This window comes from Lepidochelys kempii, chromosome 13 (genome assembly GCF_965140265.1).
Source record: "Lepidochelys kempii isolate rLepKem1 chromosome 13, rLepKem1.hap2, whole genome shotgun sequence".
Taxonomy (NCBI): Eukaryota; Metazoa; Chordata; order Testudines; family Cheloniidae; genus Lepidochelys; species Lepidochelys kempii.
The window spans coordinates 6435931-6508019 of NC_133268.1; the positions used below are offsets into that span (position 1 = coordinate 6435931).

General features: G+C 44.1%; 1 long non-coding RNA gene across 5 annotated transcripts; it reads right to left on the reverse strand.

The window, feature by feature from the left end:
* Nucleotides 1–8631: 8631 nt before the first annotated feature.
* Nucleotides 8632–26942, reverse strand: LOC140896851 (uncharacterized). 5 transcript variants are annotated; one of them, XR_012154622.1, is made up of 4 exons: nt 26863–26940; nt 13359–13404; nt 12308–12382; nt 8632–9255 (listed from the first exon to the last, which is right to left on the reverse strand). It is a non-coding gene; the product is annotated as an uncharacterized lncRNA (long non-coding RNA). The 5 variants fall into 5 exon arrangements; XR_012154623.1 differs by lacking the exon at nt 26863–26940 and adding an exon at nt 22341–23087; XR_012154625.1 differs by lacking the exon at nt 26863–26940 and adding an exon at nt 19191–19317.
* Between the last annotated feature and the right edge of the window lie 45147 nt (nt 26943–72089).

The window sequence follows — 72089 nt, forward strand, 5'->3', positions numbered from 1 at the left end:
CTCTGTACTGAAAGACTTTGCTACTCCATGGAACAGGAAATGGATTAAAACTAACCCAGTATTGTGACATTTCCCTGGGTCTTCAGATCCATGCATTTTTTGGACAGTTAATCATAGTTTGGCTCACAGATTTATGACATTTGAACGCAATCCAAAAGATGGGGAGGGATAGCTCAGTGGTTTGAGCATTGGCCCGCTAAACGTAGGGTTGTGAGCTCAATCCTTGAGGGTGTCATTTAGGGATCTGGGGCAAAAATTGGGGATTGGCCCTGGTTTGAGCAGGGGGTTGGACTAGATGACCTCCTGAGGTCCTTTCCAACCCTGAGATTCTATGACCCTTAACTGGGGGACAACCAGGCATGCTGCAAATTATTGGTGTGAAATATCCGTGGTTGAGGTGTGAGGAATTCTCTTCCTTTGTGCACTGTTCTTGCATGACTTGTCAAAGACAAACATACCAGCAGTGTAAACCCCGGCACTCCATGCTGACCGCCTAGTGGTTATGAAAGAAGAAGGATGGCTGCGGCTGCAGCTCATGTGCGGATAAGGAAATCAGCAGAGTTATTCCAAGGTGACCAACTGCTCCATTAGTCACTTTAGTACAGTTTGTCCAGAGGCAGAGGCCGCCTGCAGTATAGTAACTACAACAGACCTTGAATCCGTTTAAAAATGACTTACAAGGACCAGCAAGTCACAAAGAAGGTGGGATTTATAGGCTGTATCTCTGCCTATGCTGTTCTGTGGCTCATGGAGGTCGGCAAGCAAAATGTATTATACAAAGAAAGAGGGGAAGACACAGCCCTGTCAATTAAAATGTCCTTGATGACCTAATTGCCTCACTTCTAATGCAGTTAAACCTGCAGCCTGCTCAGACTGAATGAAGCTACATAGACTCTATCCTTGGTAGAACAGAGGACATGCTCCCTCTTGTAAATTATCCCTTTCTTCAAAGAGATCTTATCAAACCCTGGACATAAAAACCAGCCATTCTCAGTGTGCATAATATTTTTAATTTTTTGGTTTGGTTTGCATTTTGAAGAGCCAAATATGGCAACAAATAGCACCAGCTTTTGCTCTCTATAGATAGAGAGGTGAGTGATTTTATCGCCATGTTCACTAGGGGTCAGTTCTTGATCTGATGTAAATTGACATCACTCAGTGGACTATCCTGATTTATACCAGCTGAGGATCTGGCCTTACTATCCTGGAGGGACCTTGAGATGGGCTTGAAGAACTAAAACAATGTGACGATAATAGATGAAAAGGGGGAATGTAGAAAAAAGACAAAATGTGGAGGAGGAAGAGGTCTGAAAGGTTCATCATAAATAAAATAAAACAGAACCCAGCAAGAAAATCTTTTCACATTTTTGAAAGCTTTAATCAGAGGAGCATAAGAAGATGAGCAGCTGGTTATGCTGTAAAAATAAATCGAACAATGACTGTCTGGAAGCCATCCATAAAGGGTAGTTCTGCAAGAATGGGTTTTGTCATATGCAGGAACTTGCAGAAGGCCAAAAAGAAGCTGAGATGGCAGGCATCTGTGGTTCTTCTATGGCTTAAGACCATTGATAAAAGTGGTGGCACACCATCAAATCTGCACCCACAACCACAGTCCCCAGATGTTTCTGCTGAATTGATCATCATTGAAACAGTTAACATGGACATTTGAGTGGCTATGGGCAGACTTCAGATTCAACCTCCTGTTGAGTTGAATGGGAGCAGTCCACACCTCTCCGAACCATTGTTTCAGTGTGTCTAGTTAGAGACTCAGTACAATGATATTGCATCGAGTGCAATGCTGAAGTTTATCTCCACAACACTAGAAGCATAAACTTAATGTCCATTAACCTCTGTGGGAGCTGTGTGTTCTCACAACAGTTTTGAAAATCAAGTCATACACACACACACTCACATACATCTCTCTCTCTCTCTCTCTCTTTTTTTATATATATATATATATGAAAGCTTAGTCTGCAGCAGTTGATAAGGACATTGCTGAAGGGCTAGTATGATGCACCATTGTGTGTACCAGCTCAATTCAACCCTTCCTAAAACCCTGCCATATTACTATCATTTTGCATAAAGTCATCAGTTGATCTGCATGTTATTTCTACAATCAAAGGCTTTGCTAAAAAAAACCAAACATGTAAAAAGCCAACAAAAATCATCATTAAGATGCTCTGGTTTTGTATTTAAGGGAGGATTTTTGCCTTCTCCCAGAGAAAAGGTGAGGTACTTTACAGCATGCTTTGTATTAAGATGGAAGTGAGAGATTCAGTCAAATGTCAAGTGGGCAGGAAGAGAAATCCCTGGACATCTTTTACAGGTAGCCACAGCATTTCATGTTTGTAACTTTCCAGCAGTTTCTAATGATATCAGCTTAGCAATAGACATCACAATGGGATGTTGGATTTGATAAAAGGATAGCAAGTTTGGACAGGCAGTGCTGACTATTTAATAGAAATCCTAAACTACGTCAAGCACTAGCAATTCTGTTTACCACAAAACCCAAGAGTACATGCACACACCCTTTTATTTTCTTCTTCGAATAAAAGTTGCCCTGGCATTAAAGCTCGGGTTCAGGTGGCTATCCCGACAATTGCATTCTGACCTGCTGATGCCTTTTGTATGTAGATAATAATGTGATCTGATAAAGACCATGCTGCATCTTGGAGAATTCCCTAAGAAAGCAATTATCTTGCATTTCTTTCCAGTTAGACAGTTTTTGATTCGGGTTTTTGGAGTTTACATTCAGATACCAAGTTCTAACCCCTTATTCGTGACTCATTCCATGTGCTTGAAAATGTTTTAAGTTCAATTGCTGGGGTGGGGGAGGATTCTTCAGTTGTGCAACTTAACTTGCAAATATTTGCAATCCTGCCAGTGGATGCTAAACTCTGACCAATCTCACTTTCTCAGCTAGCTCCCTTCGTTGCCAGTCACAGGCATAAATGTGGAGGGGGTCTGTCTCCCTCGCCTTTTTACTAGCCTGTTGATGTCCATCATATTGTTTGTTATTGCATGAGCTTTCTGGCCAAAATTTTCTTTATTAACTAGTGATTTTAGTGGTATCAATTTTGAGTTTATTAACTGAGATGCCTTAAAATATGCCTGATTTTCAGAAAGTGCTGAGCACCCATCCTCTGAGAATCAGGCCTCTCGTATTGATTTATAGATTCCAAGGCAGAAGGAACCATTGTGATCATCTAGTCTGACCTCCTATATAACACAGCTCATGGAACTGCCCCAAAATAATTCCTCCAGCAGAGCTTTTAGCAAAACATCCAAACTTGATTTAAAAAATGTCAGTGATGGAGAATCCACCACGACCCTTAGTAAATTGTTCCAGTGGTTAATTACCCTCACTGTCAAATATCTGTGCCTTATTTCCAGTCTGAATTCATCTAGGTTCAACTTCCAGCCACTGGATTGTGTTATGCCTTTCTCTGCTAAGTTGAAAAGCCCATTATTAAATATTTTTCCCCATGTAGATACTTACAGACTGTAATCAAGTGACACCTTACCATTCTCTTTGTTAAGCTAAATAGATTGAACACTTTGAGTCTGTCACTATAAGGCAAGTTTTCTAATCCTTTAATCATTCTTGTGACTCTTCTCTGAACCCTCTCCAATTTACAACATTCTCTTCACAAAAAGAAAAGGAGGACTTGTGGCACCTTAGAGACTAACCAATTTATTTGAGCATAAGCTTTCGTGAGCTACAGCTCACTTCATTGGATGCATACTGTGGAAAGTGTAGAAGATCTTTTTATATACACACAAAGCATGAAAAAATACTTCCTCCCACCCCACTCTCCTGCTGGTAATAGCTTATCTAAAGTGGTCACTCTCCTTACAATGTGTATGATAATCAAGTTGGGCCATTTCCAGCACAAATCCAGGTTTTCTCACACACACACCCCCACAAACCCACTGTCCTGCTGGGTTTGTGAGGGTTTGTGTGGGGGGGGGTGCGGGGGGTGAAAAAACCTGGATTTGTGCTGGAAATGGCCCAACTTGATTATCATACACATTGTAAGGAGAGTGACCACTTTAGATAAGCTATTAGCAGCAGGAGAGTGGGGTGGGAGGAGGTATTTTTTCATGCTTTGTGTGTATATAAAAAGATCTTCTACACTTTCCACAGTATGCATCCGATGAAGTGAGCTGTAGCTCACGAAAGCTTATGCTCAAATAAATTGGTTAGTCTCTAAGGTGCCACAAGTCCTCCTTTTCTTTTTGCGAATACAGACTAACATGGCTGTTACTCTGAAACCATTCTCTTCACAGTGACTTATGTTGGGCATCTCATTGCTTTTGAAAATGTTAGCCTATAGGTATGTATAGAGCTCAGAAGGTCCACTATTTGTATCATAATGTCTCATGAATATGGCTCTGCAGCTAGATCATGGGCTCAAAGAGCAACACAGAGTAGTTCTTTGTCCTAGTAAGTGAAATATCCTGGAATACATGCATTTATGTGCCTAATTTATGCATGCAATTGCAGTATGTGCACAAAGCGAACAGTTGCAAGTGGCCCAATTTAGTCAATGGCCACCTGCTTTATGCTAAGCCCTAGTAACTGCGTGTGCAAATTAGACATGCATTGGAACCTACATTTGTGTATCAATTTGATTAGCTTGAGTTTATGAAAATCAGGTTCCATGATAATAAAATGAACATCATTTCAAATGTCTCCTGCCCGTACCCCGTTGACGTAGCCTTAACATGAAACTATCCAGGCATTAAAAATAACAGCCAGCACCATCAACACTGAGTAGGGGACTGGGGCTCTGTATCACTTAGGCAGCTCTGGGAAAAATCTCAGCCTCAAGTCCCAGTGAGATGCACACACTCTGCACCCCTGACAATCTAGGCGTGTTTAGCCAGTCTTACCACCTGACAGCCTTCAATCTGTCCCATTTGAAGTCAGTGGCAAAATGATAGGGGAAGTGACTGGGAACAGGATCGAGCCCCCTATCACTTGTGTGCAGTTGCCTTTGTTTGTACTGCTATTGGTTCTGAAAAGCGCTTTAAAAAAATGTATTAGAACAGAACAATGGGGGAGATACAGTACAAAACAAATGCAAAAATCCAACAGCTGTGCATGAAACTGTTGAGAGCCATGTTTATACAAGGCCAGGGACGGGGAGTCATGGTGCTTCAGATCTAAAATGACTGCTCCCTGTCCTAGGGAGCTCAGTCACTCACAATCTAACCCTGCAGGGTTTTGTTCTGTGCCAGGTGAGCTGGCTGTGTTGGTCCATTACAGGAACCCCGGTAACAATCTCCTTCTGACATATAAAGGTTCCATTAATACCTTCCCACTTGTTCCTTTGCTTTTGGCCAATTTCCCGTGCATTAAGCCATTAAGCCATTCATTTTTTCTGGGACTCCCCACCTTGATCATTAACCTTCTCCGTGGAGCCTTGTCCAGTGTTCTCTCCACGTCTAAATAGGCGATGCCCGTTTTGCTCACTCGGACTGCTCTTGCTCCATAAAATTAGCCACACAGCCTTCCTTCCCCCAAACGGCATCAACCCTCCTTACTGTGCTTTCACATTTGATCCCTTAAACGCTATCTAACACTTCCCCCACAGATGACATTGAAACTAATTGGCCTGTAATTTCCTATGGCATCTCTAGAACCTTTTCAGTCATTTCTATGTCAGTGACTTTCCCATCTTCAAGGGCTTCACCTGAATTTAGCGGCAAGGTGATTCAATTTAATGAAGTTTTGCATTTGGGCTCTGACAGTATAAGCCCACTGCCTTAGTTGTTTGTTTCTAGCTGTGGGGGAGGGGAGGGCGCAGGGGGGATCCACAAAGGGACTTTGGCGTTGCAACACTGAGCATCATAGTGCCTAACAGCACGGCAATCCACAAAGCCGAGTTAGGCATCCAGGCTCCCTATACGATGAATGTGGAGAGTCGGGCATCTTTGAATGCCTCCTGGAGTCAGGTGGGTTATAACTTTTATACCAGTGGTTAGAGCACTCAACTGGGATGCGAGAGACCCAGGGTCAATTCCCCCTTCTCTGCCCAAGAGGGAGAAATTATTTGAACCCTTCTCAGGAGAGTGAGCTTTGGGATATTCTGATGGGGGATGCCCTCAATCTCTCCTGCTGAAGCTGTTCCACTAGGGATAAATAATGAAACCACTGGACTACAGGTTCAGAGTAGCAGCTGTGTTAGTCTGTATCTGCAAAAAGAAAAGGAGGACTTGTGGCACCTTAGAGACTAACAAATTTATCTGAGCATAAGCTTTCTCGTGAGCTACAGCTCACTTCATCGGAGCATCCGATGAAGTGAGCTGTAGTTGACGAAAGCTTATGCTCAAATAAATTTGTTAGTCTCTAAAGTGCCACAAGTCCTCCTTTTCCTTTTACTGGACTACAGTGTCTCTCTCACCCAATGACTTCCTCTGTGTCACTGGGCCTGAGACAGAGGGAGAGAGAATGTGAATGATTCTATAGTTCAGTGCTTAGGGCACACACCCGAGAGGTGGAAGACCCTGAGTCCGCTCCCCCTACTCTTTTATGCGTTATTCACAGTGGAACATCTTCAACAAGAGAGATTGAGGACTGCCACATCAGACTATCCCATAGCTCAGTGGTAAGAGGATTCTTCTGGGAGGTGGGGAGCCCCCTGGTCAAATCCTTTCTCCCCCTCTGGCAGAGAGGGGGGGAATTGAATCTTGGTCTTTGGCATCCCAGGCAAGTGCACTAACCACAGAATTATGGGATATTCTATAGGTAGCTATCTAAATCAGTAACTTAAATCAAGCTTGACTCAGTGGTTATACACTAGACCTTGGCCTCGTCTTTGCACAGGAGTTGTACTTCTCTAACTACGTCAGTATTCCTGTATGGGGCCGGGGAAATGCTACATAGAAGGCACATTTATACCAGTATAACTGCATCCGCTCTAGGGGTTGTACTATAACTGTGGCTACGTCAACGCTAGGAGCTAGAGGTGTGATTCCCAGCTGCCATAGGCATATTTGTGCTAGCTCTCGGTTGAGCTAGCTGCGGTAACATGGGCAATGATGGTACTGTGGTCGCCTCCCTGAGTACAAACCCACCTGAACTCCAGGGCTGTTAGCACATGTTACAGCTGCCCCTGCTACCACACCTATGCTACTGTGTTTAGCGTGAGTTTGTCTATGGGGATCGCTGCCTGAGCTCATCATGTAGACATAGCCAATATGGGTTAAAAAAAAAAATCATCACATCTCTATCCAAAATAGTTATACTGGTACAAAACCTAGGTGCAGACTAGAACAAAGCGCTATCATCTGTCCATTCCCTGGTCTGCATAAAATGAGCTTGGCAAGCTCTGGTCACTTTCTCTTAGGCAGGTCTCCATGTCACAGCTAGCGTTAGGCCCTGTCTTCACTGCTAACAAAGGTGTGTTTTTATGTTGGGGTAACTGACGCATGTGAACAATCCTGAGGTAAAAACACAGTGATTACATGTTTACTGTGAGGTAAACTAAGTGAGGTCAGCACTATCCCCTCACTCATTGTTCACCTTGCCTAATTTCCCCTATGGTAAACTTGTCATCACTGTGTTTTTACCTCAGGATTGTTCACATGCATTAGTTACCCCAACATAAAAACACACCTTTGTTAGCTGGGAAGACAAAGCCTTACTTAGCTTCCAAGAACTAACAAGGCACAGAGAAAACTATCCACTGACTAGTGCTGGTCAAAACATTTTTAAATGAAAAAAAATTTTGACCAAAAATGGCATTTCATCAAAAATGAAACATTTTGTGGAAAATTTTCATTTTAAATGAAATTCTGAATTTTTGGCCAAAAAACTTGAAAGTTTTCATCAATTTTGTTTAACCAAAACCAGTTTTTGGAGACCAAAAATTGAATGGGAAAAATGTCTTTAGTTGGGGTGGGACGTCATTAAACTATATATATATATATATATATATATATTCATTTGAAATTTGGACAAAATTTTTAAAAAATGGAAATTTCTTGTGGAAAAATAATTGCCATTTTCCAACCAGCTCTGACTCTAAAGCCTTGAAATGGCCCCTCCAATTCAGGGTTGAGCCTATTGGCAGGCTGCAGTGGGAAGCGAGGGCTGCACTGTTCTCATAAAGTACCTTCTCCGAAGACAGAAGGCTTCAGGCTCTCAGGTCAGAACATTTAATTAATTTTTTAAAAAATAAAATAGGATTCAAATAGCTGCCACTACGTGGACACACACCTATGCAACAACCAGTTTTCTAGAAGCAGAGTCTGTTCATGCCACCTAGCTAAGGAGAAGCAACGGTGTGTTACATGCAGTATTTTTTCTTTAATTGCACCAAAGAGCTACGTTTTTCTTTCTCTTTTTGCTTTGGTCACTGTTTATTCCTGTGTTTCTTTAAGCATGGAGACTCTCCCCTTTTATGACTGGAACATTTATTATAGACCAGTGAAATCCCATCTGGAAAAGCTCTCCAACTTGCCTGTGGGTAACGTGCCCTTTCTTCTTGTCCCATGATACTTGGTTTGTCACTTGCTGTTCTATTGTCACCCCGTCTCAGAACCTGCACGTGTCAATGATAAGAGCAGCAGAAGGTGCTGAGTTGACGTTTAGTGAGAGACTGTGACAGCAGCTCTGCCAAAAAGGATTGAAAGAACACGGAAATCAATGTCAAAGCAGAGTTAGGACAAATGCTTTTATGTAAGAAGGCATGGTACCTGGTACTTGTTTGCATACATACAAAATGCAGCTAATGGCTGATGTAAGCTGATAGAAAGAACACTGTTCAGATGTTGCTGCCAGAAATGAATGCCAAAGTCTTTAACACGGTGATGAAAAAAAAAAAAATTTATCTGCAAAATCTTGGCAATTTTAGGTGCATATTCAGTTTTCTGGGAACATCAGAGATATTTCGAAGGAGCTTTCCCTTCTGGAGTTTTCTGTTCCAGTTGGTCTTTATGTGTTACTTATCTGAGTCTTGTGTGTATTAAAATAGAGATGGCCAGATAGATAATGAGTGCATGGTCTGATAAATGTAGCCCTGTTTTTCAGCTCTTGGCATCATTTGTGATCTCTGTAAATGTGTCTCTTATTTGTAGGAGTTTGGCAAACAGATTTGAGAACAACTTTCATTCTGAGTGGTGTTCGTGAACTATTCAACTTCCACTTTTTGCAATTTGTGGGATAGGATGGCCAATGGGAGTTTGCAATCCGAGTCCCAAGATGTTGTTTCTTCTCCTTGATTGGAGGATCTAACCTTTTTAAACCTCAAGACAAAAAGTAAAAAAAATAAGTAGTGAATAATGCACCAAACCATCATCTGGAATCTGAATAATTTATTAACACTGTCTCTCTTCTTCATGCCCCATTAATCAGCCAAAGCTAATATTCATTAAATATTAGAGGTCACGGTTTTTTCAAAATTGCTCACCACCCAACAGCTCCCACTAAGAAAAATGGGTACTCCCCCTGTAGAGAGCAATGGGAACTTCTGGGTGCTGTAATCTTTTGAAAATCCATCCCTAGATAAGCAATTTCTAGTGGGAATGTCTTACTAGATGTCATTAGGAGCAGTCCCTTTTGGAGCCATTCAGCAACTCATTCAGTTCTGCCCCCTCTCTTGTCATTTGTCACTGAGTGATCTCACAATAGACTTAGCTCACATGGCTCTTGTGAAGTTCAGTTAATGTTTGTCCACAACTCTGAGCATGAAAAATTCTCCATAAATGCTAAACATTATCATAATAAAATCTATGACAGCCAATCAGGTTTCTAGGTGGAGGGTTATTACTCACTGAAAACAGTTAAAACCTGAAACTTTAGCCAGTCAAAAACCAATTTTCTGATTAGCTGAAGGGGCGGTTAGGGCGCTAGCCTGCGACTTGGAAACTTTAGTTCATTTTCTTGTTCATCTCATGTGTGACCTTGGGCAACTCACTCAGGCCCAGATCCTCCAAGGTATTTTGAAGCCTAGCTCCCACTGGAATAACCCAAGTGCTGTGTTCAAACCTTGTGTGGTAAACAAGAGAAGAGTAACACTGGACTTTTTTGGGGGATAGGGGAGGGGAACTGCCTGCAGGCTGACAAGGACAGCCAGGTCTCCGAGTGGCTAGTATGAAATCAATAGGAGCCTGAATACCTTGGAGGATCTGGGCCTGAATCTCACTGTATTTCAGCTCCCACACTGTACAATGGGGATAGTACTACTTATTTACCTCACAGGCGCGTGGTGAAGATAAACATATTAAAGTTTGTGGCGTTCTCAGATACTGTGGTACTGAGGGTCATCAAAGGGCCCTACATAGGACTTTATTAATAAACACTTCTTTCCAAAAATTTTATTTGAATAGCTGCACTGCTCTTCTTCCAACTGGCTACAGTCGGGGTCATTTCCTAAAGTGGACCAGGGTCAGACCTGCAGCATGTGTAAGTCGACACGGCTCCACTGAAATCAGTTGGTGCAAATCAAGGTAGTTCCTTTGAAATCGAGGGAACTCGATTTACACCAGCTAAGAATCTGGATCCTAGTCTCTACAGCCAGTCCATAACGCTACAGTGAGCCACCATACACTGTAGCTGCAGCAGCGTGAATCAGAGCAGAGGATTACATCTACATCAGTCATCTGGCCTAATAAAAATGAAATCATTGTGAGGGAACATTATCGCTGGATCAATGTCTGGTTTTTTGCCTCAGCAGGGGACCTGTGGCAACAGCCTATTCCATGCAATTCAAATTAAGAGATAAAATGTCATTCTGCTCTTTGTGTGTTAGAATAATTTTTTTTAAGTATTGGTGCATTTAAAAAAAAGGTTCAATTATCCTATCATTGCAGACATTACTGCCTGGTGGTTTCCCTTGACATCCATTACATCCATTATGTTTTTGACTATCAATTATCCAGTGGTAGATCCTAATGAAGGGGTCTGTTCCTTAAGTAACTGACAGACTTTATTGCTGAGAGTATTTCAGTAAATTAGAAATCAGCAACACAAGCTGCCATTGCAAAGCTTTTGTTTTAACAGTGTGAGCTGTTTTACATATCTCACTTTCCTCCTTTTCATTAGGCATTCGTAGAGCCAAGCTTGTTCTAGGGAAGTGGGCATTAAAGAGGGTGATTATAATGGACATGAGCAGAGTGCAGGGAGCCCAAGGGAAAGTCAATATGCAGCTGCAAAGAGGGAGTCCTTTACCTCTGTGCAAAGAGCTTCTTGTCTCAGAGTTGTTCAGACACTGATTTGCTTCCTTCTATTACACAGTTAAGCTTCTGATCAAATATGTCCACACCTGGATGCTTAAAAGTTAGTCAACTAGTTCTATATTTAGGCCCCTAAATAAAGGGTTTACAGAGCTGCTGAGCACCTGTCAGAAGGAGACATGGGATCTTAGGGCATTTGAAAATCAAGCAGCATGTGTAGGGGCTTAAATATGGATTCAGGTGCCTAAGTTTAGTCACTGGGGTGTGAAAGTGCCTCTCTGTCTCTGTTTTTCCATTATACCAGACTGTAAACAGATGGGAAGGGCATGTGGCTTGGGTTAAAATTCACATTGTGCTACTGTGATTTCAAGACATGTTTTCTTGACTATTATTTAGTGGCTCCATGGAGCTTGGCACAGAACATTACCATCTGTAAGACATACCACATGGGCATGGCAACCTACAGAAGACACAGATCCTTAAAAAGAAAAGGAGTACTTGTGGCACCTTAGAGACTAACCAATTTATTTGAGCATGCTCAAATAAATTGGTTAGTCTCTAAGGTGCCACAAGTACTCCTTTTCTTTTTGCGAATACAGACTAACACGGCTGTTACTCTGAAACAGATCCTTAAAGTTATTTAGACACTTAACTTCCATTAAAATGGATAGGAATTAAGGGCCTACATATCTTTGAGGATCTGGGCCTTGGTCTCTTGTCCTGAGCTGCTCTCTGGGTACACATGTGTTTTTATTTTTATTTTTACATATCTGGTTCATAAACACATAAAAACAAAGAATCACATCGCCAGACTCAAGCAAAGTATCTTTGCATCTTGTTCAGGTAGCTCCTTTCTTTGCAGAAAGCTCACGCTGCTCCCCAATCAAATGGAGAATGAGCGCCACCTTATGGAAAGCACAAGGAGTTTCTCTCCATTTAAAGATTTGTGCTGGTTCCTTCCTGGGGCCTGATTCTCCACTCCCTTGCTGCTTGTGCAGTCGTTTACACCTGTGTAAAGCACTGCGAGGCAATGGAGAATCAGGGTGATAAGGTGTTTGTTCTGTGATGAAGGAAGAATGGAGTCAAATGAAATCTGTAGCTTTCTTGCTGTATCAATAAATACCTTGTTAGTAGATCACAGGGAGGCAGTGGCTACTTGTCCTGCCAAACTCCAAAGGGTTTCGAAAGTAAAGTCAGACTGGAATAGAGGACAGGAAAATCAGGGAAGCAAGTGCTGAGGAGGAATGAATCCTGCATTATGTGCCACTCACGGGCTTCATTCTGTAGATTTACTCCACAGAGAGAGTGAAACTGGACTAGGGAAAGGAAGCAGCATTAGGTCACTTCTGATCGCATCCCCAACTCACAGTGAAGCCCAATTCAAGCCACCGTCTCAAAACCAAATCCATGGCTCAGCGTCTGAATAGGTCAAGGGTACTGAATCATTTACTGGCGGCTAACTGACAGACACCACCTGGGAGCTTTAAACAATGTCTCCTCTGCTTTTTCTTTGAAACCCCAGCAATAATGTATCAGCATCCAAAGCACTGTCTGCAGCAGAGCCCTCTTGATGTCTGTTTCCAGTTTCTGGCATAGCCTATAAAATAAAACTCCAGGAGACGTAACAGAGGCAGAGTAGTGCCCTCGTGTGGTCATCTGTGGCTCTTTCCAGGGACTGATTTCCCGCTCTGTTTTCCTTGTTAGTGATTTGGTGTTTGAGTCCCCTCCATGTATGAATCAGTTTTGTAATTGTCCCTTCTTTCCATTTTATTTTAAAACTGTATTGACTCTCTTTACACAGCATGCTCCCACTAAGCAATTGGCACTGTAGGGACTAACTACAGGGTTCTGAGCAGTCCTGTGAAAATTATTCTTGCATTAAACATATCATCCTAGTACTCACACAATAGCTATCAAAACAACACGAGATCTACTTTCAAATACAGCGCAGTTCTGTAGTTACTGATGGTATATTCCCAAAAGTTACATAATGTCACAATAATCGACTCCCCTCCCACCGGAAAACATCTGAAAGCCCAGTTTAAACAAACTACAGACTCTACAGGGTGAATTCTCTTGAACACCAGTGATTTCCTGTAAAAGACTTTTTCCCTCTCTGTGGGGCAGGTGGAATGCTAATGTCCAGGCCTTTTGACTGGAACAGAGCTACTTACTGAACTTCTTCCATCCCTGGCTTCTCCGAGACCACTTGACCTCCTCCTTGAGAGAAGAGGAAGAAGAGAGGGGACAGTTACACCGTCCTTCTCTGCATACTTTTGACCATATGCACAATGGGTCGACTAAGCCAACATGCTTTCCTTCATATCTTATGTTCTTTAATAATACAGAACAGGCCTGTGAGAATATCTGTTGGGAGGTTAAGACAAATGGCAGTTTGGTGGGGCAGAAGGTGCAGGGACACGGCTGTGGTAGAGACTTGATGTCCTCCTGGTAATGCACTTGCGTCTTCATTCTGGGGCTGGTTTAAGAGAAATGTGTTCTCTTTCTTGGTTTGGGCCTATTAGCATGACTATATAGACTGAGAAGTTCAAAGGGACAGTGAGTGAGGCAAGCAGAGTTTGGCCTTCACTTTGTATGAATACCAGGGTGCTCAGGCTTTTCAAAATATGTTGACTGAACTTCCATTAAGAGATGGTCTTGTGGACCCCTCTGCCCCCTGCCCATTCCCCATGCAAGCTGCCACCTCCCATTAACAAACTGTTTTGGTCAATAAAGGAATAATTGGCCTATAGGGGAAGTTTATTCATCACCCTCATCAGTTAGTAGCATGTGTGTACATATGTAGGGCTTCTGTCTCTAGACAGATGGACCATTTCCTAAGGGAGGAGAGAAGTTATTAAAATGGATCCTCTGCTATTTCAGAAAATGGCTGGGAAAGGCCTTGGGGACAAATATCACTGATGATGTCTTCATGGTTAAACATCCTAAACTACCTCTTGTCCTGTTTCTTGCTTGTTTTACACTGTGTGGGCCTTATTCCCCTCCAGCGTGCATCAGGTTCACATGGATGTAACTCCATTGGTATCAGGGGAGTAACTCCTGATTTACATCAGCACAGGTTAGAAGACATTCAAGCCCTATGTATAGACCTCTTCTCTCCCTGCTCAGCTACAATTTTGGACTAGGGCATGGGCATGAAACATTTACTGGTGGTTGTGAAGAGTCCAGCAAATCATAGTAAAGAGATGGCCCAGTGCTTAGGGTGCTAGCCGGCAACGGGGTTCAGTTTGCTGCTCTGCTACAGACTTCCTGCGAGACAGTGGGCGAGATGCTTAGTCTGGCCAGGCCCCAGTTCCCCGTCAGATAAACAGAAATAACAGCACTTTCCTACCTCACAGGGGATTTTGTGTGTAAATGTATTGAAGATTTAGAAGGTGCTTAGATCCTATGGTATTGAGGGCCAATATGTACCCTGGGTAAGTAAGGACCCTTGCTCTCTTCTAGGCACCAAGTAACTCGAAAGGTTTGCTTGGGCTGAACAAGGCTTAGATGAGATTTATTTGCTGCCAATGCATTAGGATATCTCTGTGTCCTCCAATCAGGAGTCAGGAGTCACGGGCCATATGGGGAAAAATTGATACATGAATTGCAAAGTCAGCTCACATTCCAGCTAGGGTAACAAGAGTGTGTCTGAAGAAGTGGGTTTTTTACCCACAAAAGCTTATGCCCAAATAAATCTGTTAGTCTTTAAGGTGCCACCGGACTCTTCGTTGTTTTTGTGGACACAGACTAACATGGCTACCCCTCTGATAAGAGTGTGTTTATTCCCACCCCTCCCCACCCCCAGTGCTGGTCCTCTGTTGTTGGCCTACACAAACTTTCCCAGGCCCCCTGGGGAGTTACCTGCTTCTCTGGAGGGGGCTGTCTTGGACATTCAATCAAAACACTGTGCAGCAGTTTGAGAAGAGGACATCTCCATTAATACTGCTTTCACACTTCTCTCCTCAGTCGGGTTAGTGGGTGAGGTCTTTTTCTTCCTTCATTACAGACTGAGTCAAGGAATTGTTCCCACTGGTGAGAAGGCTGGACATGGAGTTAAGGCACTGGAGTTGAATGGGGGTTCAATTCCCTGGTTTGCTAGACATCCTTAACCCTTCCCATCTTTAAAAATGGTATGACCCTTGTCTTTTCAGATAGTGAACTACTCTGTTTCTTACTATGCATCTGTGCAGAAGCCAGCACAATGGGTCCTGATCTCAGCTGGAGTCTCTGGGTGCTACTTGGACAACAGATAAATAATATTAATACAGTAGTGGCTGATTGCGCCTCCTCCCCTCAAAATATGACTTCCTGGAGAAATAAAGCAAGGCTGGAAATGTTGGGGGAAAGGATTCCCTGTCATAAATTGTCCTCTTTTTCCATGTCATCTTCATTATCATCAGAATCTTAGGGCAGTGCTGGGTTGTGTATTTTCTGTATGGAGCATGAAACCAGCTGAAGGTGAAAGTAATAAACAAAGACCCTGATTTCCAAGCATGAATTGCGTGTGTACAGATCAAAACCTAGAAGTTCAGCAGTAAAACTTTAGCACTCCAACAGCTTGAGTGGGTCCTGTATTTACTGGTTGCAACTGGGAATCCCCTGAGCATGCTGTTGCACCTTTCTCTATCTCATTAGCATTACCATGGGGGATGTGTCCGAAGCTTCCAGGCTTCTTCCCCCTCTCACACCAGGCAATCCTGGTGATTGAGATGAATCAATGGCAATCCTTGGGGCTTTAGCTCCTACTTTTATAGACAGCCCCATCTTTTCTGTCCACTGCGGTCGTTTTTAGGCCCCAGCTACGGTCTCGGTTCAGGTTTGGACACAAGAGGGCGCTGTCGAGCTATTGCAGGCGCAGGGCAGTTTATGGAAAAGACCTGGCCGCTGAGACAAAGAGCTGGTGCAGGAGGAGACGAGATGTTGGGAACGCTCTGTCCACTTTGTGTGCGGCATCAGGTACAACACACTAAATCAGTGGGCCTCCTTTGTCTTTACAGAAGGGCTTTGGCTAAAGCAGATCCACACCGGGGCGGGGGAGAAATTGTGTAGATCCCTGTGTCCACTTTCATGTGAGTGTTTTACTGTAAAGACTTTTAACCTCCCCCCACGGATTTGCAAACAGGCTAATGTTTGTTTCGGGTGAAGGGGGAAATCAGAGAGGACAGATTCTCTGTGCAGTAGTGGGTCACTGGGAACAAGGAACTTGTGGGGTGCTGCACAAAGGAAATGGACCTCGGGCTCTGGGACAGACCCAGGGAGGGGAAATAAGAAGGTATCATGCCGTTTGTGGGGATTTCAACATGCACGGCCCAATCCCGGGCTATTGAATCAAGTGCCAGGTTTGCTACTGGCTTCAATCCAACCAAGCCCGAACAGCAGGGGGCTGTGTTTAGCTCGGGGCTAGAAATTCTTCTCTCTTCGCTGGCACTGGCTTGCCCTGTGATCTTGGGTAAGTCGTTTGGCCCAGCTCCTAAAGAGTATTCCGTTACCTAACTCCCACAGTCAGGCACCTAAATACCTTTTGAGGATCTGGGCCTTTGCCTCCTTCTGGATGGACCCATCTGTAAAATGGAACCAAGGCTCGGGGGCTAGGAATAAATCCGGGTCAGCCTCCGCTCCTTCTTCCTCTATGAATAATATCTGCGTGGGGGACGGCTTTAATTGACCTGCAGCGTCTAACCTGCTGGGGCAACGGACGAGCTAGGGGAGAGGAAAGGGCGTTCGTGGTTGCTCCTTGGTCCACACGGCCCCACGTCCTCAGCTGCTGTAGATGGGCTCCAGTGAGGTCCGGGCTGTGCCGGGCTTGGGAGCAGCGGAGTCAAGGCTGGGCGCCAGCCGCTAGAGCGCCCGGGTGAAATGAGGCAAGTGTAAAGGCAGAGGCCCCGCTCCCAAGACAAAACAGCGGTGACAGCCGCTTCTGATTAACTCATGGGGGTAAAGAGGATTCAGGTGGGAGGCTCGCAGGTTCTGGGCCAATCCTCCCCACGCGGGAGGCTCTAATCCTGGGGAAGCACCTGGCATGGGAGAGCGGTCTCTGGCTCTGAACCAGCTGTGGGCCCTTGGGTGGTATGGGGGGGGAAGATGCATTTTCTGCCTCCTTGGGCTGGTGGCATCTCTTCGGCATAACCACTCTGCCAGGAAGTGGGGCAACTGCACCTTCAGGGAGAAGGCTAGAGCCCCCTCTCTGCAGGACTTACTACCGGTGAGTTGGTCAAGGCCTCCGGCCTGTGTCAGAGATGGTAGGGGTGAGGAGGTCTGTTTGAGCGGGTTTGGATCAGGCGTTTTGTGAGCAGGAGCCGTGGGCCAGTGTGTGGTGCAGGGATTAAGGTGATTTCTGTATTGGGGGTCTGTTGGGGCTGCCGGAGGTTCTCCATCCTGCTGTTCGAGACCAGCAGGCCCTGATAACGCCTGACTCTTCAGCTAGTGTCAAAGGCCAGCGAAGAAGGGGGTATTTTGGTTCTCCGTTGTCCACTGAAGTGTCTTCCCGTCTGGCTTCAGATTGTAGCTGACCGGCCCTGGGGAAAACTCCAGACGTTTGTCCCAGAGCCTGTGGCGTCACCTGGGGGCATTGCCAGGACCCGCTTTCTTTGCCCTGCTGCCGCAGCTGGCTTTCAGAAAGGAACAAGAGCGAATCGGCAAAGCGAGCTCCGGGCTAGTCGGGCAACCCCTGTGCGCGTTTGGGGGCGCTGTTGTCGTGGTGTGAACGTGCTGCCTGAGACCGTGTGTGTGTGCGCGGGGGGGAGACCTGGCCTTTGCTTAACAGCAACAAGGATGTTGTCGGAGCAGTGTTGGTGGTTGCTTCAAATCCGGCCTGGCTCTGCTGGTGGGGGTCCCTTGGAGTTCTGGGAACCTGCCTAGTGGAGGGGACAGGAGCGCCCCCTGCGCTCTCCGGGCCAGCCCCGGGCAGGCAACCGGCCCCTTGCACCCCAGCTAGTGCCGCCCCCTCACTCGGCCCCTCCAGCCAGCAGCCCAGGGAATCGGGGAGCAGGGCAGGCCCGCGGGCTGGACGCCCTCTGACCGCTCTCCGCCGCGCCAACCCCAGCCTGCTGGCTGCGGCCGGGCTCCCCCGGCTCCGCTCTGGGAACGAAACCCGCCCCGTGGAGGGACCCGCAGCAGGGACGGCCCAGCGGGTCCAGCCGGACCAGAGCGCTGGCTGCCCGAGCGTGTCCACAGACCGGCGAACCCCCCTTCCCTGACACGGGCCCGTTCTGAGCTCGCACACGCGGGCCTTGCCCCGCGGTGACTCCATAGACTTGGGGGGGGCGCTTGCCCGATACTAGGTGCGACGAGATCCAGATCTGCCCAAACCCCCGTTTTGCAGCGCCTGAAGGAGGTGGGCCGGGGGGACAAAAGGCCAGTCTGCTCCCCTCTCCAGGCCTGGTCTGCTGGGGGGGGGGGCAGAGAGAGAGAGATCCACGGGGGTCCGTTTGTCCTGGTGATCTCTCTCCCTTTTCCCAGACTCTATTTAGCCACGCGCCCCTCCTTGAGCACAGATTGCGCGGAGCGCAGTTGATGTGCGCGGTAATTCACAGCATCTGGGGGCGCCGTGCTAGAGGAATCCACCAAGGTCAGAGTCCACAGGGATGGAGGAGGGGGGTGGGGGGTTTGAGGCTGGGTTGGTTGGTCTTGATGCTGCTGAGTGTAGACACGTGGGCATCGCACAGGGACCGTCGCCTCTGTCTTTCCCCAGCGTCGCAGACTCCTGCTGGGGGAACAGCCCAAACAGCTCGAGAGACCACCGACCTTCCCAACGCCAAGCAGCTGGGAGACTTCCCCTTTGCTTTCCCTGCCCCGCTCCCCCTGACAGGCAGGGGGATACACCCACTCTCCCGGAGGGAAGGTGAAATTAAACAAAACAATGTAATGTAATTTGGGCGGGCGGGGGGGGGGGGGGAGGAGAGAGACTCCTAAACCAGGCAAATAGCCTCCTGCCACTCCCCTCGTTGCGTTTCTTTACAACGGGCCCAGACCCCACCCTCCATGCGCTGGGTCCCAAGTTACACCTTTGGGGATGCCTCTGTCCCCCGTGTCTTCGTGTGCATGTCTCTCCCTCCAGGCACGTGCCTGGGGGCCAGCTCCCGTAGGGTTGGGAGTTGGCCTCGGCAAGTCGGGATTCGGTCCGCTGTGTCTTGATGATCTGAGAGACCCTGCGGCACAAAGTTAATTAACATAGAAACAACCAACCGGGGTGGCCGCGGCATTCAGCCTGGCCCACAGCCCTGCGAATTACGCATCTCGCCTTCCAAACGGCAGCGATTTACAGCCCGGTTGGACCGCGGGCCTTACTTGCCATACAACAGAGGGAGCAGCAGATGGCGCTATGCGGGGGCTCTTCTGCAGCCCCTGGAAATACAATTTTCTGCTAGGTTTTTAGACCAGCAATTTAATGAATTTTAAAAAGTAAGGGGGTATGAGGAGACTCTTTTTAAAATGCCATGACAAAGATGGTGAAAAATTAGACAAATGAGGAACTTCAGCTTTTTTTTACATTCTCACAATCATATTGATATAAATTGCATAGATACCTATATCAACACCTTTGTATGCATGATTATATATGCACCCTATATATAAACGTAATGTAACTTACATGCACATATCTAGAAATACAGAATTACTCGTTTATATATATATATATATATATATATATATATATATATATATATATATATATTCTATTGTAGAATAGCCATGTTAGAGATGCATAAATACCTAGAAACTTTCTGCGTAACTAAACTGCATTCGTAACAATAATTCTTGGTTCTAAAATCTAAACTCTTTAAAATAACACCCCAAATCCTCTTATGGCTATTGCGTAGTATTCTATAACTTAAAAAAAAAGACACAGACGCACGAATTTTATTTACAAAACTAAGCAATGTGCATTTCAATATTGTTGTAAATAAACTATTAAAGCAGCAACTAAAGGAGCTGTGGTGGTTTCAAAATATTTAAATAAACTATGTAACCTCTTTAAATCGCAGCACTGCTCCTTTGAACCTGCTGCATAAAGACTTGACGTTCAACAACAAGAAGAAGAAAGGAAGAACAAAATTCTTTCGTCTGGCATTTGAAAAAAAGGAGTTTATTAGGATTATTGCAATGATTAATCCAGGAACCACGAGAGAAGCTGAACTCTTTATTCCAACCCACTTTGCCACTTGTTCTTAGATTTGGAACGTGATTCGGTTCACCCCAGAAAACGGAATTAAAGTGCTTTGGACATCTGTATTTCCCTTCCTCCCCCATTCGAAGTGGGTTACCTATATAGAATACAAGCGACGCTTTTCGGACATTAAGTCCAAGCTGAGGGCTTTGCCTCTAAAACAGAACGAAATCTTGCTCCTCTTACTCAGTGCAATCCTTGTTTCAAGTGACATTGAGCAATGCCCAGCACCGCTTCCCTGAACCTTTGGCGGGTTTCTTTCTCACTAACAGCTCTTGCAACTCCCTTTCTGTGCCCCCTCCGATCTCTCCATTCATTGCAAACGTCTCGAGGGAGGCAAAGTTACCAGCGTGGGGGTTGCAAGGACATCTAAACCCCCCATAATAATAGCAACCCTCCTGCATTGTCTTCCTGGCTCTCCCCTCCTTAGCTCCCCCTGCATTGTCCTGCCCTTTCCCTTTGTGAGCCAGGAGCCCCTAAACCTCTGCATATTCAGGAGGGGCCTGCTTCGCCCCCCTGCCACTTTTAATGTAAAGAGACAGCTGCCCTGCAAGACGCTGGAGCCCATTGTTGCTCCGATTTGTCAAAAGGCCGAGGATGCTCCATAGATCGCTCCGTGGCTGCTGTTAAGTGTAATTAGAGGGTTTGTGTCCCCCATTCTCATTAAAATGAAGCTGTGAGGCTCCTCTCTTGGCATTCACCGCGTGCCTTAATTGTATGGACATTAAATCAAGGTCCGCTGTGAACACGCAGAGAGGGGCTCGGCGGCAGCAGGGCAGGGAGAGACCAAAGCACAAGCGCGTCTTCCGCGCGGAGCGCTGCTGGTCCGCTCGGGTGCCCCCCTCTCGACAACACGCGCACACGGCTCCCCTCCGGAGCGGGAGAGAACAGGGGTTCTCTGAACCTCCGAGAGGAGAGAGACCCCCCACACACACACACACAACACACACCCTCCCCAACACGGTATAAAATATAAAAAACCGGACAATATAAAAACAAACCCTAGGGAAGAAACCCCCACCCCCGTGCAATGAACCCCCATGTCCAATGTAAAATATCTCTGCACTCTACCCGCTAGAATAAACCTCTCTACAATTACAAACCCTATAGATCCGAAGCCTGTACAGTAAACCCCTATACAAACCTCTACGCCAAACCCTATCCTATACACCGCCTACACAATCAATGAAATTGCAATGAAATCCTATATAATAGCCATATAAACCACTTATATAATGCAAACCCTCTGTACGGTATAATTTCTGGAACAGCCTATACGGTATTTAAAAGGATAAGTTCTTAACAGAGAACAGCCACTCTGGAAACTGTTGGCCACCTTCTAATAGTAAGGCAGACCTGAATTAAGCGTAACAGATCCATCATGTCAAGGGACAGGTCTATTTCTCTAGAGTTACCGGTCCAGTCAAAGTGCTGGGCGTCTTTTCCCCCCCGTCTTCTACTTTCAAATCATCATCATCCTCGTGTGTCTCTTAAGCCGCTCAAAATGCAAATGAGCTGATTTCTCTTCTTTAGAAGGGAAACCGAAATAGCTTAGAGGCGCATTGGCAATCCACAGCGGCTGATCACAATAATAGCTCCAGGCTTTGGGGTGTTTTTTTGGGGGGGGTTGTTTTTTTTTTTTTTTTTTTTGCTTATCTGTATTAAGGATGGAAAGAGAGTGACCATGACTAAAGCGATTTCGTTGCTGGCCATCGGAGTTAAAAGCACTTTATTAATTTAGGACGATTTCTTTCTATAGATCTTGCTGCTGAATTCCCTCCATCCCCCTCCTTGTCGTCCTCCCCCCCCCAAAAAAAAAACCCCTAATAATGATAAAGCCCATGAAGGACGCTTACAAAAGAGGAAGGAAGGGGAAAAAAATCCTGACGCTCTTCCAAGTTAGCAATCGAGCTGGGATGTTCTCCCACCATTGTCGCCTAAACCCCATAATTACAGCACCGGCAAGACTAGCTTTAAGCAGATTTACCCATTCCAATGGAAGCAGCCCTCTGTGGCTGAAACTCTGCCTGCTTTCTCAGATCCAGTGCGGACGCCCTCCCGTGGTTCAGCGTGTTCGTTGTGTGTATGCAGGCTAGAGATGAATAAGAAAAGCGCCTAGTCTCTCATTATCTTTTGAATTTTAGACCTTTTCTTTCTCTTTCTTTCTCTCTCTTCCTCCCCCCTGGAACAATGAAGAAAGACCTCATCGGAGTGAAAACCAGGCTCCCGCTCGGCTTGGAAAAAGCCAGATGAACTTGTACGGGTGCCCCACGCATCTTTCCATCCTCCTGCTCTTCTCCAGAGCTCTTTAAAGGGGTTATGAGGCGTCTCGCTCAATTTATCCCTTTTCTCTTGATCTTCCTAGCAGAGGGGTTTTTGGGTCTAGTCCTGGCTGTTTCAGCTGATCTCATCCAGTCTAAAGGATTAGCGCTTCTTGCCTCCGTCCAGGCTCTCAGCACATCTGCCGATTGGGTTCGGCACAAGAGGATTACATTGGGACCCAATGACGTCACCGCGAGGACATAAGTTCTCCTCCATTAACCAAATCCTCATCAGCAAGATGTCCTTGAAACTATGGGAGTAACATTCGAGAGACTCTGTTCCCAGCCCATCCCCACCTTCCTCTCAGCCTGGGTGCTGGGGCTTTCAGAAAACAGTGTTTAAGCTTTGAGTGCTTGCAGCTTGTAGCTGCATCCATGGCTGCGCTACAGGGCGAGAGAATCTAGTCCTCCTAGGGACACGCAGACGTTGTACATTGGGATCTGCACCTAAACTGTTAATCAGAGAAGCTTTATATTTTCTGTCGCGGTTGTTTGGTTTTTTTTTTAAACACAGGCAGGAGGGGGAGGGGAGGACTGTATAGCCTACACTTATATTTCCTACCTCAAAAGACATCCGCAATAATTTTCCTTAAAGCTGACATGGATGTCATTTAAAACAAAACCAAACCAAAAACCAGACTTGAGAAAATTGTAAAGGAATTATTCTCTTTCCCCTTCCAGGAAGAGAGAATGTGTTTAAAGTCACACTTTTAAAATAAACGGATTCCCTATTTACATGTGTTTTTGTTCCTTGTGACCAAGCTTCTTAAAGTTACATAATCACGGAAGTCACAGGAGCTAAGAATGGCTTAGCTTGGAAGGGAAGGAGTTCCTTATAGATCATTTCTAAATAATAAACCGAAAGAGTGGCATTGGGTTTAAAAGCCCACCAAGAGGGACAATGTAGAATTCAATGCATATAGAATTCCTGCTGCCATCAAATGCCCTTCATTTATTTCACCGAATGCTGGTTCTTCTTTAAACCATCCCCAGAAAATAGGGCTCTCTTATAAGGAAACGCTAGCTATAAATACATGGTTTTAACACATTTATTTGGTGTGTTTTGTTTTTAAGTCGTGACGGAATGCCTTCTACCTAGAAACCTCTTTCACCAGGCTACCCCCTACCCCCAGTGCCATGCCATGTTTTTAAGAGCCCGCGTCCTTTCGCTCAGGGGAGATTGCTTTTATTATTATTATTATTTTATTAAATAATTCTATATACAGATCAGAGATGAGTATTTTAGAACTGTTCTAACACGTCTTATTGTACTTTAGTCTTATCCTTAGAAAATATGGCGAACCACTTCTACATTCCCCCCCCCCCCCCGTAAGGATTTTTAGGTGGAAAGTGCAGATTTGTGGGTTATCTTCCGCTCTAATAACCTTCTGTGGCTAGCAAAACGCTGCGTTCTGTTCTTAGAATGGTTTAAGACTGTGATTTGATTTGATTCTAGCAGGATTTAGATGGACACAGACATTTTACATGCCTATGTGGGAGCTGGACTCCGATTCGGATGGAAATCATTTTTGTGCCAGTTCTGAGAGTCTCCACGTTGCCATTGCTGGGGGAGCAATTACATGGTGGGGCTGTTAGTACAGTAGAACTGTAAACTATATATATACATTTTGTTCCCACTAGATCAAGCCAATTGTTCGGGGCCTTTGTTGTTGTTTCTGATAGCGGGCCTCTGACAGGCAAACCCAGAGACACAATTGGGGGAAAAAACGATTCAAGGCAGTATAAAACAGAATCTCACGACAGAGTATCTACTAGGGGTATATAATAAAGTAGCCACCAGAAATGCTCGACAGCTATGTGAAATATCGTCTTCAAGGCTTAAGGCCCATAGTACGAACACTCGCGCACCTTCATATTGTGTGTGGGTGACTTCCTTTCTATTATATAACACACAGTGCATGGCATGTGTATTAGATCGGCGAAAATGCATTGTTTGTTACGCTGCAAGAGGAATGTTTGCTCTTGGAGCATCGTTTTTCCATCTTCTGAAGATACTTTTCCCCCTCCTGGTTCATTTCAGTTTATTATGCATCGACTTATTTATGTCCACGAGAAGCTACATGACCGCGAGTCTGTACCTGGTGGATTTAGGTTGAAAAATCTCAGGAAATGTAACCTGCGCGAGGGAGCTCTTTTCTCAAGCATTTGCCATCAACACGATGCCCAGCTTCAGCACAATTCAGAATTAATTTTCTTTCCACAACCCAATCCAGGATTTGCATTTTTGAAGAGGGGAAGGTGGTGGTGGTGTTGTGGCTTTGCCTGATCTAGGCTTATTTGATTGGATAATATTAAAGTTCTGTCTTTGTGTATTGGGGTCCAACCACCAGAATGGTTTTCCAATAGAATGACATTTCTATTTAGCTAGAACTGCCCTTTTAGTTCCCAGGTGGCATTCCAGAAATACCTGTCTCCGATGCCTACACCTTGCTGGGCTTTTAATACAGAGCAGCTAATGGCAACGGAGTGAAAACCAAGGAGATCTCCTTCCGTCTGGAAAACAATGATCATATTCTCAAACTCTCGGTCTTCCATTTTTGTTGTGCATTCCCCTTCAGCTGGGCTTGGGGTCCCACATTTATTCCTTTCCCCTCCCCGTCTCACGTTATCATAAGGAATTCGAGCACAGAGACCAGGTCTTGTTCTGCAGGGGAAAGGTGCTGAAAAGAAAGGTGAGCTCCAGTCCTCTGGTTCCATTGCCGGCTAAGGGTTCGCTGTCCATGGTGTTGAATGAAATAGGTTCTCTTCCCCCCCCCCCCCCCTTCACATCAGTCACCTCCCTGGTATTCAGAATCGGTGCCCCTTCATCCTGTCCTCCCGTCCTATTACCCCCCCCCCCCATAATAGTGCCAGTTTGACTTAAAACGTACAATTTACCTCCAGGTGTATTTGAATAGAACAGTCAGGAATAATGGAGAATTTTTCCCCCTACTGAATAGAGATTTCTTTCCTTTCCTTCGAATCCTGATCAGCGAAATCTTATACGTACAGACTGCCTTAAAAATAAACTTTCTTAATAAGCGAAGTGACCACCCCCTGTATCTGTTCGGGTGGGGGAGGGTCGGCCTGTCATCCATGCACAGAGGGTCCCTGCTGCCTTTCTAAATGTTCCTAGCGACTCTGGAGTTGTAAGCCTGGAGGCCCCAGCATGGATGTGGTATTTTTAACCTCCTCCTAAGGCAAAGAGAGCTTCTGTTGTAACGGAGCAGTGTCAGGCTGCAAAGAGGAAAAACTTTCCTAGTTGGCATGATGGTGGCATGATTTTCCTTCGCTTTAAAATAAGCCACACCAATGGTTTAGCCCCTCTGAAGTTTGCTATTAAATCGACTCTCTCTCTCTCTCTCTCTTTCCCCCCCGCCCGCCCTTTTCAACCTCCTGTATGAGAGGCTTTAAAAGATGTGTAGGGTTTGGGGCTATTTCAGTAGCACTTCCAGCTAGACATTTTGTTTTAAGAACATCCCTTCCCTAATCTCTAATGCAGCAGTTCTGTGTTCCGGAAGAAAACAGTCAGATGACTTGCAAAGGGCCATTTTCTTTCTTTCTTTCTTTCCCTCTGTCTCTCTTTAAACATACCACCTACTGGTCCCCGAACAAAGAGATCCTAGAGACAAGAAACCTGCTATCACTTTCCAGACGTTAACTCTGCAATGCATAGCGACCATATTAAAAATATACCCCGAAATCTATAGTAGCCTCTCACAACATACGATCACCCCTAAACCGTGTGTGTGTTTTTGTATATGCATAGACATATACACGCACGCACATACACTGCAGAGAAATCAGGCGATGCCAGTGATCAGAGAAGCGCGTTGCTTTCAGAAAGGCCCCCTCTTTCCCACTTCTGCTGATTAAGTCACTAACAAGCATCTCTTTTGCCATCGGAACTTGGCCCAGGTATCGAATACAAGGTATCGACCCTCCACCCCCAGAATCGGTCGCTATGAACCGACCCACAAGTAAAACAAGAATATATTTTTAAACCAGGCCTTGTTCTGTTTCAAAAAGTAAAGGAAATAGAGGGGGGGGGGGGGTTATAAATCCCTGGCCTCTCGTTTAGGCACAAATAATCTAGCGGCATAGAAAAGCTTTCAGTAGAGACTGATCTTTTCAGTGGTTAATTTAAAAGAATAACTTAAAGCTTTCTTAGAAAGTAATCACACTTACAAAAGAGGTTTTGGATTCAGACTTCTCTACCACGTGTGTCCTCGGTCTTTTTGGTCTTCTTGGTTGCTGATCTTCCCCCCCCCCCCCCTCCAGATCTGGAATAGTAACAATAATAATAATAAAAAAAATTAACCCGCCCCCTCGAAATATACAATTCACTGATTTGCAAAGCATCTTCCTTCGTGTAAGAAAGCTGCTTGCTCTCCTCCGGGCTGCTTTCCTGGCCTCCCAGCTCCTCGAGAAAGGAGGAGGGCCTTGTGCATTACAATCGCATTCAATTCAATTCATTCTGCCGGTTTCTAACGGTCTCTGGACAGCAAATCCACACCAACAGGGGGTCAAAGTCCCCTCCTCACCCCCCCACCCCAGTCTTAAACACACACAATAGCCGTCAGCTAACGGCACCGCAGCAACTTTGAAACATTCAAGCATCTGAAGTGAAGAATGCCAGAAGCTCTCCTTTCCCCCCCTCCCTCCCTCTCTCCCTCCCGCTTGTCCCTTGATTTACAAATTTAAAATATAATCATCATAAAAAAAAACCCCTCACTTTGATCCGCACGTTATTTCACACACCCAGGCAGCATTCTCACGTCAAGAATTTCCTCTTTCGGGAAAGATTAGTCCATCAAATAGCTGGGTAATTTTCCAATTAACTAATATTATTTCTCATTTCACCATGCTTCTGCACTGGAGAAAGCTTTTTCTATAGATATTTATTTGGTATTATCAATAAAGAGAGGGCATTGTAGTTTGATTCTCCCCCCCCCCGCCCCAGGCACATTGGGAAGGCATAACTAGCATCATGAGCTGCTGATTGGATTTCGGGGTTATTGTTTTTATAAAATATAGATAAAATATTGCACTTATGTATCTCAGGCTTTGAATTAAAAACAATGTTTGGACATTTTCAAGAACTCTCGAGTCACTCACGCTCAATCACTCTGAAAGAAAGTTACATGCACGGATTTCGAAAGGAATTAAAATTGTGTGCAGCACGCAGAAAGGTCCAATAAATACCTGGGAAATCTTGGGGGGGAGGACGGGGAAGCGGTTATATCACAAGTCCAGAAATCGTTTCTTTTTGCCCTATAATATCGTTGGCATCTGTCCCTTCAGGAGGAAGTATTGCTAAATCGCCTCTGTTGATTGTTTAAACGTTAATTTCCTATCTGAAGTTTTTTAAAAAAATCACTTTCTGAAACACTCCTTGTTATCCAGTTCTAGAAACTATTTTTTTTTAAAAAAGGTGACCCTTGAAACTGCTAAATAGAAATTGTATCTACCGTATTCAGACGACAACATTCTACACATAGGCGGATACTAATACAAGTGTGATTCTCTCCTTTATAAGCCGGTCTGTAAGAGTCAAATGCTAAACCCAAATGCACGGTTCTTCAAAGTATCCTCTTCCATGTATTTAGACAGGCCGGTGTGTCCAGTCAACGGACTTGTCTGATGCCACCTGGGTGGCATGTGATCTTTGGAGGCCACCATCTTTCCTTTTGAACCAGTGGCCGAGTCTCCTTGTGCCGCAGACAGGCATTCATGAAACTACCGCTAGGAAAGAGAGTTAGGTCCATGCATCCGTTTGTAAATAATGCCACAATTTCTCTTAGATCTCTTTCCGCAGCAAGAATGACTCTTAGTGAAACCCAGGTACACACGCGTAGGTAGTCTAATTGGGTAAAGCTCCTCATTAAGAGATGGCAAAATAAAGGGGGAGAAGAGAGAAACCAGCAGTCCTTACTCGGGCAAAAGTCCCATTGAGGCCAGCTATACAATACCAGTAATGAAAGCCGTGCATTTGCATACAAATGGGAACTGATCACTTGCCACCGTTCAGTTTCCCGTTGTAAAGAGAAGTGAATCTGTATACCAAACACTAGCCCGACACGTCGCTGTGTGCGCGGTGATGGGGAGAGAGTGTGGCCCATAGATGTATTGTTCTTTTCTGGTATAATATCTGGAAGGACCAGGGTGTGACTTCCGAGGCGTGACAAAGCTAGTGGGGCTAGTGAAAATCTCCAGTGAGTGTTTTCATGCGTGAGAGTGTCGCAGTAAACGGAGAGCTCGGCCACCTTCCTTTGGGAAATGTGTTTCCACTGGGGTTTCCGAACCGTAAGTGGAGATCATCTCCCGTCCGGGCTGGCCTCTGTTGACACCATCCAGGGCAGCGTGAAGCGGAAGGTGGTAATTTAGTGGGAAGGAAACGGTGTGGATCTCTTCTTAGAAAACACGCGTGGCCCTTCCACTCTACACAAGCGTGGCAGGCTGTCCTGTCTCAGACCAATGACTTTCTTGTCCAGTGAGACAAACGACAGACAAAAACCTAAATACCAACAGGAGGGGCCTGGTGGGCCTCTTGGGAGTCGGCAGGGCTCTTGGCATGCTGTTTGTTTCCAGGGTTCTTATTTGGAACCAGGGTTCTTATTTTGGAGGCACCTGTCTAGGAAACAAGGTGCAAAGGGACCTGGGACAGGCCAACAGCCTACCTAACCTCTGCCCTGCTGAAACAGGGCTGGATAGCTGCAAGCGGGGAAGCTTGGGGGGGGGGGTCCTCACAGACACCCCCGCTTCTTGCAATGGAAGAAGTCTCTGGCCCCATCTTTTCCTTTGGCGAAGCGCAGCGTCCCGAGGCCTGCCTGTCGGGGTTTTGTGCACACTCCTCACGCGGCAGCAGCTGGCCTTTGTCCTGCCTCGAGCTGGGATGTGTGTGCACCCTGGACCCCATCGCTCCGCTTTGTCTTGCGCCTACGTTCTACCTGAGCTCCAGTTTGGAAAGAGAAGTCCCTCGAGAAAGTATTTGTCCTTCTGCAACTCCCCTATATTGCAAATCCAGAGCACTGCCTGTCGACCTGCCCTCCTGACGCAGATGGGGAGGGGAAAGGGAGGCTGACCACGTGGCCAGGGTGGAATACCCTGCTCCCCGCGGCCCCGATCCTGAATGGGCTGGACTCCAGGGGTGCTGGCCCATTGCTCCAGGAGGAGCGAGCGCGTATGGACCTTGAGCGCAGGCCAGGCTCCGGCTGCTCGCTGGTCACGGTGGGGAGTGTTGGCCTTTTGTTCCTCGGGATTTTGGAAGGAGCTTTATTCTTACTGCCCAGCAGGCTCGTCCTGCCCCTGCTTCGCATCGGGGCGAGCTCCCCGCGCCAGGGTGCTCTGAGTGAGGTACAGTGTGAGCACGAATCCCCCAGGGGCCCGGGGGCTGGAAAGGGGGCTGTCACCACGTTGTTCTCCTGCTTGTGAGGCAGGACTCTGAACCAGCCTCACGAGGAGACGGGGTGGCTCGTGGGGGCTCCCCCTGCACTAGCAACGGGGTGGGGGGTGTCATTGGGGCGGTGCTGGCTGCCGCCTTGGTGGCCCAGGTTGGAGAAGAGGGGCTGATCCCAGCCCTGGCGTGTGTTGGTGACTTTCCTAGCACAAGCCCTCACCTGCCTCGCTGGGGAGGGGTGGGGCTGAAGGGGCTTAGCCTGATCCTGCGGCGGGGGGGTGTCTTTCTCTCTCCTCCTTGGAGCTGTGCCCGCTCTTCAGGGGCGGGTGAGGGCTGGCAATATAAATAACAATGGGGAGCTCAGGAGTGACTCCAGGGCTTTATATCTTCATGGGGGAGGGGCAATCCCCGAGGCCGCCCATTGCTACAGCAATTATTTTAACGCCGAAATTAAAAATCAGTGAGACTGTGTATGCACAGAACCCCCCCCCCCCAGCCCAGTAGCTAAAGCCACCCTCCAGACACACCGCCCGTTCATTAGTGTCCTGCTTAGGTGGGGAATTGCTTCACCAGGATCTCTCCAGTAAATCATCTTAACTCCTTGCATAGTTATTTATAAATGTTCCACCGCCCATCAGCGTGATTTCAAGATCACTTGAAGAAATTTAGGCTATTAGGCGTGCGTAATCCGACTCCACGCGTCTATATAAAGCCTCGCCAGCCTCCAGCAAGTCATTCACTGACATTAAAGAAATCCCACCTTTAGCGGAAGCCCATCTCCTGCAGGAAAAAAAAGTAAACACCCTTTGCTAGGCAGAACTATGCGGGGGCCCTGATGCTGGGGGAAAGGAGCCCGACGTGTTTTAAACGACCCCCCCCTCTTCCTTTCGGCCCTAAAGAGATCAGCTAGGAATGCTCCTCTCCAGGGTTGGCTGGATATATATTCCCCCCTCCCCCCCTTTCCCTCGACCCATTAAACGTCTTCTATACATTGCCTCTTCATCTTGTCAAGGCCAGTTGGTCGCTGGCTGCTGGTTTCCCAGGCAAATCACACCGATTTCTGAGCTGCGGTTCAAGGTCCACATTGGCACAGCAGGGGTCCGACAGAAGCACTCATCCATGGAGCCGGGGGTCAGGCTCTGTCCTGCTTCTCCAACCGAATTGTCATGCTCGTGGAACATGTCCAGAGCTCCTGGCTACGGGAAGAATCACGCCCGGGAAATAGTGCTAGCAAACCAACCACATTCTGGATTTCGGGGCCGCTGGGAATAATCTGTAGAGGGGTCACAACATTCAGGGGGCCCTGGAAATAAAGGGCGGCCAAATGGGACACATTGCATCCACCTTCCTTATTTATTTATTTTTATTCTTTGAGACTAATTTCTTAATCCTAGTTGTTTTTGTTTGTTTTGTTTGGGGTTTTTTTGTGTGTGTGTGCTTTCCCTTGGGGGGGAGGGGTGTTAAATGCGTTTTTCTTTAAACCAAGTTTAGGGCGCTCTCTCTCTCTGTGTATGTGTGTGTTTAAATAACATTGCACACATATACATACAGGTGTGTGTATTTGTGTGTGTGGTAGGTGCATAGATGTGCCCAGCCTGTGTGTTGCACACAACTATATATCAGATGTATAAACTGTAAGTTTACCCACAAATAGCTATCATGGCAGATGGGTGTAACTTCACATACACTTTCCATCCACTTAGGTATCTGTATAATATGTGTGGGATCCAGTGTCTAAGACAAGCTGCAGACAGATGAGTGTGAAAACGGTATAATGTTTCCACACTTATATACACACATAACACCCAAAATCAGTGTTTTATTTATAGCCATGCCCGGTAGGAGATTTAGCAGCCTGCTGATCAGGGTTGGAGATAGCACTGAGCGGCGTGTTTCGGATTTTTAAAATAGCAGGAGCGGAGCCCCGATTTCCCCTTGTGTCCCCTTTCTCCCTTTCCCACTTCCTCCCCCCCCCCTTGCGCTTCAGCATTTTTAATTAAATTACAAGACTCAATAATGTTTTCCTAACTACAGCTGCCCGCTGCCTTGTGGAGTAGCCCGCGGAAAGGTATAATTTTGCAAACAGTTCCTTCAAGAGCTGGGCCTGAAGTGCCATCCGCACTGTGTGTGAACAGAAAAAGAAACACCTCCACAAAAGAAGGGATTGTTAATGGAGGACAACCCGGAGGGGCCCGCGAAGGCCTGTCCTTTACACTCACGGTGGAAAGCGATGAAGTGAATGCAGGGGGCCCTACTTTCAAATCTGGACAAAAACAAAATGGTAATCAGGGTTGAATCCCCTCACTGGTCAAAGCAGTGGGCAGCAACTGGTCTGTTTCACTCCCCTCCCCCCCTCCTTAAATCAGACCCCAAACAAGAGGAACTCGCCTCCTCTTTAACTTTATTTCCTTCATTAGCTCTCCCAAAATAATAATAATAATTAATAATGAGCCTGGCTGGACTTAGGGGAAGTTTTAGAGTTGTTGGAAAGGCGATTTCTCCTCTTCTGCAGGTTGTGAGGGGGACGTTGCTGGCGGCTGGCAGGTAAGCACGATCCGCTTTCCACGCTCGGACTCTTTGCTGGGAAATCTTCTTTTGGATCTGGGTGGATTTCGAGTTAGCACTTCTAGTGGGGGCGGGCGGGCGGGCGGCTGTGTACATAGCCATTGTGTATATCCCGTCGTAGGTCCTGCTTCCAGATGTTGCCTCGTTTGGTAGGGCCGGTTCATGTAAACAACTGCTTGGGGTTGCTGGTTTCCAAACTGGTTGAAACGTCTCCACGCAGGGAGATTAAGAATCGTAGCAAGAACGGGATGTTTCTACCCCGATCGCTCTGTGTTTATTTCAGCGAAATGTGCTTGTTAACTGGCTCTGGTAACCCGAATCAGTTCTGCCTATTAGGGGAGAACTCGGAGCTGGTTTTACCGTGTGCCGGATTTGCATGGCAGGGCTGCACTCTGCTAAAGAATGCGATTTCCCACGTGTTGGTGGCTTTCCTAAAATTCCCATCCCTTTGTTAGGGTTTCTCCTCTCCCAGGGCCGCTCCCTCGCTCCTTGCAGGGGAGACATTTGGCTTTCCCGAATGCTACGCTTTCTAAACGGGCAGTTCTGGCTTTCCTGCCTCTGGGGATGAAATTAGGTGTCCCTTGAGCCTCTCTTTCCGAGCTCCCCAATTTCTGCCTGAGTTCTTAATTCCTAAGCGATTGTCTTGCTTCGGATACTGCACTTCGCGCGGTTGCAACACTCCCCGGTGGGAGGAAAAATGTTTCATTCCCCGAAACTCTCAACAATCCTCCTGACCCTTTAATTAAACAATGGAGAACCGGGCCCTTAACGCCTGAGGGCTTCAGGCTGCGTTGCACTGGTCTGCGCGCACACCCTGCCTGCAATTGCTTCCTGCTCCGAAGGAAATTAGACCTTACATTTACAGGGACGTGTTGTTTACACCCAGGTAACAAACGGACGTATGTACATTGTATGCACACGTATTTAAATTTTGCAGATAGGCACCGTTACATGCTTGTCAGGGTATTTCGTTATTTTTCCACAAATAGAGCTATATATTGTAAATTATAGCATGTGTGTAACACGTATACACCCACTGCAGATGACTTTGGCTGCACGTTTATACCGTGTGTAAAAACACTATTCTTATTATATTCGTGTGTGTGTGTACATGCAAGTGTGTGTGTGTATATGTGTATCTATTTGTATGTACATAAACTGCTAGCTACAGTAGTTGTTTGTTAAGGCAAGCGAGGGAAGGGACTCCTCTCAAGGATTTTAAAGAGAACTTTATTTCCGTGTTTGACGCATTAATATTCGTTCGCTACCCTGTGTAGCACATGCCTTTACTGCTCTTGTTAACTGCAGAAGCTTAGAATCGAGTCCCCACTACATGCATTCATTCGGATCTGGTCAGTTCTGGAAAGGGAATAGTTTTTATTTTAACTAAATGTGATTACTCCACTAAACACCCTCCCCCATTTCCGCAAGTGTCAAATGAACCTGTAATTAGCCGAGAGACAAGGTGGGGGAGTTAATATCTTTTATTGAACCAACTTCTGTTGGTGAGAGAGCCAAGGTTTCGAGCTTACACAGAGACCTGAAGAAGAGCTTTGTATAAGCTCCTCTGGCACCAACAGAAGTTGATCCAATAAAAGATATTACACACCCCTACCTTGTCTCTCTAATATCCTGGGACCAACACAGCTGCAACAACACTGCATGGAGTAATTATTGGCAGCTATGCCCAGTAGCGTGTGTTGGAAAGGTTTATTTCCTGGAGGTGGCCAACTACTTAACAAAAATATGAAACATAAACCAGCGAGCAGTTCTCTTTTCCAGGGAACTATATTGGATTAAAAATCCCCCCAAATTAGACCACTCCAAGAGCCCCCTTCTTTGCCAGGTATGGTTTCCTAGGCTGCTCATTATAGTAGGCACGTTTATTTCGAGACAATTCCTAAGAACGTATTTCTAGCTTTTGGTGACTTTTATAACGATTTTATTTTACCAAAAATGTATTGTTATAAGACATTCTCATCACGAGAGAGGTTGTTACAAGTCATGTAACAACCCATCTCTTGTAGGAAGGTCCCAACCGCCAGCATAAAGAGAGAAACGCATACTTGCTGTCTGTGCTATTCCTGTACACTTCAGTCACTAACAATGCAACTGTTGGAGACGAATACACTTTGCCTTTTATTGACTGATAGAACCTTCTCCTCCTGTTCCCTTATTTCCCAGGATGTTCTTTGATTTTATATATATACATATAAAACCTCTTACAGGAGATGCCTCTTAAATATTTGCCCTTAAAATACTGGATTCTAGTTTAGCAAGGATCTTATTTGATTAAAGGAAGTGTTACAACCAGTTACAGTATCATGTAAATAAACATTCAGTGTCTAGTATTCAAACACAGTATAGAGCGACGGATGCATTCACAAAATATTTGCTTCATTCTATGCAGGATCTTTACTCTGTGGCTTTAATAGAAAGAAATCAAGTGTAAATACCTGAAAATACCACTCTAGGAGACATTCTCTCCCTTTGATTTCTCTGTGACAGGCATGACAATCCGCTGAAATGAACGTGCCTCAGAGTTCATTATGAGAGAGGACACTACTGTATCTTTTCTGCTTAGCTGCTGCAGCATCCGTATCAGAGCCATATTTTCTAAGAATGACTCTTAGGGAAACTATATATGTTTGGTATGCATGAAACTTATTCTTCAGGGTGACCCAGTGCCATTCCCTATCAAATAATCAGCCCCATCTGTTTGGGATTCTACTTATAGGTTTCTGTCTTTGTGGGGGCTTTATGCTAATTTGATGTAGTAGCTTCTATAGGGAAGTGTGTGTTTGTAAACACGTCCTCTGATATATGGGGCTAGTTGGCGTAATAACGTGTGATGTATGGCTATCGAATTTTACCAGACCTGCATATCTCAGTGAAGTTAACGGATAATCTTGATCTAACTTTCAGGCTTGACGTAAAAAAATAAAATTAATCGTCAGATCTGTATTTGTTTTCATAGGAAAATGTGCTATAACGAAAAAAACCCAAGTATTGATAGTTAGCCCTAGTTAAAGTGCTCTAATCTTATATATATTTTTAAAAGGATGAAGAAACGTGAATTTATTGGTAGTAATAACTCCCGTTGCTATTACAAGCCTCAAAACGACCTGATGTTTTCAGGTAACATTTGTTCGTGTTAGGTAACTTAAAAAAATCCGCAATACAAAAGATTTCTTTTCCATCTTGCTGAAACAGAAACACTGCCATTTCACTCATTCATTCGGGGAATGAATCAATTAAGAAGTTTCTGTCTCATTGGGCTAAAGTGCTGGGAAATGTCATTCCTACCAACTTAATTCTCATATATTATTGTGAATTTGCTATTTTCAACGCCCTATTGATTTGATTTGATTTGTCCATTTCTCTCCCCTTTCAAAGCGAAGCTTCCTGTTGAGGGCAGCTGAGAATTGCCCGGCTCTGCAGCCAGCTTTCCTCCTTTGACTTCCAGCAACTTCTTGCCGGTTTGAAATTAACGTTCCGCGCCGCTTTAACAAGTGAGGTTCAAACAGTGCTTTGTGCTGGGCGCAGGGAGGTAGGTCACCACAACAGCAAGCCGCAGCAGATGCCCCCAAAGATTAAAAATCCATAACACTAGATAGGTGTCCTCCAACTTTTGTTAAAGTAGTTTCCTGATGACTCTTATTAGCAGTTCCAGAGCAAAAACCCGAAAAGCCAGAGAACATCCCATCCACACTGCGAGCGACCCAAACAGCTGGAAAATGAAAACTCCTTCTTCCCCTCTTTATATCTTGTAAACAGTAGCAAGGGGGAAAGCACACACATGCTAAAGCCTTTTCCTTTCTAACTGTCCAGAGTCCACTTCTAGCACGGTCCGTAGTGATCTATGCGAGGAAGAATTTAGACCTAAATAATGCCACTTCCTAGGCAGTTGTGGGGTTTTTTTTCTTTCCCTATCCAATAACCAATGATACAATAAAATGTCACCTTTCCCAAAAATACAGGTCGAAAGAAGTTCAAGAACTCTATAGCTTTGTGAATCTGGAAGTCTGCTGCTAGGAGAGCTGGAGTTTATACAGCCCAGCAAGTGTTTTTTTTCATTTTTTAATTAACAAGAACCTCAACCCCAAATCGTGACCCGTTGTCCTGAAGCTGATGTCTCTCACCAAGTTGCAAAGGTGGGCGTATTTACCCCTGCGACTAGCCCCTAAAGGAACAGAGGGGGGCCATTTATAAACCCTTGCTTTACTTTGCCCACCATGCTAAAGGGGAAAAGGTCGAATGATCAGTACCTCTCCCCCGTTTTCCCATTCTCCACTGAAATCAACACACATGGTTCTGGAGGGGTGGGATGTAGTTACTGCTGGTGGTAGCGAAATTTGATTGGACTCTTCCATCCAAGCAGCCATGAAGACAGAGAATTCAGTCGCTGTGTACAATGGCCCTTCACACAAAGTTACCACGTTTGGAACCATGCCCCCGCCGCACCAGGTATTAAGAGGGAAGACCTGACACACAACACAGCTACTCAGTGGCGAGGAATTTAGGGCATGTGCAAAACTGAACCGTAGATTTTTATTTTTTTTTTACTTGACGGTTAGAAAAGTGCTTACAATCTTGAAACACCAACCCACCAAGCGAACCAATCGTTTTAGCACCTAATGAAAGAACGAGGCAAATTCACAGATAGACGATGAATTCTAAAAACAGACCTAAGGGTGCTCCCTACTTGTATGATTTTGCAGGACTGCTGGAAATAACCAGTTTATCCAGGCGTTAGCATTTTAAGGGTTATTGGAGGGAGTGCATGTTTGACTCAGCTTCCAGATGGAGTGCAACATTACTGTTTTTCTGTAGAGAAATCATTACGTATTTCCCCTCCGCCCCACCTTTATTTCAAGCTGTTATTTCTGGTAATTTTTCGAGATTGTTTGTCTATCTCTGACCACTTCAGCTGTCCTAGAGAAACAATTCGAGGTTTGGACCGTGAAGAATTTCCATTCCCGCCTATGCAGGGTGGTGACTAGTTTGTGAGTGTTTCTGCAAAGAGTCAGCAGGCTGAGGTGTTTTAAGGAGAGCCTGAAAGAATAAGTCAGAACCCGAGCTGACGTCTTCAAAAACCAAGCCTCCATGTTTCTTCTTAAAGAACGCTTCCTTGGTTGATTTCATTTTGTCCTTCCGTTGAGACATGCAAGCTCGTATTTTCTTACAAGAGACAGTGTTTCAGGAATCGGTAGAATTCAAATGTAGCTATTTACACAGCTTTATATAGATTGAAGACAGAAACCCAGTGGAAAAACAAGAGATTACTTTGTTACAACCTATGACTTGCAATTAGGCAAGTCCAATGGATTTTTTCCTGCTTCAGTCTTTGAGCCTTTGCATACTAGACGGTCTATACATAGTGTCTTTACTTTCAGCCATTTTGCATTAGCTCTAACAATTAATGGAGAGCAAAGGTCCAGTTTTGTTTTGTTTTGAAAGGACCGATTCATTAATGGAGAGGAGTCACATTGTCCAAATTGTATCCTTTAAATTTCTTTCTTTCTCAACTGTCATCGCAGACGGTAACCGAGCAAAAAACACCCCCATGACTTCTCAGTTGTAAGGAAACCGTGGAATAGATGTAATACACGTCTGTGAGAAAAACAGTACGTGTAATAGGTGTGTACTATTTATTTGTACAAGTGACACTTTTTAAAAGAAATGAATGCCGCATGCTAATGATCTTCTACAGATTTGTTGTTGATAAGGAATGCAGCAAATCTCTCGAGTTTCCCAATTGTTCTGTAGGTAGAAGAACTTTAGGATCAGTATAATTAGCATATATTAAAATATAGGCTTTGATCAGATGACAGAAAGGCAAGAAAAACGAACTATGTGCCAACAATCGAAATCTCACGTCAGACCTTGGAAATTATGGCGCAGGCAAATATTGTCTTCATTTTTACTTTTTAAAAGTGATGTCCATTTGTATACAAGGTGAGGCCGCTATGAAAAGACTGAAGAAATTAGGATCTGTAAAAGCGCCTGACAGTAATAAGTGCACCTACGTGGACGTCTGTATAAGGCACGTACTCTGGAGTTGGCTGGTAAATTGCACAAGAAGAATGGCTGTCTAGCACTGATGGGAGAAGCGAATTGAGCGGAGACTATGGGTTCCTTGTGGATGGGGCGTGTGTATATATATGTTCTCACTAGTTCTGTGTCTTTGATACCCCCTCCCTTGCCCAAAGATCATGCCTTTTCAAATCGCCTAATGGGGACCCACTTTTTAACAAATAGCCTATTCCTTAAGGGGGGAGGAATAGCTCAGTGGTTTGCGCATTGACTTGCTAAACTGAGGGTTCTGAGTTCAATCCTTCAGGAGGCCATTTAGGGATCTGGGGCAAAAATTGGGGATTGGTCCTGTTTGAGCAGGGGGTTGGACTAGGTGACCTTCTGAGGTCCCTTCCAACCTCTCTTTCCATTTTCACTGGGCTGCACTTTTGATTCCCTAGGCTAAGCAAGGTCTATTAAACGAGAGAAAAAGAAGGGCAGGCTCCTGTGCTGGGGGAGATACCTGTGGGTGGAAGACAGCATGTCTAATGTATCAGATTTTTCCCCTTACTGGTAGAGAAATGCAATGTAAAGGGATGGAGGCAATGCAGTGGCAGCAATCTGCATGTTTCAGGGCCAGAACGAATGAAAGGGCCTGGAATTTAGGCTCAGATTCTGGCACCAGCCCGCCTACCTGCTCTGACTTAAGTTCCAGTGCCGTCTCTTGTGGGTCGGGGACCATTGAAAGGGAATTGTGGGAGGGAGGTGGCGTATTGGAATTTGGGCCCTTAATCATGGCCAATGCAATCACAGCTGGAAAAGCCCACGCTTCTCTGCTTCACACCCCCACGCTGCTTTTCACTAGCACTGTATCTAAAACCTTTCTTCATTTCCCCCCTTCTCTTTCCCTAATGGGTTTCTCCTCCATTTCCTCCTGCCCCATTCATTCTCTTCTGCATGCTTTGCCCCTCCTCTCGGCTCCCCCATTCCCTCTTTGCTTTAACTTTGCTGTCCCTCTCATTTTGCCTTCTACTCTTTCCTCACTGATCCTCTTCTTCAAAGGAAACACATCAGGACCTCCTCTCTCCTTCTCCCTCTGCAAAAAAACAAAAAAACTTTAATGCTTCACTCTTTCCCTCCTTCTAAGTCCCCATCTTTCATCTCTTCCCCTTATAGCTCCCCTCCCTCCTTTTCTCTCATGAGTTCCCACTTCTCTCCTGCCCTGGTTGGTCATCTCCAGCGGTTCCACCTCTTCCCCACCAACCCCTTCAGCAAGGCAAACATTTGGCTAGAGATCATGAAACCCACTGGTGTCTCTGGTTCTGCCCCTAGAGAATTTCCCTCAATGTCAGACAGGGCTTCGAGTCAGAACAAGACCATAAAACAAGCTGCAGGTCCCGGTGTTCCGTGACTACAAACTCTTTGGGGGTGGGGTCAGTGTGTCCTGTATTTGTACAGCACCTAGCAGAATGGGGTTATAGTCCACGCTTGGGCTTTCCTCCACATCTGTGCAATAGCCTGGCAGTTCTTTGCATACCAATAAGCACTCTGTCTAAAGATTCCTTTTTCTGTGCCATGGACTGTCCTCTTCCCATGATAGCTCATCAGTGGTTAAGGTGAATTAAAACAGGAGGGTAGCTTTCCTTGTAGCCAGTTTGAAGGAGCTGCTCTCCACTCTCACCTCTCCAACACCCACACTTTAACATTGATCAGCAGGAAATGTCTCTGCCAGAGACTAACCATCTGTCACCTACATTTGGGGGAGTTGACAGCAGCTTCCGTGGTTCACTGTTGATCCACTCTCTTAGAAAAGTCCTTGCTGGATCAGTTCGTCTTCCAGGTCTGTGACTTTTGACTCCCCCATTTGGAAGCATTTAGCAAAATGCCTGAGGGTTGTTTGTTTGTTGTGTTTTCATGCTGCTTTTGAATGCAGGTGACCCTGGATGCAACTTGTTTCAGTTTGGCTGAAGCAACCTGCAGCTAAGCGACCATGGGTGAAATCCTTGCCTCACTGAAGCTGACTGGAATTTTGCCGCACTGGGCCCAGGACTTCACCCAGTGTCTGGAACAGCATACTCTTGTGCCTCCAACATTGTGTAACCAACAGAGAACTGCATAGCTAAAATCTGCCATCTAATCCAGAGTTTCAAATGGAAAATCCAAAGATCCAGGCAGTCCGGTTGGAGAACTTGGCCTATATAAACGAATAGTCTGATCACAATAAGTACTTAGACACCAGCTGCTAGATATAGCAATACCAAAGGTTGATGAAAAGCACTAAGATATCTATTGTTTTCTGCCTGAAGAGCTCAACACCCTTTAAATAGCATTACTATCCCCATTTTACAGATGGAAAATTTGAGATATACAGAAATTAAATTATTTACCCAGAGCTAAGAAGTCAACTGGTAGAGGCCTGAATAGAGCCTGGGTCTCCTGATTCTTATCTCATCAAATCATGGCTGGCCTGTTTCACCTTTGACTAAGACAACTGGCATATAGGAATTGGGGATGAACATTGTATACCTTTGCATCATTTTCTTCCTGATTATACATCCATTTGTATTTATGCCCTATGGTATCACACACATTGTTTGTTATTCTTAGTGTTAACATACCATTATGACAACTGTAATTAATTAATTAATTAAGAAAACCATTCTAGTTTGGACAGTCAGGATGGGACACATGGAAGAAATGAAACATTTAAGTGGAAAGCCTATGTGGGCATAGATGTGGGTAAGCACTCAGCTAGCTATCCAGAAGTTTAGGTACATAAATCTCTTCCACAGCCAGATCCTCCACATATCCATAAAATAACTTGTATCATCCTCTTCTCTAAAGTTGCCCTGAGAACCTAGAACAATCTGCCAGGAGTTCCCACCTAAAAGCTCTTGTCACCATGAATCAACTATGAAATGGATTTATTTTTACATCTGGTTCCTATTGGCCTTTCTGAGCCGAGTGCTAGATCTTGCTGAAAAATGACATTGTTTGGTTTGTGAAAGGCCTTTGGGGGAGGCTAGTCTCCACCCTAATTCAATAATGGTTTATCAATTGCATAACAATAATCTAGCTACCATGATCCACATGCCTATTTCCTTAGGACTGAGCTGCTGTAATTCTCTATCTGAGGCAGACGATCTGACTAACACACACTCCAGAAGGTGCAGCATGTGGATACCTACTTCCTGACAAGTGCAACCCACACAAGAGCACACCATGTCCATGCTACCTACCCCCCATTAATTTCTTGTCCCAAATCAAGGTCTTGATCATGATATTTCAAGCTCTCATGGCTGGGTCCAGGCTACCTCCGAAAAAACCTCCCTACTCATGACTCTGAGACAGGTGCATTCTTTAAGGAATGTGGAGTTCTCAAAGCCCAGAGTCAGACTTCCAGGAGCTGGTGGAGGAAGACCACCATTGGTGGAGCTGCTGACTGGATGAAATCAGAATAAGCACAACTCTAACCTTCAGATCCCATTGCAAAACTCATCTTTCCACCATCCTCCCTGCAAGGACAGAAGCTAAAGAACAATGAGGAGTGAGGAAAGGGTTTGATTGGGGATGTATCATTTATATATAAATTTCAAGTCCAAATGGCTAAACTGAGGGAAGAAAGGGATCCATTAAGGAGTAAGCTCTGATGTAGGCCCTGACCTGAATGCTGTGGTGATGGGCACCCTATCAATACCTCTGACAGAAAAATAAATCTAGTTAATCTAACTCCACTGCACACACTTCTCCTGGGGAGAAGATGAGAGAACAAAAATGTGACAGATTTGCAATCATGTTGCTTGATGCACTACTGGAAGGTGCTCAGATATTATGGTGATGAGTGTGGTATAAGAACCGATATAGAATCATACTAGAAACAAAATCTGAGGGCTCAATTGTGCGATGTTACTCTTCTTAGTGATCCTCTGCTATTGACATTGAAGAAAGGGCTATTGTCTTAGGACATCTTTGTAACAGTGTCATTCTTCTATTACAGAAGAAAGAGGGGAAAATAGCATCGGTATCTTAAGAGGAGGTATTTGGAGAGTAAAGAGTGTGATAAAAAGAGGCAAATTCAAGTTATACTAGCTGATCTTTCAGTTCCAGTCTCAGAATGTTGGAAACTTCCATTTTGAGCCAGATACGAAACAATAATAGATTGGCAAACAAATTAATCTGCATCTAAGGAATTTTAAGAAGTAAAAGGTTAAATAAAATAAAATAGAACAGGCTCATTGTCTCTCGACAACTCTTGTTCTTTTTCTAGTGCAAAGCATCTAAGAGACACACAGGATTCCTGCCACACAGTTTAGCACCGAGTCCCTTTCTTACAGACTCTATATTGCTTTCAATGATGGTAATATTTTACTTGGGAATTAGCAGAGCTGTATCCTGAGAGGAGCTGAGTTGGATATGGTTCGTGCTTAGTAACTCTCAGGATTAGGGGCCTGATTCAGTGCCCACTGAAGTCAATGGGTGTCTTTCCATCGACTTCAGTGAAATTTGGATAGGTTATATGTCTACACTTACTGGAAATGTAGGGCCAGATTCTGAGACTGGTGTAAATCAGTATAGCTCTATTGAAGTCTATAGATCTCTGCCAATTTGTACCAACTGAGGATCTGTCTGTAACATCCAGTCAGATTGATCTGGGACCAGATGATTTTAAACAGGAAGCAAACAGTAAATTGCCAGTTTTCAATACTTACAATAGTTTCCCTTATTTTTGAGGATATAGAGATCTAAAAGGTTAAACAATATATGATTGATTGAAGTTGAAGTAAATGGCAAAGGAAAAGAAAGTTCACTGGTGAAAAAGTTAAATAAGCTATTTGTTTTCTTCACTAATTAAAAGAGCAATATCTGGCCCAACGTGGCCATTGGGGTAGGTTTTGTAAGGATAAAAGCCTCAGACCAATAGAAATGCTTCCATGAAATTAAAATATATATCAGTGGAAAGGCCAAATGTTTGACAAATAGCTTCAATGGGAGTTCTGTGCATGGGGACTATAGAAGATCAGGCTTGCAGAATGTAAGAAAATTATCTGCGTAAATATATTTCTTAGCTAAATAGTTTTAAAAGCCAGTGTTAAGTGACCAAGGCAATCTCTGGGCAGAAGATGTGCAAGCCCACTGGGCTCACATAATTGGAGGCCCACTGGCCATACCCCTTGTCCTTTCCCTAGCTTGCTCCAGCTACCCCCCTATGTATGCATTCAGGTAGTGAATAGAATCCCAGATTTGCTATCTTTAGGGTGTACCCCACCTCCACAAAAACAACAAGGAGTCCTTGTGGCACCTTAGAGACTAACAAATTTATTTGGGCATAAGGTGAAGGACTCCTCATTGTTTTTGCTGATACAGACAGACTAACACAGCTACCCCTCTGAAACCTGTCCCCGTCTCCACAGTATACTATCCGCTGCATTTTGGAACGAGAGCAGATCCATAGCCCTTGTTGTGAGGGGGGGAATTTTCACTCTGTATATATAACAGGGAAAGTGCACTTAGGTTGTACACTGAAATACTGACTGTACATGTTATGTGCTAGATTTCTCTGTCTATCTTCCAGTTTTTGAGGAAGGGTAAGCTAAGGGAGGTTTTTAGCACAGAAACAACACTCATTTGCCTTTTCCAGGTAATGCGCACGTAAGAAAACTCAAGTCTTGGTTGTTTCCATCTAAGGATTAATAGCTACAGCATAAGCAGAAATAGAAGCCCATCTTTAAAAAGTTTCCTTTGAAAATTTCTTTTGCCATTTGCATATACTACACAGATCTAGATTTAACTAGTGGAGTGAGCATGAAGCCAAAGACACAAGCTCTAAACTTAGTTCTACTATTGTCTTGCTATCTGGCACTGGGTCATTTAACCTTCCTGAGTCTTTCTCCACCTCTTGAATGGTAATGGTGAATGGTACGTGCTCACCTATTTTATGGAAAGAACAATCTGTAGAGTACTTTGGTGGGATTGACCCTGCATTCCTGGAACACCCGCAAATTCCCTTTGACCTTAGTGTGAGTTTTTAAGGTTTGCAAGGAATACAGGCTTGGTCCTTCAAACAATCAAATGAACAAAAACCCAGTGGACCTAATACCGGTGTAAATAGGCCACCAGAATCAAGCAGTTGTTGGGAGTTTAGCCTGAGTAAGGAGGCTCAGATAGGTGCTTGAAGGTTTCTTCTCTCTCAGTTTTCAGATAATCTTGGAGTAGAAATGAAAGCATCATTTAAAAAAAAAAACCCACCTTTGCAATATTTGTAATAAAGTGACACTGATTCTTAGCCAGTAAAAATAACAAACCAGGGTCCAGCCATGCTGGGTCTTGGTCTGAATGACTGGATTGACGGAATCTTTTACAAATATGTAAAACAAATATGAGGGATGCTGGCAATGCCAGGGCTATTTGTAACTTTCTCATTGAGCCCATTCTGCAACAATGCAGGGGAATGATTTAATCTGCATTCCCAACGTCTCCCTTTATCTAAAACCAAAAATGGACACTTTTGCCTTTGTGCATGGGTGGGTGGCCTGGTTTGTTAGTTTGTGGGCCTGATTTGAATATAAAGGAACATGAACCAGCTCTACAGAGGGGCTATAACCTTCCTTTCATTAGTAACTGCAAGCAGAGTGTTCTCAGTGGCAAATAACCTTTTCCTTGCACTTTTCACTGGCATCTATAGGAGATCTGAGTGTGTAAAGAAGGCCGTGTTGGACTCTTCTTTCATATTTGCCTTCAGTATTCTTTTTTTTTTCTCCTAAAAGATGAAAGTTTCTGTAGAACAGGGCTATAGCACAGATATTTTCCAGCTGCCAGAAGATTCACATCTTTAAGGGCCATTTTAAAATCCACCCCCCCCTCCAAAAAAAGAAGTGACTCTTAGAGATCAGAACACTGACAGTCCTCTGGGATGTTTAGAAAATATTTCTTATTAGGATGTGAAAACAGTGCACCAGTTTTGATTTCTTCCCAAACTCCTGGGGGCATCACAGTATTTTATGAGAGTCCACTTTTTTTTAAAGCATCTCTCAGTGAGAGTATTTCTTTTGTGTATTTCATTGCAAAATTGGTTCATTGTGAACTCAGTTACAAATGGCCCAGGCATTGCCAATTTCTCTCATGTTTCTTTTAAATTTGTAAAAGATTCTTGTGTCTCTTTTTGGGGGAGGGGGATTTCAATTTTATTTCCCTCCAAGCCTGTCTTGGATATGCCAAAACAGGTCACACTGATTTCCCAGCCCTTCCTTAACATTTTCAATTTAGTTTTGTTGAACAAGAAATGCATTCTTTCTGGCAGTACACTCAAAAGTCTTGTGTGTTTTTTGTTTTTAAAAAAATCCAACTCTTCATTGGATAAAATGTTTGTAAGTGGACTGTTTAGTCTGGAAGCATGGGTGCTGGAACTAGGGGTGCTGCTGCACCCCCAGGCTTGAAGTGGTTTCCATGATATACAGGATTTACAGTTTGGTTCAATGGCTCTCAGCACCCCCCACCCGCCATACAAATTGTTCCAACACCTTCTGTTTGGAAGGCAGCATTGTCTTCAAACCAGTATTTACACGCTTTTCTATTTAGGACATTTTAACTTCCCCAAACTTTCATGGAGTATAGAATGAATCAGAATATGTTGGGGAGAGGGAATTATTGTTTTTTAAATAACCCTTCTTTGGAAAAGAGGATGCTTCGTTGTTTTATTTCAGAGATGATCAGATTTAAGCTGAGAATGTAAAATAAAATCAACCGGGGCCGAGCAGTGTTTTGTGCTTGCATGTAACGTTGGCAGAAGGTTGCAATGGCTTTTCTTCCAGAAAACAGTCTGGGTTCGATCCCGCTCCTGTTGAAATCAGTAGAGGTTTTGCTGATTGTCTCACTGGGAGGATGATCTAGCCCCTTTCGGCTTGTCTTCTGCAGTCATTATGGGGGCACGAACACCAAAGCCAAATTGTTAAAGAGAGAAGCTTTGGAGTTCTCTACAAATCAGAAAAGATCTCAAACAGGCAAATGCAGCTAATGGATTGCTTTCGAAATGACAAATCCCTGGCTCCAATGCATGTTCAAGATCCTTTTTGAGTCCAACTAGTCAAACGGTGCAGAAATGTGGCCACACATAACCTGAGTGCACGGCTGCCGTGTGTGTTTTGCTCTACGTATGTTTTCAATACACAGGGCTACAAAATCGGTTTGAAGTTTCCCTGTAAGGCAGCTTCAAAGAATTCCCAGGTTCCAGCAGAATGGGATGGTTTGGTCGTTGTCTTTGGCATGAAAAAGTGGCAAACGAAAGGCAAAGGGCAAGGGAAGTTTTGTATCAATAACACACGCACCTTCCAGAGGCTGTTCTCTTCTGTTTTTCTTTTATTGGATTCACGTCTATTTTCTGCAGAAAATAATTACAATTTACCCTTCCCCCCTCCCGGAAATACAGAGCAAACTAAAGCCAGGAAAGAGATCTTTTAAAACTCAGCTGAGTTTGTTCCATTTTCCCCACCCAATATTATTTTATAATAAGTAGGATCCATTTCCCCCCTCACTGAAATCAGTGTTGGGGAGAAACTCCCACTAACTTCAACGGGAATAGGTTTGGGTACTTTGCTTAAATTTTTGAATTTTCATTTGTTGTGAAGGGACCTAGGTCTGTCTTACTGTTTCTCCGTTTTTAGGCATTAGCAGAATTAAAGGACACGTTGTTCATGTCTGATGTGCCTGTAATACTTTACACGTGCATTAATTGTGTGTGTGTGTGTGTGTGTAAGTAAATGATCAAGATGATTGTTTATTGTGGTTTTTGTTTTTTTTAAATCTACTTTGTCAGGCTCCATAGTGCGGGGGGGGAAATGATCTTTCTGTCAGGAAAACAAACATTTTCCTTTGCCGATTAAAAATAAATCCCACCAAAATGATTTAGTTCAGAATCTTAAAGAAAGAACAATCATTCTTCTCTGTACGATCTCATGCCAGGTCTTGAGATAACCTGTAAAAGGAAAAAGGGGGGGTATGTCAGCTAACCTAGGACGAAATCAGTGACCTATATTTTTAGGATGGGCTAATTGCCACTTTCTAATACGTTGCGGGCTGTGGACAGGATCGTGTGTGCGTGTGAGTGAGAAAACCTCCCGGGAAGGGTTAATTTGTTGCCGTTAATTTGGTTCCGATGAAACATGCCAGGATATGTGATGGGGGGGGGGAGACACACCACCCCTTTACAGTGCAGAAATGCACCAGCTAGACCCACCCGGCTGCAAGGAAACAGAAACAAAGGAGAGACCAACCCCAGATGTAACGGAAAGATGATCTCTCATGCCCGCATCATGAAGGCAGAGGGTCCCCCTGCTACATGCAAACCTCTGGGATGTTTTCAGACACCCCAGCTTGAAAGACCCACCCTCTTCCCTCCGCCCCCCCCCAGAGTTGGGCTGACTCGACAGTAAACGCCCTGGTTCTCCCTTCCGGCCACGGGGGCTTGGCCCCGCTCTCCGCGTGGGGGGCTCCCGAGCAAGGCTGACATCAGGCACGTCTGCTGAGTCAGGTTCCGTTGCACCCTCCGCCAGGCAGCCCGGAGCCTCTGCTTGGAAAAGTGCATTTGAACTCTGCAAGGCATGAGCTCATGCTGCAGCTGCTCGGGCTCTCCGCAAGGCAGCCCCCCGCTGCCTCTCTCCGTGAGCTCGTTCTCCTTCCTGTCTCTGCACCCGGTTTGTTCCTGGGGAGAAGTGCGGGGAGGCTGGGGGGCGGGGGGGGGGAGTTACTGCAGGAATCCGCCTTTCTGCTCCAACCCCCGACTAACCCTTTCTGCCTCCTGGCAGCTGAATGCATAAGCAAACAAGGGCTGGGCTGGATCGAGCCCTTCCCTGAGCCCCTGTTAGAGAAGCTAAGCGCGAATCACCCCTGTAATGTCCCATGTCTGTTTGAAGGACTCCCCTCCCCCGCCCCAGCTATAGGTGCCAGCCATATTTGGCTTGAATTTTCCATATCTCCATCCTAAAGCAACCAGCCACTCCCCCTCCCCTCCCAAGTCTCATTAAAACTGCATCAAGTCACCCAGCTGAACTTCCAATCCCTGCAGTCCCCCCCCCCCCCCAATCAGCAGCTAGGATAATAATTAGATGTGATGGCTGTTTTACTAGTCAGCAGTTAGAGCTTTCTGCTCTTGCCTTTGTAACATGAGGCTCAAATCAGCATCTCCCAAGCAGGCTAGGAATGGCTGGTTTTTCCCCTTCTCTCTCTGATACTTCTGGTCACCTCTGTCCAGCTGCAGTTGGCATTGGCTCTCCTTGCCCTGTCCCAGCTCCCAGGACTGTATCCTGTAAGGCTGCAGTTGAAATTCTTGGCCCTTAGGCCTGCTGTCTGGAGACTTTTGGCCAGGGCTGCAATAATGCTCAGCTTCACTCAGCCAGAAAATTTGGTATTAGGACTAGGAGAAAAGGTTACCTTGGAGGATCAGAGAGAGAGTTGAAAGGAGAGAGAGAGAGAGAGAGAGAACGTAGGATTTCTAAACAGGCCCGACCCGGGAGGATAAAATATCCTGTTTTCGCTGGTTCAAATGAACCATTAAGGGGAGAGTAATTTGTTGACCTTTTTGCTGCCTTATTGTGGGGCAAACAGCCTTAACATGGGCCTCACGTTTGCCTTAACCCTACCGTAAATCATAGATAAATTGATTTTGTGTAAGGGGAAAAAAATGTAGGAAACCAGATTGTATTTTTGAGAAGATTTAGCAAGCTGGTATGGCTGGCATTCACTGGCTTTCCTGGTGGGTTTTATTTATTTTATTTATAAATAAATGGGTAGGCGAGTGATTTGAAAAGGGGAAATAGGGCTTTGCAAAGATTATAGGGGACGTTTCTGGTTCCTTTGGCCTAATCCTCCTCTTGCTTCTGCTAGTGTAAATCAGGGGGTAACTCTCTGAAGTCATTGGCGTTTCTGGTCTTGTAAAACCAGCCCCAGCCCCTGCAGAAGCATCGCGGAGGGGTTAGGTCCAAGAAAGGACTGCAGGACATGAACCCATGTTTGGATGGAGTAATGTTTGTAGAGTTTGAATGGACATTTCCATGTCAGATTGCCATCGTTGCAAAAATATTAATAATAATTGAGGACATAAAATTGAAAATGTGTCAACACTTGGCAAGGTGAGGTGCACATTTAGGTCTGTTTTATAAACTGTGTTCTGAGACTGGCATTAAGAATTTTAGAAACACTTGGAGGCTTCAGAAGACACTGCCCAGTGGAAGGGAGGAGCTCTAGAAGGAAATCAGGGAAACCGGTCCTTACACAAAAGCCTGTTTTCCATTAAGTTTTTCCTGTTATCCTTTCTCTTACAGGGGCTACCACAGAAGATGCAGGAATAAAATGTCTAGTGATAATGGGCCTGATCTTAAGACCACTGAAGACTCCCGTTGGGGTTTGGATTAGGCTTCACCTGCCTATTGATGGTGTTTACTCTAAACTGTCTTCTCGAGTTTTGAGTTGACAGCAAATAAACAAGGCAAAAGCTCTTCAAAACGAGCAAAGTGTTGAAGATACTGGGATGAGCCTATCCCATTGACTTCAATGGGGCAGAATTCATCCCACCGCTGTTAGTACAGACACAGATTCAGTTGGTTTAGTACTTTTCATTTTCAGCCTCTTAAGTGAAGCCATCTTTGTCATTATGTCATCTCTCTACAACTGTTTATATAACTAGTAGCAAAGCTACTATATTGATGTAGTTAAACTCTTCGAGCAAAGAAGGAAGTAGATCTAAGTTAGAAATCCCAGATCAGCATCCTCCATACTTTGGCCTGTGGTACTCATTGCTATATGATTGAGGCCAAGAGCCTTTCAGGATTCAAAAAATGTTTGGACATCTATGTAGATAATATATCCAGAGTTGGATGTGTTTTAATCCTTACTACTATAAGAGTTTTGGAAGGGATATAAATCCTTCTGCTTCAGGGCATATACCAAACTCTAATGGAAGTCAGGAAGGAGCTTTCCCTGGGAGCAGGTTGTTCTTTACTTGTCTACTGTAGGATTTCTTCCAGCATCTTGTGAAGTAGCCTGTATTGGCCACTTTCAGAGACAGGATACTGGAGGAGATGGACCCAATCTGGTAAATTCCTATGTTCTTAGTAAGGTCATATTCAGATTCAGTTTTGTAGCTGCGGCCTGTGTCTACATGAGTCTATCCGATGGTACTAATGTATCTCTATGATATCTCATCCAACTTCATCAGCAACATCTCTGTCTAGTGTGTTAGGCAAATTCTTTTGCACTGAGGAATTTGAACAAATCCAAATAGGGAGTCACTTTAAACTGTAAGAAGTCCATGGTTTATTTGTTTTTGCTTAGCAATACAGGTATGTTTTATGCCTCAATCGGTCTCTTGTTATATGAAATTTAGATATGGAACAGAAGCATTTGGTGTTCAAAGTACTCAGAAATTGCCATGGGATGTCATGATAATATAGTTTGTATGTGACTGATCTTTTCCGTTTGTCCTTTGCTCTTGAAAGAGCTTGAAAATGTCAACTTTTTTAGGTCAAGAGAATGATATTCTGTATGGGTTTATGATATGAACTTCTATTATAATCGTTTTACATGAGACATAGATCTTTAAAGAGCCAATGCACTCCTATCAAATGAGCCCACATCAGGAAGGTCAAAAGTCCTCATGGAGAAATGTGAGATAAAATTGACTTCTGCACTTGTACTTGAACATTGCTCCTTCTTTGATCAGAAAGATATTTAAAATTACTTATTATAGCAGAATGGGTAATTGGATGTGTGTTGAGCTAAAAATAACCACTGGAAGTGAATTTGTAATATACAAAAAAGAATAAGCTTTTCAGGAGAGATTTCAAACAGATAAGTTGCCTGATTTACACTCATTACTTTTTAATTATAATTTTGTATGTATCTTTAATGTAGAAGATGTAACTTTCCCCCGCTGCTGCTTAGTTTTTGAAAGTGTTGAATAGGTTTGTATACAGTGAAAGTTTTTAAAGAAAATCCTGTTGGGGTTAATTTAGGACCCAAATGTAGAGTGAGTTTGTTTGTTTTTTTTAAAATCGCCCATGGTTTAACAAAACCCAATATCAATGGCATGGTTTCTAACAGATTTAAAAAAATAGAAATAGAAAGAGAGAAATCCACAAAACAGTTTAGTTTTAAAGGTAAAATTATTCTTATCCAGTGCTTGTGCTACAAGCATTGCAACACCCTATTATAAGAAACTAGAAAATGAAACTGATTAATTATCTGTCTTAAAAATAAAGTGAATTTGTTTATTGTCCTTACACAACGTGAATAATTTTTTAAAAGTAAATTAGACTTTAAAATCTCTCTCAATAATCTAAGGTGTTGTTAGTAACAAAAAAGCATACGTTTTTTGACCTGTTAGTTTCCCTTTATAACAAAGTTACACATACAAACTCTGTTTACTAAAGATACCTCAGTTCAGAAGCAGTATCTGCTTTTCAGTAACGTTCTGCATTTTACTCTGTTTTTTTCCAGCGGTGTTACCTGAAACATAAACTAGGCCAAGTGACTTGACCAAGGTCAGACAGCGAGTCAGTGTTTTAGCTAGGTTGGGAACACAGGCTATTCCTGCTGTCCAATGCTTCTCACCTCCATTCATTTGTGCTAATGAGCACCCCATACATTCTTCATTTGGGGTTAATATCTATCTCAGGTTATTCCCCACAGAGTCCTAGCACTTCCATATTATATTCTAAACAGCCAAGCAGTTGGAGTTAGGGAAGTACTTAGTGCATTCATGATCTGTATAATTTGAAGGAGACTATATCTCAAGTACTTTTCTGGCTTTGTCATCGCAGTACCTCACAATCTTGAATAGATTCCCTACCTTGGGATGTACGGAAGGACTACTATCTCCCCTTCCCAGATGGGGAAAGGAGACGCAGAGAGGCTAAGTGTCACATAGGAACATCTGTAGCAGGGCAGAGAATTGAACTCAAGTCTCTGGCTCGCACCCTGACAACTGGACCATCCTTCCTATCTAGTCGCTCCTTGCCAACACAGGTGTCCAAGAATACCGGTTGGTATTTCGTAAGGATTAGATTGTCACTATTGAAAGTCAGTGGTAGTTGGGAGCCTAATTACTCTTAGTGCCTTTGAAAATTTTCCCCTCAAAATCTTTCTTGTCCATGTCCACTGACTAAATTTGCCCCTCGTGATCGCTTGTTATCGCTTGTTTTTCTTCCACACCTTTTGAAAGAAAATGTCTCATTCCCATGCAAATAGATACAGAACACAGCTTCCAGGCTGTCATAAAACATAACCTGGAACTTAGTATGAAACACCTGAGATTTATATAACAAGTGAATAGTATTGGACTGCAATAAAAATAATCCTTTGCTCTTATGTAGCTTTTGTTACCATAGAACAAGGAGTGCTTTACAAAGGAAGGATCCATTATCCCCAATCTACAGATGGGGAAACTGAAGCTTAAAATGATGGAGTGGCTTGGTCTCAGTCACAAAGCAGACTGGCTTTGAGACGGGACTAGAATCCAGGCAGCAGCCTCTCAGATGATGCAAATTGTCGTAGATCCATTGAAGTCTCTTGACGCCAGTCTTGCCTGCTGAACCAGACTCACTCCTCAAGGTGCCAACCCTCAGTAGGCCCTGGGTAGACTTTGGCTGTGATTGGCTTTAATCGGGGCACTTACATTTTCTAGCACCCAAAGGGAGAAATTCTTCTTCACCTTAAGAAATGTGGAGTCGTTAGGACAGCACTGTTTACACCTTCTTTCCCAGTGGGGACATTTCAGATTAATTCAAGGTTTTATAACAATCCAAATTAGATAGGAAATGGGCTATCTCTCTCTCCATCCCTCTCATTTATCTACCTGAGAAGGGGCTTGGAAGTGGGTGGCAAAGGCTATAGTTCGATAACAAGAATGAAACGAACATGTGTACACAGCTGTTTTCAGTGACTGAGGTCTGCGTAGCTCTTTGGGGAGGTTAATAAATAGTATGCAAATCCTCTTAAATGGCCATGTTGACACCAGAGCTTAGTGGTTCTAGCCACGTCCTCTACCTTCTTAACTCCATAAGTTTTAGTGCCCCGAGAATTCTTTCTTTTAACATTACGGCTTCTGTGTGTTTTATTTGTGCCTGTTGTCAGAATCTATCCTTGCAACTGTAAAGAACCTTATCAGGAGAGAAAACTGAATTGGCTTTTTCTTTTTTTTTTTTTTAAGATTTGTTTAAGGACAGGAGGCTGCCATGGTGTAAAATGAATGATTAATAAGGAGAAGAAAAACCCAGTTCAACAGGGTAAATGCTCAGTAACAGCTCATTTAATCATGGGCAGATTAGCTGCAAATGCAAAGTGTCGACTGCAATGTCATGTTAACATGGTGTACAGAGTTTCAGATATTTCTTTAACGACTGCCTAGCCTTTCATGGTGCGTTTATTTTAAAATGCATCTGTTAAAGGTTTTGGCTTTGTTGCAAGAAAAGAGCGGCCTAGCAAATGCTGCAGGGATGGAATTGTTTCTTCCGAGAATCAGATTTTGTAAGATGCTGCTGGAGCAGCTTTGCCAGTCACGGACTAGCCTCTGTCATGATTTCATTGGCAAGCCAGCATTACTATTGTCCTTTGTCATATAGTAAATATGAGGACTGGGTAGGCTACTCCATGTGCATTCACTCACTGCAGTAGAGACTGCTCTATAGATTGGCAGTGCTGTAACATCTTCTTTGAGTCATAATAGAGCTGATTTGTGTAACTTTTTTTTCCTGATAAAGTTGCGATTTTTATATATCTATTACAGTTATTATTTGCAGTGCAGTAATTCCCGGAAGCCCCCATTAAGAATTGGGACCCTATTGTGTTAGATGGTGTATACAGATGTGCCAACGGGTTAGACTGTAAGGTCTTTTGGGGCAGGGACCTTCTTGTTTTGTTCTGTGTTTCCACAGCATGTAACCTGATGGGGTCATGGTCTGTGACTTCAATACAAGGAGTTAATCATGATAACGATTGCAAAAAGGCTATTCTTGCTCTCAGTAGCTGAAAATGGATCCAATAAGCAGGGGGAAGGCAGAGCAACACTCATATGAAAAACCAGCAATCTGTCACTTCCACTGCCCAGCGATAGTTTGCATCTTTTGCATAGATGAATTTTAAGGATGGGGGTCTGGAGGCTAGCACTCCTGCAATGGAAATATTGTGGGGGCTGAGCTAAGTTTATGCCCCAGCCCAGTGTTCCCTGTAAACCAGGGATAGTCAACAGGCCAAATCCGGACCACCGGACACCTTTGAGCAGACGCGAAAATCTTTACTTATTATTATTACTATAGGGTTTTTTTATTAATTTTTCTGGAGTCTGGACCTCGATTATGCCTTGACCAAGAAATTTGGACCTTGACAAAAAATAATTGATTTCCCCTGCAGTAAACTGTGGGCAAGCGCAGTGGGGGTATGGAGTAGGGGCAGAGACAAGCGTGTGACCTGGAGGGCCTGGAACAGCTGCTATGGGTGCCCAGGATCAGGCTGAGGATCAGGTAGGAAACAATTCCCACCCTGCCACATCTCATTGATTCCCCTCACGGAGTTGCTCCCCAGCATCCACCCCACTCTCCCTCTGATCCCTGACAGCCTGACTTCTCCCCTCTGCCCCTGACTTCCCCCTGTTCCCCATGCAGATCACCTCTGTGTCCCCTCACCCCTTCACAGTGAGCTTCTGCTGCCTCTGGGGGATGATGTGGTGGCTCCACGGATTTTTACAAGGAGATCCTCTCTCCTCTGCATAAGAGGTAGCAAGGGAGAAAAAAACAAACATGCTTGAAGAAAAATTGGACTGATAGGGTAAACAGACTGGTCTCTTTGGCCTAGTGGAGGTGGTAAGTTGATAGCTGGATAAACTATTGGATGGACGAGATGGGGCAAAGCCATGAAGTAATTTGTTCATTAATCGCAATAGCTCCTGAACAATTTTAATATATGATTTCTATTCATTACTCATCATTTGTGCTGGATGATTGGTCACCTAAGCCACATGGTATTGCTTCTGTTTCCCTACTTAAATGACCTAAGCTTCCTAAACAGAAGGAATCCATTTTTCTGGTCACAAGTTGTCCATGAACATTTAGCTAGTGTTCAATCAGTCTGTAGCGCAAAGTTCTTTTTAGAACTTTTGCAAATGGCAAAGAAAGCAGTGCAGGTGTGGATACTGTTGTGAATTCATGCTTGCTTTCATGATGATTTTGTTTTCCATGCACATTCTTGCACATCAAAACTTGTCCTCCCAAATGTTTCATAGAAAAGGGGTTGTGTTTGCCAGTCAAGTGAATCAATGGGTTTTATTCACAATTATACATCCAAATACTTCCTCTTCACCCCCATTCCCACAATCATCCAGATCTATCCCATGCATTTTAATTCTGCCGATCAAGTATTGTGAAGTTGAAGAGAGATGAGCAAGGTAGTGTGTGGACCCCTTTGGAAATCACAGGCTGAAAACCATTGCTCTAGTCTCTTGAGAAATGCTAAGGAGCTGTTTTCATGCTGGAAGCTCACAGAAGGATGTCTGAATATTTAGAAGGCAGGAGATGATGGAGAAAAGCTTGGAATTTAGGGAGTCCCATTACCAGAAGTACTAACAGTGAGGTCTCCTCTCCTGCTGTTCATTGTGAAGGAAAAAGAGTCACATTATTAATATATTTGCACAACCTTGTGAGAAAAAATGTTCTGATGAGATTGGACAGGAATTATGATGATGGCTTGTGGTTTTACCAAGATTTATCAACTGTTTTTAGGATTAGGTTTGATGATAAAACCAGTTGAGGGTGGTGTGCTTTTTCAGCCTATGCTGTGCCACCTGCCTGAATCCACAGATGATAGGTTGCCTACAGCTTGCTTTATTTCATTGAACTGGAGCACTGGAAAGAGGGGTCCTTGGATTTCTTTCATCCCCCCTCCACAGTGATTCTTGGAGAAAAGCACTGACTCATTAGCATCTCGTGTCAGAGTGGGAAGAATAGGGGGTGTGACGTTGTACTCCATATGTTTTATGGAAATATGCGTATGAGTGTGGATATGATGTAGCTGGAATATGCTTTATGCAAAAGGTCTCTTGTAAGGTATCATAACAAAGGTTATAAACTGAATATATTCCTCCTATTTGTATGCATGTATCATTCTTGTATCTGAAGCTAGAAATATGAAGTATAACTCTGAGGTCCTATTGTAATTATGCAAAGTGTGGACCATTAAGGGTGGTTTAGAATCCTGATGGCTCCCGTTGACTAGGACAATTGGTTGTAAATGGTTTATTTACCTGCAAGCCTTCCTGTGTACATGTGGGCCAACCCAGGAAGAATGGAGACTAGGAGTCTTACAGTGACATGTGAGCATGTCACATGATACTGGAATCCATCTTAATCCTTGTACTTTTCCATTGATGAGGTGGGAGTGGGGAAAAGCACAGACAAAAGATTCTCGCCTTGTGCCAAAGCTATAAAAGGGGGTGGAGCAGGACAAAGGGGGCTGCCATGAGAAAACCCCTAGTTACCACCTGAGATGTCTGCTGGAACTAACAAGAACTGTACCAGGGGAAAGGCTTGGTCCCAGACTAGGAAGGAGTCTAGTTTGTGAAAGAAGCTTATTGGAACATCTCTGAGGGTGAGATATTACCTGTAATCAGTTTCTTAATGTATTAGGCTTAGACGTGCATGTTTTTGCTTTATTTTGCTTGGTGACTTACTTTGTTCTGTCTGTTATTACTTGAAACAACTTAAATCCTACGTTTTATACTTAATAAAACAACTTTTGTTTATTAATAAAGCAAGAGTAAGTGATTAATACCTGGGGGAGCAAACAGCCTGCATATCTCTCTATCAGTGTTATAGAGGGTGGACAATTTATGAATTTACCCTGTATAAGCTTTATACAGAGTAAAACGGATTTATTTGGGGTTTGGATCCCATTAGGAACTGGGTGTCTGGGTGCTGGAGACAAGTAACCTGCTGAGTTGTTTTTAGTTAAAGTTTGCAGCTTTGGAGGCGTGGCCTAGGCCCTGAGTCAGTGTTGCAGCAGGCTAGCATGTCTGGCTCAACAAGGCAGGGTTCTGGAAGTCCCAAGCTGGCAGGGAAAACGGGCTCAGAGGTAATTTCAGCACATCAGGTGACAGTCCCAAGGGGGTCTCTGTGACTGAACCCATCACAGGGGGCTCTCTAAAGGAGATTTATTAGCTCATTCCTTTGAGATAGAACAGTAGTGTAGAATCAAGACATTCTTAACCATCTGGATTGAGTCTCTATGGGATCTTCTGCAGAAGAGGATTTCTCTGCCTCCTCAGAGATGATGTTTGTGTTCTATCAGTGATGGCAATGACAGAACTACTGAACCCATGATCAAGATGATCTTTTTCCTCAATAAGTGCAAAAACCACATGGAATGGTGGAGCCATGCATGATTCTTTGTCCCAAGAAGTGAAATCTTGCAGATGTTCCTTTGTCGGCTTTCACAGGTTTTCCCTGTGCTCCTGTTATCTGGATGTGAATCTTGCCATTCCATTCTTATTTAGCCTTTACACCAATTGTTGCATTATCAGATTAATAGGAAGAATGTTGATATTTCCAACCTCTTTTATAATAAATCAACTTTGATTATATTTAACTGGAAATTGGCACAAACTCACTGATTTAACAAAATATATAAAATATTGTTTTCTTTTATCCATGTACAAGGTTAAGGGAATGCTGCTTTATTATTGGCTAGTATTCTGTGCATCACTTAAAGCTGTTGTTAGATATTTATTTATCTGTTTCCTTTGGAGGCTGCAAATCTGGAACCTAGATTTCTTTTGTTATTTAGCTTTTATGTTTTACAGTCCTAATAATTTTTAAAAAACCTTCATCTTCTTTTCAGAGTTTGTAATATAATTAACATATCAGTATTTTTCATCAAAAGCTTAAGAGGCATAGAACTCAGACCTGGCTTCCTGCTTCGTACTGCCTTAAAATTATCCTGAATGATGAGATAGCAAATTCTTCTTTCACATTTGGGGGCTGATGATAGTGACTGAATTCCTGCATGTAAATTTCCACATTTGTGAGCTGGGCTGAACACACTGAATTTTTTTGGTGGTTCCCCAATGCCGGAGGTTCTATTTTGTGCAACATTGGACAAAATATCAGCAATGGGCTAAAGAGCAATGCTTTTCTCAACTGAAACGAACGAGCAAATTTGGGAAAAAAGAGTAGTAAAAAAACAAAGCAAAATGCTGTGGCCAAAAATCTTGGCTCCCTTTGGCGTGCCAGTCCTTCGCAAACATTATTGAGGAGCTCTATTGTTGTTTGGGTGTAAGGTGTCATAGAATCTTGCCTTCAGCAAAGCTTCAAATCAATATCAATAAACAGGATGCAGAGAAATGCAGCCCAGAAGTCAAGTAGTGTCATTCCTTCTCCATACTGGATTACAAGCCAGTTGTATGATACTTTTGCTGCATTCCCTTCTGCGGTAATTGACTGCTCCCTTGTTTTTCTGGCAATGGAGACCTTTATCTATTCACTGTTAGCTGGTTCTTTTCAATGAGGAACATCTGGTGTGATTAATATCAAATACACATGCTGTAAACTTGGGTCATATTCAGCAAAGCAGACACAGGGAAGGGCAAAGAGCACCCTTCTGCACTAGTTAAGCCTGTTATATCCTAGGGGATATTCATCTATGTAGGGTGCAGGTGGTGTTTCTGCCTCTCCAGTTCCTGTAGGATCCCTGTAGAATACTGCCTGGCCTCAAAGCCTTCCTGGCCACACCTTTTGTCAGATGGCATTGCCCACTTTTGGGGCTGTGCTGACCCCTTATGCTTATTCATACCTCCTAAGTGAAGCTGAGGATACTTTGCAGTTCTGGGCCCCTTCCCACCTAGTGTGGATGCCATTACACTGATACCGAGATGATGATGTTTCTACAACTGTATCTGCAATAAGGGCTGGACAAATTTAACTAAACCAGTTTTTCCATTCATTTAGTTCGATCTGTGCAAACCGTGAATGCAGACCAGCCCTTAGAATGCTCCATCTTCTTTGTAAAGATGGGGAAACAGTGAGGTTATGTGACTTGCCTGAGGCCACAAAGCAAATCAGGACCAGAGCCAGCATTAGAATGCAGTCCATTGTTCAATTTCCCAACCCACACTGCCTGTTTAAACCTTGCACCTCAGGTATCCATATTGGGCTACCCACTGAATTCTTCTTATTTAAAGGGACAGGGAGCAATAATTCTATCCTGTATTCTTTCTATTAAACTATTTCTGGGGGGAGGTGAGTGATGGTGGTGGTGGGAGGAATTTGGAGCTGCTGTTCATAACCAAGCACAAATATTGGAGAAGCCAAAATACAGATTAAATCTATTGGTTGGGTACTGGAAGAGGTTACGGTCCCGATTAAGAGAAAATATGTGTTAGTGAGCAGATCTCCAATTCCACGGTGCTCACATTAAAAGGCCAGTTTCTTTGCCTGTCAGACATTGTAAAGGAGTAACTTCATCTCTGTAAACCATCCAGTTTAAGCATTTGAACACTAAGTGGAAGTTTCTAGTGATCAAAGTAATTTTCTTAAATAATGTATTCATACATAAACCTGAAAGAAATGCCATAATTGCAATGAGGTGTCACTGGGGAGTGTGGTTATCATGGTATAATCACATCCATGGAGAATAGGCGGCATGAGGCATAGCCTGGTGCTTAATAATACCCTGGGGGTGTGATTATCTCTTGGCTCTCACACCCTCATTGTGCCAGGTTGCCTAAATAATTGCAGCAGAAATTGAAATTTACAAAATTTGAGAGGAGGAAACAAAACCATGAAAACCTTGGATTTTTGGATGGTGGCAGTATATGCATTTTAGAGTGTTTAAAAACTAGAGAGCAGGGTGGTGAACCATGGTGACTTAAACAGTTTTATTACACAGTATGAGAGAATGGGATACTGTATCTGTCCTCTGGCATCTGGTATGCTTTGCCATGTCTCTCTCCCCCCCCCCTTTTTTTTAACTACCAACTTGAATTAATGCGGTGGGACTCAGACGTAGGCATAAGATCTGACAGAGCAGAGGAATACTTAGCCTATTGGTGAAGTGGCCCATTTCCTGAGGTACCGAGCTAACACCATGGATGGCAGATTGCTGCCTCCTATGGAAAAACACACAGGGAGGGGCTGGGAGTAGGAGCAGGACAAGCTCTGCAAGACTTCCCCCACCGCACGTTTCCTGTGGCTCATTCCATGCAGGGCAATGGAGGATGGGCTAGTGTAATGGAGTTTGTGCCTCTGCCGGATGGGCAAAGTGTTGGTATCCATTAGAGGCCCGAGCCTCTTTGGGGACCCTGTGCTCCACGGCCTCAGGGCTCTCTGTGGCTCCCCCACCATCTTGTCTCAGCACAGGGTTACTGGCCACTGCTTTTGGTGCCTCCATAAAGGGGCAGAGATGCCGAATGCCATGGAGAAGTTCCATGAGAAAATTAATACAGCTTGAGGTTTCATTCTCTTTTGAGAAGATCCCCTGCTGGTTTCTAGGGTGGGAGGGAATGATGTGATCAGTGTGTATTCATCCCTCCTTCTCCTGGTGCTCCTTCACTTTTTGGGCATAGATTCCAAAAGCTGTGGAGCACCTACAGTGGGACCCTGAGGTGCTGTTGTAGAGATGGCTGATACCATCTCCTATTCAGATGGGGAGAGACTGGTGGTAGGAGAGTCTCCTCCTTTTTGTGGATGCAGGTGGGACAATACCACCTGTTTGGTTTGGCTATCACAAAACGGGAAACGCTTGAGTCACGTTCATTAAGCAAATCTACTAGTAAGACCAAGAGGCCAGATCTGGAAATCCTCATTCAGTCCTTGCTCAGGCAACGACTTCAGGCCTTCACCCTTAGATGACTCCTCCCATCCAGAGTGCTTCACAGATATCCAGCACCTGTTTGGGGGAGTATAATATAGTTCATTATCCTGATTTTTCCAAAGAGCTCCTCTTCCATAAAAGCTAGAATTTTTCAGAAGTGCTCAGGACCATTAGTTCCCACTGTGACACGGATGGCCAGATTTTCAAAAAAGCCCAAAGTGCTGTGCTGTTTGGAAAATCTCACCACTTATTTTAATGTCTAAATGGAAGCAAGATATCTGCAACCCTGGCCCCTATTTGGGGTGCCTAGTGATTTAGGAAATCTGCCCTTTAGTATGGAGCACTGTGCGTTTCCCCTGTGCAGTGTGCGTGGGACTTGCAGTCCAGGTGAGTTTTCAGAGAGTTCTAAATACACATCTGAAATTGGGCACTCTGCTCCCAGATCAGCACTTGATGTGAGGGTGCAAATTCAAAGGCTGCTTGGGAAATGTTGGCCCAAATAGGAAATACTGAAACTAGTGGCAAATGGTGCCCACCTATTTGTTAGGAGGCGGAATGGTATATGTGCAAAAATTTAAATTTTGTTATAAACCTTCCTTATATTCCCCAGATGTTGCCCATTTATAGAACATACACATGGGCCTAATCCTGGAGAACTCAATGGAAGTTTTGCCATTCATTTAACCAGAATCAGGTCAATATCTAGAACTTCCAAGGCCTTTTCGTTCCAGTGATTACTAAGAGCTAGCATTTGGTTCTGTTCTTCCAGAGCAGGACTACAGTGGTTAAAAATTGGCATCACATTAGCTATCCTCCAGTCATTTGGTACAGAAGCTGATTTAAATTATAAGTTACGGACTACAGACACACATATATACATTCCTCTGTGTGGAGAAATAATGCATTTTCTATATGATTTCTATAGTTATATAAAGTGCAAAAAGTATTTCATTGCTATAGCTATCAAAAGGGGGACTAAATTGTTTAAATCTATTGCATACTATTGAGGGCTGCAAAATAGGAGTTGTTTTGGGGATAATTCGTTTTTCTTTTCTTTGTGCATTGAAAAATGGCTAATAGTTACACAGATGCAAAAAGATTTACATTTCACCAGTTTATTTTGTAATTCTTAACAATGACTTGCAACAGGCTGTTGATTTTTTTCCCCCAGTTGTACTACAGTGTGGCAGTATTTACAGACCAATTCCTCATTTTGTCCTTAAGGGTTCTCATAATACGACCATCATTTTCTGTAGTACAATCCCTGGCTGATTTACTTTTGTGTCCTGTCTTTACTTTACTCTCATTTGATGGCTCTGACTGATAGACTACGACTCTTTCCGTGCCAATTAAGTATACTCAGACTATTCATGGATGGTCATTTTGTGTTTTCTAAACCTTATTGGAAAAGCCTTTTTTTTCCCCCCCTGGTTGTGGTTAAGATCAGTTAATACTTATTTCAAGAAGTCCTAGCCGTATATCTAATTGAACATAAAAATAGTCCAGTTTCATGGAATCCTGAAATGTGTATTTCTAGATTGGCAAAGAAAGAAGACGTTTTCTGCAGAGCTGGGTTTTCTATAGTGCCTTTCATACGCATGGATTCTCAGTAATTTACAAGGCAATGCGTTCGAAATAGAGGGCTAGATTCTGAACTATATAAACCAGCATAGTGCTGTTGATTCCAAGGAAGCTATGCTGATCTACACTAGTTGAAGGATTGGCCCACTGATATCTATGCTGCAATAAAAGACCCATGGCATAGCTGCAGCTGGCCCAGGTCAGCTGACTTGGGCCGTAGGGCTATAGCATTGCAGTGTAGACATTCAGCCAAGAACCTGGGCTTTGAGACCCCACTAGGGGAATGTCTCAGAGCCCGAGCTCTAGCCCAAGCCTGAATGTCTACACTGCTATTTTTACTCTCGCAGCCCAAGCCCCATGTGCCTGCTCCAGCTGACCTGGGCTCTGAGACTCAGTGCCTGGGGTTTTTGTCGCAATGTAGACACACCCTGAGACTGTAAGGAAATGGAGCTGTCATTACGTGGCTCAGCAATGCCTCAATGCACACACAGCTTTGGATGTTCGACCCTCTTTGATTGAGAAATAGAATATTGGCCACGTTTTATTTTCCCCTGCCCTTTCTGAAGGGTGCAGTACCTTTTCATTCTAGCTGGACTGAGCTGGAATAGGGCAAAGAAGACTTGAGTTCAGAAAGAAGGATTTAGGACCTGACCCAAAGCCCATTCAGACAGGAAGGGTGGTCAAATAGTTAGGGTGTATCCTGTCGCTTGAGAGACCTGGGTTCAATTCCCTTCTCCCAAGTGCTTAATTTGTGTCAGGGCTGAACCCTGGCACCTCTAGGCTTGGCAGTTGATAGCCCCAGCACCTCTGGGCTTGCTGCATCAGTTATGTAAAAAAATTGCATGATCCCCGGCACCTCTTTCATTAAAATTAAGCACTACTTCACCACCACTGGCGATGGTCACTTAGTCACTCGCTGCATCAGTTTCCCACCTGTAAGGTGAGAGTAATAGTCCTTCCCTACTTCAGAGGGGTGTTGTGGGGATAAATACAGTGGAGACTCTGAGATTCTCTCATACCCCAGTAATAGGGGCAGTAGATTGAGAGTCTTTACATTAATCTCAGTGTCTTCAATGAGTATTGGATCCTATGTGGATGGAGAGAGCATATCTTTATTGTTCCATCGGCTAATGTTCTACATAACCGTATTTTGTATCTGAGCCTAATTATAGACGGTTTTATCTTCTACGAGAAACCATTCTTTTAAAATCAATCTAAAGAATAACATTGGAGAGGATTAGAATAAATCAAAACAATTATAAATTATTACAAATATGGGAACCTGGCCGCTTATTGCCATGCCTACTGATTAGATTTCTTTTTAAACATTTTTTTAAAGTCTAAAAGCCCCACCACCCCATGTAATTAGCATGCTTTGTATTTTACAGCGTCAAAGCGATTATCACAAATTTAAAAATTATTTTAAACTCAGTTATTTTTAAGAACATGTTAGGACGATGAAATGGATAGATTCTTTTTTACATACTTTTACTCACGAGTTTCCCTTCATTGTCACATAGTCTATGAACAGTGAGACTGCTGGCTGGTCATTGTTAGAAAAACAAGCATTTGGTTTGGAAATATAACAAACAGGAAGTATTATACATGCCTGGTAAGCAGACAGTGGAAGTGGGGGAAAAGATAATATTAGGATTACCATTTCTGACAATGTCTCTTTAAGACAGCTTTGTACTCTCCTGCAATGTTAAAGTTGCTAAGGAAACTATGCATTTTTTAGAGCACAGCAAAGTAAATAGGTACATGACCTATATAAATTCTCAGCACATAAATTACTACAGCCCTGGGGCTACAGTAACTTATGCAACCTCTTGTTTCCAAATGACGTTAACTTCTCTGCATATCAAATGCATCAGAATTTGTTCCATACAGTTTTAGCTGATGGTTTTAAGCCCTCCCATAGCGCAAAACACACTCTAGAAAATAACTTGAGACTCCATCTTCCCCTGTGTTCCTTGACACAAAGGGGAGTAAACATGCCCTAATGGTCTGTAATGGGCCCATATGGAGAGGCAGACTGGCTAGGTTATCTATGCCCCCTGTAACCGCATAGCTACTGAAAGCCCCTCCATCCTAATTCCATGTGTAGGGGCCATGGTGTGAATTAGAAAGTATGTCCCATTGCAGGGGAGGAGTGAGGGGAAAGATGCTCTGCTCAGTTTGCTCTCACTCGGAAATCTAAGACTGATTCAGCTTGCACTGTGTGAATGGCCTTTCCTAGCTATATCCCTAGCGTGCAGCTCCAGAATCTAAGAGTTCTCTGGCACACAGGTTTTGTTCTGTCAGCCTGTGGGGCTGGGACTGCAAAAGGCCAAGGTACCTTAGTAAAAGTGGTAGATTTACTGGCCTCCAGCACAGCAGCAAGCCTGCAATTCTCTTGTATCACACTGTGGGCTCCTATCCAGCACCTCCATACTCTTGCCTTTTGTCCTACCTTCTTTAATGGCTATCCTCCTCCAGCATCCCACAATGCACAGTTGCTAGAGGGGATAATGCAGCTCAGTTGACATTTGTTCCTTACCATGACTGTACATGCCGTTGTGGTAATTCTGCCTGCAAAAATGCATGCACGTTTTTTTTCCCATGTGCAGTACTGACCATTTGGGCGCGACCATTTTGTAATTGATATTATGCTGGCTGAATAGCAATGCTATTTTCAGAACTCTGTGGGTGTTCGTATCTGAGGCCCTATGTGTGCTTGGCAATATCCAGAACTGAATTCTTTGGTGAGGGCGTGAGCCACCACAGAGAAAAGTAAACGGGCATTGCCAGTTCTATGAGCTCATTCTCAGCAGTGCCATCTGTTGGAGGGTCTACGTCTTGGAAAGAAATAGGAAAACAAGGCATCTCACCCTTGGGGATATGAAAATATTTGCTCTTGCCTATGGATTGAGAGGGGTCTCTCTGTTCACATATATCAACATTTTGGCAAGGGAGGCAATTTTTAATTAACCTCAATGCTCTTGGTTGCTTAGTACCTGGGATGTGTATGTGGGTCTGGTTGTTCTGATTTGAGCTTTGTGAAGCTGAGGAAATTTGGGTTAAGGCAGTTGCAATGAAGGTTGTGCTGGAGAGAGAACTCTTTGTTCCTACCTCCCCTTTGGTTTCTGGCTCCTTTTCTCTCTCTCTGTCTCTTTCTCTCCCTCCCCCATGCAGCAAGAGGAACCAAACACATCTTTGATCTCTCTCACCAGGTGGGAAAGGAGAGCCTAGCAATCAAACATCAGCAGGGCTTATCCATTTCTGAACAAGGCAGATCTACCTGGAGCGCCAGTCAGTGTGCCTAAGCAACAGAGACCACGATCTGCTAAAACCAGGCAGTCTGGGGGCTTTTCTTTTGTTGAGGACACCACCACTAGTGAATCCAATGGAACATTCAGGAATCTATGTCTCCAAAAGCCATAAAAAGCTCATCATGTCTGAGGTTCTACGTCTGAGTAAATGCTGATCACTAGCACTGTTTTATTTTAGTCCTGTGAATGAATTTGTTGCTTATGAAAGTGAAGGAGTAATACTCCTGGCTCGACTGAGCATGGTGAGGAGAAGCACTGTCATTCCAGCGAGTGTATATACTCAACCCTGCTACTGCACAATGATGCTGACCTAAAATAGCCCTTGCTACTCCAGACCTGGACCCATGTGCAGCCCTGTAAATACTTTGATCTCTCACACTCTGCTATCCCAGTCCTAGATCCCCACTCCCAGCTCACCTCAGTCTTTCCCTGAAGCACTAGTCATTGATCTTTCACACAGCTTTGCTAGCGCACATTAATCCTGGCTTTCAGCACCCTGTGCTTAACCAGAGACTGCCAATTGTGCCTTACAGCATTATGGTTTTATGAAGTTAATAAACATGCACCAGAGACTAGGATGAGAGACCTGTAAACTAATTCAAGCAGATAAGTTATATTTTTAATGTCGAGACTCAAATAGCAACCAGATCCTAGTGTAGAGGTGGTTGAGAGAACTGCTTATAGGAAGGAATGTCACTGACTGTATCATCACTTAGACCAAAAATCAAACTATTCTGGGATTCTTCCTTCATGTTATAAATTATTTTATTTTAAACAGGAGCCAGTTCAGCTCTTATGGGAAAGTCCTACAGAATCTCATAGGGATGAAACCAATAGGGCTCTATAGAAATGTAACAAGAGTTGATAGAAAAGACTTTTAAACACCTATGATGAGATTTTTAAAGCCCCAAAGGGATTCAGGAACACACATCCCATTGACTTTCAATGGGAGTTGTGCTCCTAAATCTATTTAGTGTTTTTAAGAGTCTTCCCTCTGCTCTGCCCCCTCCCTAGAATGAACTCTCTCTGTAGAATTATTTTAAAGCATGCTGTTGAATTCTTGTAGTTAGTGATCTCATTCTCTATTAAATTCTGTTGGATGGTTCAGAATGGGTAGCATTGTCCACAGAACTTTTCTGTCACGGTGCAATTAACCAGAAGAGAAATATCCTTCTAGGTTTTTTTTCTTTTCTTTTTTAATGGTATGCAATTTTCAGGAAGAGATGGACTCGTGCTGGCTTGATGCCAGAGGCAATACTCTCCTTGCCAGAAAGCCAGATGTACGGTCACATTGCCTGGCTCTCTCTGGCAAGACTGGGGAAGCTTCGGCAGGTGTGATTAAACAGCATGCAGGAGCCTCATCTTCGCATAGCATGCTGCCTCCAAGGTAGTACAAGATCTGCTATCATGCTGCAAAATCCCCTCTGATAGCAAATGCACCGGCTGGGTCGCGGCATTAAAATAAAAATCTCTTCTTCCACAATGAGTCTAGTGTCTTCTCCTTGAAACTCGGTGTGCTGCAGCTTTAAGGACAGGCTGTGGAGCAAGGAGCAGGCAGCAGAATAAGAAGATTCTTCCCCTCCTCCCCCAAAAACTCCTTCCTCCTCCTCAGCAATGTTGCACAGTGAGCAGAGACTCACAGTCAGCAGACTGCCCTGACAGATGGTGGGTCATAAGCCCTCTCACTAATCTAACACTGCAAAAGAAAATAGGGCTGGGGGTGATTCAGCTGCTAGGCCTCAAAGCAAGAGTATGATGGGATAGATTGCTACTGTGACACGTCCTTGAAGGATGCTGCATCCCAGAGGACAGGGTGGACAAAATTAATGTGATGATGAAGCAAAAATCCGTTTGCAGAATAAGATGAATCCACTAAAAATAGAGAATGTGCTCACAGTCTTTCTGAGTAACTGGATTTCTATTAGCATTATGCAAATATTACTAATAGATCCCTTTGCGAAGAATAATTTGTGCTCTCTCTATCCAAAATGACCCAGGCACATTAGGCTTCCCATCCTCTTCATTGTCTGCTGACCAGAGCTGTCTGCACCTGTAAATGTATTTATCAAGCTGTCTCCTCACATGTGCAGATCTGAATGAACGCTGAACCTATTTAATTCAGCACAGCATTCTGGAAACCTTCGTGTGGCAAGGAGAAGTTCTTGGCATCTGTAAGCTGTGGCTTGCATTTAAAATTAATTATTTAAAAAAAAATAGAATACAGGCTGCATTTCTGAGCCTCCTGCTGCTGCTGGCAAGCCACCATCTTGCTGAAAAGTGACACAGATTGGGATACCGACTGTATGGGAAGCCAGTGTCCGATTGTAAATCGCCTCCATCCTGCTGTGAAATGGGTTTAAGATCAGAAGAAGAATGTTCCTGTTTCATGTGTAAAACACAGGCAGGGTCACTGAAGGGGCACATTCTAGACACACTTTATATTGAGCATGGTGCTTGCTTTGGTGGATGGTCCCAGTTCAATCCAGTAGGAAGTGCTTAGCTTGGTAGTAAGTGACGGCAGGACCAAGTCCTTTGACTGTAAACAACTTGCGGTAGGGACAGTGGATTAGATCCTCTGCTGGTGTAAATCCATCTGTCTCTGCTGAAATCAACAAAGCCACACATATTTACACCAGCTGAGGATCTGGGTCTGTGTCATCTTCTGTGACACGTTGCAGTGTGCTCCTCAACCTGAAATGGTGAAAACAGGTATCTGGTCACAGCACTTGGTGCTTTACACATAATCATCAACTGCAGCCCCAGTTACATGTGCACAACCTGTCCTGAAGTCACTATGACCCCTAATACTCAAATAGAAAAATTCTGCTTCTGATGATCGAACTCAGTTACTGAATTGCCAGTTAGAGACTGACTGACCAGTTCTGATGTAGGGTCTCTGCTCTGATGTCACAGTGGCAAAGGCAGTTAGTACCACTGAGTGCAATCAATTGTTCCTTCTTCTGTGTGTGTGTGTGAATTTGGCACACCTATCAATTTCCTACACTGATTTCTCTGCATCTCCTCATGTGCACACAACTGCATCTCTCTTGCTTCATGATGGGGGAAGATACAAAAAAGCCCATATCAAGACTATCCTGTAGTTTTTTGTTTTTGTTTTTTAAAAGGGGGGGGGAGTAGTAGGAGAGGAAATAATTGGAAGAATTGCATCATACTGTGTCCAACTGATAGTAAAATGCCATTACTGCTTAATACTGTAGCTGTTTTGTGTAACATCATTTAGAAACTACAGACCCAATCCCACAAACACTTATACACATGCCTGAATGTAAACACCTGAGCAGTGCCATTGATTTCAGTGGAATTACTCACATACTTCAAATTCAGCACATATGTAAGCGTTCCCAAGAAAGGTGCCCCAAACAGCTAAACTGAAGCCTATCTGAGCTGCTGTTCCAACCCCTCTAGCTGAGTACAACTTGCCTCTCAAGCATCTCAAAGCCCTCTGCTTCCCTGCACCCCTAGCACTAGGCCTGGATGAACACAGAAACAGACTGTTCACAAAATATTTTTTAGAACAAGTCCTGCCAGTTTGCTAAATTAGGAGTCTCAAATTCCATGAATATTTAGGGAGCAAATTATTTATTCCATGTCAATGCTTCTGATGGGTGGCGGTAGGGCTGTGTGGATAGTCTTGGCTCTTTTGTATCTGGAGTGCTGTTAGCAGGCTTGTCTAAAACCTGATCCCACCTGATTTTCAGGGATCTAGCCAAATCTTTTGTGCCATCCAACCCTAAATTCCATGTCCCGCTTCTATAGATCTGAGGGGAGAATTCAATCAAAAGTCATGTCACGTTGTGGGTCATGGTATCATAACCATCTGGATGGGCCTGTCGCTTGATTAGAGCTAGATGCCATTTTTTTGCTTGAAATATTTTTTTAATGGAAAATGGCTGTTTCAATATAATGGCTATTTCAGTTTAAAAAAATCCATGTTTTCATTGAAACATGGAAAACCAAGCAGCTTTTGGCAACAGAAACCAGAACCTGAATTAATGGGGGTTAGGCGGTGTTGGATTAATTCTTTTCAATAGGCAAAAACCAAAAATGTTTAATTTTTTTTTTTTTTAGGTTTTCAACGAAATACCCGAAAATGTTAGAAGAAAAATTTAGATGAAAACAAAAAGCTTTTTTTGATAGACTATTTCCGCTGGAACAAAACATTTTGCTAACCAGCTCGGATCTTGATGTTGCCCACACTTGTTTGTAACCTTGCTGGAAGTTTGACCCTGCGGAGTGTTGAATGCCTGCTGTGGCCTGCTCTTGCTCCCATTGAATATTTTACCAGTGCGGGCAGAAGTCGGTACCATTAGAAAAGAGACCACTTCTATTAATACACCCCATTACTCGATAGTAAGTGTGAGGGAGGTGAAATGTACCAATGTGAAACAGCCATGACAGTGTGGTGAGGATTTAGCAAAATATTTTATTTTAAAAATATGGGTTCTTTAAATGTTTAAAATAATTTCACCCACTGTGTTAAAAATCTAACCTCTGTTTTGAATGCCGCTCTCAGGAGAATCAAACCAATTTTTAAATCAAGTTGTGATTTATTTGTTTTTTAAACCAGTGCAGTAAACGGTGTTGACACTCTTATTTCAGTTTAAGATAAATGAAAATAAATGACCCTTAAACCAAAATTAAAATGTCCACGCTGCGGTTTGCACTCAGTGAAACTAAGCTCATGCAAGTTTGTAGGTAGACAACGCAACAGAGAGGTTTAAATGGAGAGAAGCTTTCATGAAAAGTAATTGACATCCTTGGGAAGCAAAAGCTATTGAAAGAGATACGCGCACCAGGGACCCGAGCCTCTACTGCTCTGCACTGTGGTGTAAAATGTTCACATGCTGACTCAATAGTAGTTTACACTTGGCTTTGCACAGGTGTAAATGACTACCTAGGGTTAGGGTGACCAGATGACCTGTTTTGGCCAGAACAGTCCCTTTTTTTTTTAAGTCCTGTCCCAGATGTCCTGATTTTTTTCCCAAAAGGAGGCATTTGTCAAAAAAGTGGGGTGCATTGTGAAGGAATGTGTGGGGGGAGGGAGCAGAGATATCTGTCTGCCATGGGGAAGGAGGCAGGGCTGGGGTGGGAGACAATGTTCCAGCATGGGTGGGGGGGCAGCAGGGTTCCAGTGACAGACAACAGCCTCGCCCACGGCGGGTTGGGGAGAGCCTCAGGCAAGCTGCTGGGAGTGTCCCATTTTCTCTTTGGGCAATATGGTCACCCTATCAAGGTGCAGGACAGTGGAGAAACAGGCCCATGGTATCTAGAAATGCAGATGAGGAATGGGCTTTTATAGCAGTTGCAAGATGCTCTGGGTAGTTACACAATCCTATTTCTCAATCAAGATCAAGCCCATCTTAGAATCCTTCACTCTGTTAATGACCTTGAAGGGAAAGGTGCAAACCTCTCAACAGATGACTGACTAAACATAACGATCCTCAGCGAAGATTTAGCCTTTCCAAAATCCAATAGAGTTCAACCTTTGTGCTTGAGAGCTACAGAAATGCAGCCCTTTTCTAAATGCCCTGGCCTTTGTGTTGTAGCTGGATCCTGGGAGAGTGATCTTAGGGAAGGTTTTTCACTTTTCTATCTAGACAGATAGATGGCAACAAACCTAGCTGAGAGTCTGAGAGAGAGAGAGAGAGAGAGAGTTTCTTTTGTTTAGTAAAGATTTCTCT